At 38.7% G+C, this 70,814-nt stretch overlaps 6 protein-coding genes and 1 pseudogene across 11 annotated transcripts in view; 2 read left to right on the forward strand and 5 right to left on the reverse strand.

Moving 5' to 3' along the window:
- Positions 1-1,254: 1,254 nt before the first annotated feature.
- Positions 1,255-29,398, reverse strand: LOC103713154 (uncharacterized). Of its 5 annotated transcripts, none has more exons than XM_089925293.1 (9): positions 29,167-29,398; positions 25,289-25,326; positions 22,685-22,756; positions 22,457-22,540; positions 20,641-20,675; positions 20,388-20,473; positions 16,853-16,918; positions 10,309-10,521; positions 1,255-3,280 (listed from the first exon to the last, which is right to left on the reverse strand). In XM_089925293.1, the coding sequence occupies exons 1-9, from the start codon at positions 29,231-29,233 to the stop codon at positions 3,171-3,173; spliced, it is 771 nt and encodes a 256-aa protein (XP_089781419.1). In that variant the 5' UTR covers positions 29,234-29,398; the 3' UTR covers positions 1,255-3,170. The 5 variants fall into 5 exon arrangements, with proteins under 5 accessions (XP_089781419.1, XP_038981472.3, XP_089781420.1 ...); XM_089925294.1 differs by lacking the exon at positions 1,255-3,280 and adding an exon at positions 3,570-3,868; XM_039125544.3 differs by lacking the exon at positions 10,309-10,521 and having other exon boundaries at positions 1,260-3,280.
- Positions 29,399-31,876: 2,478 nt separating this feature from the next.
- LOC103713155 (Polynucleotidyl transferase, ribonuclease H-like superfamily protein) lies at positions 31,877-36,142 on the forward strand. 2 transcript variants are annotated; one of them, XM_008799978.6, is made up of 7 exons: positions 31,881-32,254; positions 32,362-32,446; positions 34,193-34,301; positions 34,411-34,499; positions 34,585-34,649; positions 34,752-34,830; positions 35,616-36,142. In XM_008799978.6, exons 1-7 carry the CDS (start codon positions 32,007-32,009, stop codon positions 35,775-35,777), a joined length of 837 nt encoding a protein of 278 aa, XP_008798200.1. In that variant the 5' UTR covers positions 31,881-32,006; the 3' UTR covers positions 35,778-36,142. The 2 variants fall into 2 exon arrangements, with proteins under 2 accessions (XP_088561930.1, XP_008798200.1); XM_088705804.2 differs by lacking the exon at positions 35,616-36,142 and having other exon boundaries at positions 31,877-32,254; positions 34,740-34,830.
- Positions 36,143-37,663: 1,521 nt separating this feature from the next.
- On the reverse strand, positions 37,664-40,109 carry LOC103713181 (transcription factor VOZ1 pseudogene; annotated as a pseudogene).
- A 481-nt stretch (positions 40,110-40,590) lies between these two features.
- Positions 40,591-53,302, forward strand: LOC103713156 (GroES-like zinc-binding alcohol dehydrogenase family protein). Its single transcript, XM_008799979.6, has 7 exons — positions 40,591-40,972; positions 42,601-42,828; positions 44,957-45,030; positions 47,699-47,858; positions 49,691-49,810; positions 49,917-50,025; positions 52,982-53,302. Exons 1-7 carry the CDS (start codon positions 40,754-40,756, stop codon positions 53,161-53,163), a joined length of 1,092 nt encoding a protein of 363 aa, XP_008798201.3. The 5' UTR covers positions 40,591-40,753; the 3' UTR covers positions 53,164-53,302.
- Positions 53,303-53,938: 636 nt separating this feature from the next.
- On the reverse strand, positions 53,939-58,163 carry LOC103713157 (uncharacterized). The gene is made up of 4 exons (XM_008799981.6): positions 57,879-58,163; positions 56,248-56,382; positions 55,793-55,879; positions 53,939-54,509 (listed from the first exon to the last, which is right to left on the reverse strand). Exons 1-4 carry the CDS (start codon positions 58,005-58,007, stop codon positions 54,348-54,350), a joined length of 513 nt encoding a protein of 170 aa, XP_008798203.3. The 5' UTR covers positions 58,008-58,163; the 3' UTR covers positions 53,939-54,347.
- An 8,789-nt stretch (positions 58,164-66,952) lies between these two features.
- LOC103713158 (S-adenosyl-L-methionine-dependent methyltransferases superfamily protein) lies at positions 66,953-67,898 on the reverse strand. The gene has a single exon (XM_008799982.6). It carries the CDS (start codon positions 67,833-67,835, stop codon positions 67,155-67,157), a length of 681 nt encoding a protein of 226 aa, XP_008798204.1. The 5' UTR covers positions 67,836-67,898; the 3' UTR covers positions 66,953-67,154.
- A 1,216-nt stretch (positions 67,899-69,114) lies between these two features.
- The window catches only part of LOC103713182 (zinc finger protein MAGPIE), a 2,482-nt gene continuing 782 nt past the window's right edge, over positions 69,115-70,814 (reverse strand). The window contains exon 3 of the mRNA XM_039126196.3: positions 69,115-70,377. Within this exon, the coding sequence (XP_038982124.3) occupies positions 69,531-70,377 (847 nt within the window). The 3' untranslated portion in view covers positions 69,115-69,530. The remainder of the gene's footprint in view (positions 70,378-70,814) is intronic.

Consider the following 70,814-nt stretch of genomic DNA (forward strand, 5'->3'; position numbering starts at 1 on the left):
TCTGTTCGGCTGCTCAGAGCCGGACAGAACCATTCTGTTCGGCACTGTGCAGCCGAACAGAAGGCTTCTGTTCGGCACCGTGCAGCCGAACAGAAGGCTTCTGTTCGGTTGAGTGTTGCCGAACAGAGGGCTTCTGTTCGGCACTGTTCAGCCGAACAGAAGGGTTCTGTTCGGCGATCCAGTGCCGAACGGAGCACTGGAGGCGGGGGGGCGGGGAGCTACCTCGACGTGGTCGTGGAGGCGCCGGCGAGGTGCTCGTTGCTCGGGAGATGGCCGGGGAGGTGGTTCCGGGAGAATGCCGGCGACGAGAGGGAGAAGGGGAGAATGCCGGCGACGAGAGGGAGAAGGGGGAACGGGGGGGTTTTGGGCAAGGGAGAAGGGGGAGACGGAGGGGGTTTGGCCGCCGGCGAGGTGCTTGAGGTGCTTGAGGCGAAGTTTTTTGGGCGGAAGGGAGAAGCCGGCTGGAGTGGAGTTTTGGAGGGGAAGAGCGGGGTTTTGGGGGGGGGGGGGGGTTTGGGGGGTGTAGAGAGCAATTTAGGTGAGGGGGTGGGGAGGGTGAAGGGTAATTTAGGATTTTTTAATTTTTTAGGGGTGTCCTTAGCAAATGGGGGGGTGTAGAGAGTATTTAATTTTTTTTTAATTTTTGGGGGGTGTCCTGAGCAATCGGGGGGGTGTATTTAGAACTACCCCACGTGAGTCACAGCAGGAGCGACTACGCCCCCACGCAATAGAGCTTGGACCCAGGCGGCATTTGAAATGGACGGTCTTGATTGATCCCAGGATGGCGGTTGGGAGGGAGGCGAAGGTGGGGGCCACCAACGGGGATTAAAGGACGTTACGGTGTGTGGATGGAGAGAGGGCCGACCCGCCCCACGTTTTGGGCAGCGGTCGAGGCCGCATAATAATAAATCATAGGTGTTCGATAAACCCAGGTCCCCCTCCCATCTATGCCTTCTTGGTGGGTACCTGGCACAAGGCACAAAAGGATTCATATCCAAAGGCATGCTCTGGATATGATTTGTATTTACTTAGAAGAAGCTTCCGTAATCGAATAGGTTCGAAATTGGCACAACAAAACGGACAAACATTATGACATTCGAAGACTAGTGAGAGAATATGGCTCCTTTCGAGCTTCTCATATCTATCGAAAGACATACAAAAGTATTGTTGTACTAAAAAAAAATGTGGGCTTTGACAATAGGAGGCGTAATTAGAAAAAATAAGGTACCATTTATGCTTTCTTAGTGGGTGTTTGAGATGCTGGCACGAGGCACGGAAGGATCCATATCCGAAGGCATGCTCTAGATGCGATCTGTATTTACTTCGAAGAAGACTCGATCACGGTGATCGAGTAGGTTCGAGGCCGGCACGAAGCAGATGGACAATCATGCGTGCATTTGTTGTTGGGTAGGACGGGTGGTGTTGGAGATGTGGTACGGAGATATATGGGATGGTGTTTGTTAGTTAATGATGATGATGCCTACTATGTCCTATGTTCTTAAGTGTCGCATCTTTTCTCTGATGATGCTTTTTCGTTACAAGGCGGGAGCATCGCAACGGGAAAAAAAAAGTGGGACGTGCAAGGTGATTCAATGACGTTATCTTAGCAATAAAAAAAGGTCGATGTGGTCTCCAGGCACTGTAGTTTTTCACGTTTGCGTTTGTTTTGCGCATCCATTCTCCTTTTTATTCGGGACAGCGGGAGCATCCAATCAGTTCACATGTGGAATCACTGCCAGGTGGTCAGTAAATAAAGCATGAATAATGTTTAGGCAAGAAACAAGTATTTCAGCCAAATCTTCTACGGTGATGCATTACTATTTCAAAGAAAAGCTATTATACTTCATCTTAGAATAAGATCATCAATTCATCATTTATGTTTGTCTCCCTTCAAGTTTTAACGGTCGAATTACTTTAAATCTAGAGTCATTTCAGAAAAACTTGCGATCATTTTCTTTTCTATTTCACTTTTTATTATTTCCAAACCAAATGCAGTCCAAGATATACTACGGTATAGCAAAATATTCAGCGTTGTCAGAGCTGCAACCATTGATGGATCTTTATATTCTTGAGTTATTTTATTCTGAATAAACTCCGGCTGGCATAATAGGTATCTCTTAGCTAGGACCATCAAGCCTCCAAATAAGCCATAAAAAGCCTTCCCATCCTATTTTTTATGGTGTCAAACCTAATTAGGAAAACCTGCGGTTCCCAAACCATACATGGGTAAAAAGAGCGTACTCAGTCTGCAGCATGAATAGAAACTCTAGAACCCATAGAAAGAATTGGTGTACTACAGTCGGACCTAACAACCGTTTGTTTACATTAAAACACATGATCTAACTACTGCAGTTGTTGCTGTCTCTACGCCAAAAGACACGATGACACTCCTCGCCTACCAAAGCCATTATGAGAATTTTGTATTGGAAGCATAAGTAGTTGTAACTTGAGGAAAGAAAGCAGGTGCTAAGAAAGACATTATTTTACCAGGAGTGCAGAATGAAATTTTTGAGCCATGATAAACTTATGCAATTTATGGTCACCTGGCTTATGCTAATAGCTAGGTTTGCCCTTTATTTCCTTACAGTTACAACATTGCTGAAAAAAATGTTGAATGTGCTAAGATTGATTATTTTTACAAATGTCGCAATTTATATCAATAATCTGAGAATCAAGAATGATAAACCTGACATGGAATTATGGTGCACACTTTAGGTCCTAAGGAAAGTTTTTCTTTAAAAAAAACGCAGACATTGACTTAGTTTTTTTTATTTTTTTAATAACTTACAAGATATGAGAATGGAAGACTAAGGACACGTAATGATTAATCAAAGAGCTCAAATTTGTGCCAGGGCACAGAATAATGGTGCTGATAACCTAAAAAAGGCCTGATGGTACTTCTAACTGGTATTAACAATCAATTCTCATTGAGCTAAAGGCAAGCAGAACCCAGAAGCCACGCCATCATCCCCAAGAGGGCCACAATTGGTTCAGCCACAGCAATCAAATGAAAGATGGGAATATAAGCAGGCACAATAATCATTTTTTTTACCATTCATGAAGCAGATTTGGCAGGGATGAATTGACCTCACAAGTATTAAAACAGATACCTCAAATGATCTGAAATATGCCAGGTTTCACCATATTAGCTCAGATCCGCACCCTCATTATCATGCAAACCAATTTATATGAGAGCACCATCTGTCATTGCCCATCTGAAGTCTGCATGATGCCCAATAGTTCCTAGCCGTTATCAAGCCAAGCGTCCAAGTTATCAAACCTGTTACCACCAAATACTACAGGGTTTGTCAACCGCCTCAATCACAACTAGTGTGGAGCAAACCAGTGACCTAAATACCAGTCCACTCGACCGATGATCTCCCATTCCACTACACAAGCAAGTTACATGAACAACCCAAGATGAGCATAAATTGTTATCCCCCGCTGAAACATAATTACAGTTTACAGACCCTCACTAAAAGTTGGCCAGCGGACCAATTTAACCAGATAATAACAGCATGCATTTTAATCTCTGAAAGAGCATCTGACACGTATCCAAGAGCACATAATGACACAACCCACCAATTTAAGCTTATTAATCAATTATATTTAGACATCACTGTCTCCAACTACCCATTCTGCACTACTTTAGTTTCTCTATGCTTTCAATAAATAATAGAATAAAAATGCCCGGATGGAAAAGTATAGCTATTGAAACTTAATGGAGCACAGTTATAAATTAAATTTGTTGAGATTGACCAACAAATATAGTTCAAATGACTTCAAAAGCAAATTGTTGAGGTCACAAGCATCCTTCTCTGGCAAAGGCATGATCACTTTCGAGCTTCGGTCCTCTTCTGTTCTTTGGCTGGCAGCATAAGATATTGATCAGTTTCAGTACACAATTGATGTAATTGGGGTGCTTTTTCTTTTAAACCGTGAGTGTGCATGCATACTTGCATATGCTGTTAAGCAAGACTAAAATCTAGCAATGATGATCGTGCACATAGGATGCATTGCGGAGATAAAATATCAATGTGAGGGAAAGAGCAGAAGTTAGAATTATAGTGGTGTACGGTAGGGAAAACCAAGTCTTGCACTAGGGCATGTGACAAAGGAACAGTTAGTTTTGGTCAAGGTCATAGGCAGTGTTTAGAAGGCCTGCAGGATATGGGTGGCCCCGCAGCGCGCACCGGGGGGGGGGGGGGGGGGGGGTGGTGTCAAGATAGTCCAAAACTAACAAAGTACAAATGAAAATAAATAAAAGGAGAGACCTAAAAATATAGTAAACGAATATATAGTAAGTCAATGGAAAGTATTGACTTGGAACCATTCAATACTAATTTATCAATCCTTTTCATCCTGCATACTTTGATAGGACAGGTGGCTAGACAAGACACCCAGATGGACCATTTGGGGGGGCAAGGCAGCCATCTTTTAAAACATGGCCATGAAAGAACTTAGAACTGCAAGGATGTCTGAAAGAAAAGCAATAGATCTGAAACACAGGACTGCATGAAGGATATAGAAAAAGCCTTACTTTTTTTTTTGGGGGGTACAAAAAAAAGCCTTAGTTCATGGACGATGGTTTTTGAAGAATTAAAGGCCTTTGAAGCCAGTCGTGAATAGATGAGAAGCAGCTTATTGTTAATGATCATAAATCATGATTATGATTTTAGTAATGAATTTAAAGTTGCAATGTAACAGCCTTTATTTTATCTTTTCAAGGTCAGACTGTATTTATGCTGTAACCCAAGGATCACGTTCCAATGGTTACAGCGCGCCCCTCTAGTACAGTACCATTGGGACAACAGCACAATGCTCTGGACACCAACTCTGTTGCCCAGATAGACAACCCAAGAGGGGGGGGTGAATTGGGTTTTAAAATAATCTTACAATTTAAAACGATGTGGATGACTAATTAAAGCTATTGCAAGTTGTTTGATTAATTGCTATGTGCTGTGAATGATATGGGAGTAAGAGAAAGAGAGACAATCAATCACAAACACCAAGTTTTATAGTGGTTCGGAGCTAACCCTTGCTCCTACGTCCACTCCCCAAGTCTCACTTGGGAATTCACTATAACCCCTTGGATTACAGCCGGTTGTTTTCCAAGCTCACAACCAAACTTGTTGTTTTACGAGCTCACAACGAACTCGGTCGGTTTTCCCAGGCTCACCGACTAGAACCAACCCCGATTGTTTTCCCGGGATCACAATCGAACCCTTACACGTTGGTTTTACACTCGGCTCACCAACCAACCTCTATACCCTTGATTCAATCCCCCGATTGAACCAAGCAAAGACAATGTGTAGATGAAAAGAACAAACAGAAAAATACAGCTTCTCAAAAGCAGATAAATGGCAATATGAACAATAACGAAGTTAAGAGCCCTCAAACGCTTTTAAGTTGGAGAAGAGGAAGGGCTTCTTGAACTTCGGGTCTCCTCTTGAATGTGTAGTCGACTTGAATGCAGGAGGAGGCTCTTTCAATGTTGGGAAGAAGTAGGTGGATGCAGTTAATGCTGCTCTTCCCTCTTTTTCGTTGAAGAACAAGTTGCAGAGATTGAAAGCTTGATTACTTGGAGTGGAATGGTTGTTCTCTGCTTTGCTACAGTCCTCTGTGGCTATTTAAACCAACCCCCACGGAAACTAGCCGTTAGAGAGCTTTTTCTGCCCGTTCTGCACACTCTGTACACCCTGACAATGTGTCCGTTGGTGGGATGGAGTCGACTCGCGCGATCAGGAGTCGACTCGGCTGTAGCGGAAGTCGACTCATGCTTTTCTGGAGTCGACTCGGCAACTGTTTCGGATTTGAATTAAAGTAGCCTCTTAGGCTGGGAGTCGACTCGTCTTGACCTGGAGTCGACTCGCCAACTTCTGGAGCTGACTTGGCTTTCTCGGAGTCGGCTCATCCCATGGAGTCCGTGGATCTATTTTTGAATTTGGTCCACTCGAGTCGACTCGACAATCCTGGGAGTCGACTCGGCGCTCAGAGCCCGAACTCCCTATCTTCTGTCTTTTGCCTCGTCCAGTCTTGGAGTCGACTCGAACTTCCCCGGAGTCGACTCGGCTCTCAGTTTCCGAAACACTGTCTTCTGTCTTTTTGATGTAGAGCTGCCTTGGAGTCGACTCTAGCTGTCTGGGAGTCGACTCGAATCTCAGAGACAGTAAATTGATCTTCTGTCTTCTTTGTGGTTGCGGAGTCTCGCGTATTGCGGGAGTCGACTCGAATCTCAGAGTTCGAAAAACGTTCTCTGACTTTTTCCTTGTGTTCCTCTGAGAGTCGACTCTCACTTTCTTTGAAGTCGACTTGCCAACCATCGGAGTCGACTCGCGTTCCACGGGAGTCGACTCGAATCTCAGACCCGAAAACTGCTCTCTGACTTTTCTGCCTGTGGCTCCTTGGAGTCGACTCTTGCTACCCTGGAGTCGACTCGGTGAACATCGGAGTCGACTCGCGCACTTCAGGAGTCGACTCGCTGACAGGTTTTGAGTTGATGCTTTCTGTTCGTCTGTCTATTCTAAGTCGGAGTCGACTCGTACTTATCCGGAGTCGACTCGAGCCCGTGCCAGTGAACTTGATACGCTTGGAGTCGACTCGTGATACTCTGGAGTCGACTCGAGTCTCAGACTTTGGTTCAGGCTGACTTCTTAACTTATCCAAAATATTATGAACCAAGTCTAGAGACACTTAGACAAGATTTTCACTGAAACACTTAATTGAATTCATTAGTAAGCAAGAGATATACTCAAATGCTTTGAGCTCATCAAAATCAAATAGGGTTTTAATCAATCACTCCACAATCTCCCCCTTTTTGATGATGACAAAACATTGAGTATATGTAAAGTGAATTACTCAATAAACAATGAAATAAAATCCATAATTGAATTCAAATGTCTGGTAATTCAATTTATCCAAGCTTGAAAGGAGTGAAACAATAAATTTCGGAGTTAAAGCTCCCCCTTTCATTTGGAATTATATAAGCCTTCATATTATACAATCAATTGTTTGGCTTATATATCTTTAATGATTTAGCTCGATTAATATTCAGATTCTCCCCCTCAACATATGCATTCTACTATGTTTTGATTCTCTGAATTTTCTTTTAATGCTTTGAAGTTTTTGAACTGAATTTTTTGTTTTTAGAGGGAAAATCTGTCAATTTGTTCTTGAGTAGGATTCAGCTAATCTCCGAATATCCCTTGAATAGATTCTGGAGATTACTCCATTAGAAGCCCCAAAAGAGAGATAATGAGCCTCGAGGTACCAAATCCACTTAGAACAAATTTTGTGTGTTTTAACAATTTTTTTGATTTTCATTGATTCCTTTTACATATTTTATACATATTTCTTCCCCTTTTTGGCATCGTATCAAAAAGAAGGTAAGCACACACAATCAATGGCACAACCAATCAATCATCAAATGGCACAGAATTGAAGAAAATATGGCTACTCATTGTATTGATTTGCATGTAAATACATTTGAGAGTACAAAAAAAAAAAAAAAATAAGGCAAAACAATACAGTCAAAACAAAACACAAAAAGTAGCTATGGTCTCCTCGAGGATGTAGCTCCTCCTCTCGAAGATGTATCTCCTCCTCTCGAGGACGTGGCTCCTCCTCTCGAGGATGTAGCTCCTCCTCTCAATCTGCTCTGCTCCATGAGGAGGGTGACTGCATCTGTAACATGCCCGAGCTGAGTGATAATGGACGAAGTGGCTCTGCTATGTGTAGTAGAGAGCTCAGTCACCGACGTCTGAAGTGCGTCCAGCTTGTCGATGAGCACATTCGACAAGCGCTCGGCCCCCTCGGTAGTGGTGTGCATGTCACGACCGATGTCCTCCCTCATCTGTCGAGTGGTGCTCGTGACCTCACTCATGCTATGAAACTGGGCCTGGAGCAAAGTCCTCATGTTGTAGATCTCTTCCCGCACATGAGCCGTCATGTCAGTCACGGCCGTCAGGGAAGGGACCAACGCTGAAGATGGAGCGGGAGAGGGAGCAGGCACCGAACCTCGGAGCTCCCGAAGCAACTCATCCCTCAGATCTCGGACTATCTCCTGCCGCAGCTCCCGGAGCTGCTCAGGAGCGATGCGGACCTCCATGGATGGTGGAGCCGAGGAGGAGGGTCCGGCGGAGGTGGTAGGAGCAGAAGTGGATGGAAAGTCTGGTAAGTCGGGAAGGTCAGAGTCTGGCTCAGGACTGGGGGAAGGTCTGGTGGTCTGTGTGGTGATGGAAGACTTCCTAACCCATGTCCCCTCTCTCTTCCGAAACCCCATCCTGTGTAGGGTCCCTGCACGCGTGCGATCAGTCCATCGCAATGCGCGAAAGGGTTCCCCCTCAGGGATAGGAATCTCGTACTCCCTAAATAACAAGGTGAAGACCATACCGTAGGGCAAAGTGAGCCTAGGTCTGTCTAGTGGCTCACACATGTATCGATATATGAGTTTGGGGAAGTTGATTGTGGTGTCATGAAGCATGTAGAACATGAGAGCTAGGTCTCTCTCAGATACAAAGTCAAATCTCCCGGTCTTAGGGAAGATGGACCTAGACAATATACTTAGGAGGATCCGCATCTCAATCGGAAGTGAGCTAGCGGATACCTCGTCTAAGGGAGACTGGGGTGGATGCCCTAGAACGGCCGTAAGGGCCTCAACCCTGTCCTCGGGATGTGTGGGAGCCACCCCTACTAGTGGAAGGTGGAGGATGTGGGCAATAAGATCCTCCGTAATGAACAGAGGGACACCGGCTACCGTGCCCTCGATACCCCCATCTCCCCGATGGACGGTACCGTAAAACTCTCTAATGAGCCCTGGATATGTGGGGAGATCTAAGGTGAGGAAGTACTCTAAGCCCTGGGCCCTAAGTCTATCACTTATAGTGAACCCTTCCCGGGAGAGATAGTCGAAGTCGACATATCTCCCGGTGGTGACGGCCTTCCCGGCTAATGGCCTCGCGGGAACCGCCCTTGGCGGGGAACGAGCCGGAGGTTGTGGCCTCGCGGGATCGTGCCGAGCCTTGGAGCGCCTCTCGGGACCGGCCTCGGGTCGGGACCTCTTCCGGACTACGGTTTTACGCGGCATAATGACCTAGAACGGGATGAAAACCTAAAGGATGGTGAAAGGTCGACGGAGAAGGCTTGGGAACGACCGGGGACGACCTAGGAGTCGGCTCTAGGGCTTGTGAACAGTGGCGGCTGAGAAAGAAGTGTTTTCGAAACGACAAAGTTAGGGTTAAAAAGTCGGATCCCGACTGCGAGTCGACTCCACTGAGTCGCGAGTCGACTCGACCTCGAGTCGACTCCAGAATATGCTCGAGTCGACTCTCCTTATGCGCCTGTAGACCTCGAGTCGACTCCCGACTATATGAGAGTCGACTCCCCCTCTGCTGCCATCTTTGCGAGTCGACTCCCGCAAATGCGCGAGTCGACTCCCCCTTAGGAGCCGACTCTGAAACTTACTCGAGTCGTCTCTAACTTTGGCACGCACCTAAAAATCACGTTATGTTCGTGCCGAATGAGGGAAAATCACTAAATTATGATCTGATTTGATGATCATTGAAAAGAAACTCTATTTTAACCACAATCTAATCATCAAAATCAACGAATCTAGTGGAAACTACCACTAGGATGGATCAATCACTCCTAATCCCCTCCTAAGCACACTAAACCTCTCTTCACTTAGGGGTTTTGTAAAAATGTCTGCTAATTGATCATCAGTACAAACAAATTGTAGTGTCACATCACCATTCAGTACATGATCTCTTATGAAGTGATGTCTTATCTCAATGTGTTTAGTTCTTGAATGCTGAATTGGATTTTTAGTTAGATTAATGGCACTTGTATTATCACAGTTAATAGGTATTTTATCTTGTTTAATGCCATAATCTTCTAATTGTTGTTTGATCCACAAGATTTGAGCACAACAACTCCCGGCTGCAACATATTCAGCTTCAGCAGTAGATAATGCAACCGAGTTTTGTTTCTTGCTAAACCATGAGATTAGGTTTTCTCCTAGAAATTGACAAGACCCGCTGGTACTTTTTCTATCAAGCTTACATCCAGCGAAGTCTGAATCTGTGTATCCTATTAAGTTTAGGCTAGATTCTTTAGAGTACCATAACCCTATATTCTTAGTTCCTATTAAGTATTTAAAAATTCTCTTAACTGCAACTAGATGTGATTCCTTAGGATTAGCCTGATATCTAGCACACATGCAGACACTAAACATAATATCAGGTCTACTTGCAGTAAGATACAATAAAGATCCTATCATACCTCTATACAGTTTCTGATCTACAGATTTACCTGATTCATCTTGGTCTAATTTGCATGATGAGCTCATGGGGGTGCTGATTGACTTGTTTCCCTCCATATCAAACTTCTTGAGCATCTCCTTGATATATTTGGCTTGATTGATGAAGATGCCTCCTTCAGACTGTTTGATTTGAAGCCCGAGGAAGTAGTTCAGCTCTCCCATCATGCTCATCTCAAATTCACTCTGCATCAAATCAGCAAATTCTTCGTAGAGGCGATTGTTAGTAGCACCGAAAATGATATCATCAACATAAATCTGTACTAGTAGCATATCTTGGTTTTTCTTTTTCAGAAATAGTGTTGTATCTACATTACCCCTAGAGAACTCATGTTCTAGTAGGAATTTGCTAAGCCTCTCATACCATGCTCTAGGTGCTTGTTTTAAACCATAAAGTGCTTTGTTCAGTTTATATACATGATTAGGGTATTGATGATTTTCAAAACCAGGAGGTTGTTCTACATATACCTCCTCATTTATATACCCATTTAAAAATGCACTTTTTACATCCATTTGAAATAGTTTGAAGTCCTTAGAGCATGCATATGCTAATAATAATCTAATAGCCTCAAGTCTAGCTACAGGAGCAAAGGTTTCATCAAAATCTATACCTTCTTCTTGATTATAACCCTTTGCTACTAGTCTAGCCTTATTCCTTATAACAATTCCATTTTCATCAAGTTTATTTTTATAAATCCATTTAGTACCTATAATCGGATATTCAGAAGGTCTCTCTACTAGATTCCATACCTTGTTTCTAGTAAATTGGTTTAATTCTTCTTGCATTGCATTTATCCAATTTACATCATTTTCGGCTTCTTCTATATGTTTGGGCTCAAAGTGTGAGACGAAAGCTAGATGGTTATTTAAATTCCTAAGAGATGCTCTAGTCCTAACCGGTTGAGATGGATCATCTAGAATTAGTTCCTTAGGATGCCCGTGAGCATACCTCCAAGCTTTAGTTAGCCCATGATTCACAATATCCTCTTGGCTTGATGATGCTCCTTCAATCAATTTTTGATTATCATCTTGTAATGTCATCTCATCTATCTTTTCTTCAAGAATTTCAGCATCATCATCAAAGTTGACTTTCTTACTAGAGGAGATGTCACTAGAATCATCAAATACAACATGTATAGATTCTTCTATAACTAAGGTTCTTTTATTAAAGACTCTATAGGCTTTACTAGTTGTAGAGTAACCTAAGAATATTTCCTCATCAGATTTAGAGTCAAATTTACCTAGATTATCTTTCCCATTATTATGAACAAAACACCTACATCCAAAAACATGAAAGTAATTAACTTTTGGTTTTCTGTTTTTCCAAAGTTCATAAGGTGTTTTCTTTATGATGGGTCTCAATAGAACTCTATTTAATATATGACAAGAAGTATTAATGGCTTCTCCCCAAAAGTACTTAGGGAGGTTACTTTCACATAACATAGTTCTAGCCATTTCCTCTAGAGTTCTATTTTTCCTCTCCACAACTCCATTTTGTTGTGGTGTCCTAGGTGCAGAAAAATTATGGGTTATCCCCTTTTTACTATAAAACTCATCAAATGACTGATTTTCGAATTCGGTACCATGGTCACTTCTAATGGCTATTACTGAAGTATCTCTAGCATTGGTTACTTCCTTATGAAACTTTTTAAATACTGAAAAAGCTTGATCTTTATGTGCTAAGAACATAACCCAAGTGTATCTAGAATAGTCATCTACAATAACTAGACCATATTTATTTCCACCTAGGCTAGTGGTTCTAGTTGGTCCGAATAGGTCCATGTGTAATAATTCTAGAGGTCTAGATGTAGAGACACATTTTATGGATTTAAATGAGTTCCTAGATTGTTTGCCAAATTGACATGCTTCACATATTTTGTTCTTCTCAAATTTTAATTTTGGCAAACCTATCACGGAATCTCTTTTAACTAGTTTAGTTATTGTGTCCATGCTTGCATGACCTAACTTACGGTGCCATAACCAGCTAGCATCATTATCCTTAGTTTCATTAACAACTAGACATTGGTTATGTTTGGCAAGATCTTCAAGGTCTACAACATACACATTCCCACGTCTAATTCCTTTAAAAACTAAACTATTGTCATTAGGGTTTGTTATAATGCATAGTGATGGTTTAAACATAACATCATACCCTTTATCACATAATTGACTAATGCTTAATAAGTTATGCTTAAGACCATCAACATATCTAACATTATCAATAAAAGTAGAAGGGGTAATTTGAACTTTACCAATACCAATGATGTGACCTTGGTTGTTGTCTCCAAAAGTCACAGCACCTCCCTTCTTAGCTTCAAGGGTGAAAAATTGATCCTTGTCACCCGTCATGTGTCTTGAGCAGCCACTATCCAAATACCAGCAGTTTTTGTTGACATTGGCTGCAAGACACTCCTACACAAGCAAATCATATCATCTTAGGTACCCAAGTTTTCTTGGGTCCTTCATGGTTAGTCAAGTTGGTTCCTTTTGGAACCCATACCCTTTTAATTTTCCTTTTTATTTTACCTTTCCTAAAATTACACACATTTGCTTTATGACCTATAGTTCCACAACAAAAGCAGGTTATTTTCTTAGTTTTACTTTCTCCAGCTTTAACAAAGAAGTTACTAAGAAGTTTTTGTTTATTTCTTGGTTTATATCCTAAACCCGCTTTATTAAATACTGCTCGTTGACTATTTAGTATCATATTTAACTTTTCAGAACTATATGTAAATTTTTCAACCAAAGGTTTGTATTTGTTAAGTTCTTTAGTTAGTGTTTGATTTTCTGCTTTTAGATCATTTAGTTCTTTTGTGAGATCCTTGTTTAAGATTTGTTTATGGTTTTTAAGTTCTGAAAATTCCTTAGTTAGTTCTTCGTTATCTTTACTTAAGGTGTTAGTTTTCTTAATTAAGAGTTGGTTGCTTGTCTTAAGTTCTAGATTTTCTTTGGTGATACAGTCCTTATCCTTAATTAGTTTATCGCATTTAAGTATGTATGATTGATTAGCTATTTTTAGTTCTTTATTCTTAAGATTTATGGCCTTATATTCTATCATTAATTCATTAAATGCATCATAAAGTTCATCAAAAGAAAAATCGAGATGTGATTCAGATGTTACCTCATTTTCATTGGCCATGAAGCACAAATTGGCCTTTTCTTCTTGTTCTTCATCCGATGATGAAGATGATGCGTCGGAGTCCGATAAGGTGGTGACGAGGGCTTTCTTCTTCTTGTACTTGTTGCCCTTCTTTAGTAAGGGACACTCAGCTCTGATGTGTCCCGGTTTTTTACACTCATAGCAGCCAATCCCCTCATTTTCCCTTTCCTTACCTTTGTCCTTGCGGTAGGAATTTGAGGGGCCTCTCCTTTGATGATAGGACTTCTTGTGGTTGATGAATTTTCTGAATTTGCGCACAAGAAGAGCCTCACCATCATCTTCCTCATGTTCTTCTTCTTCACTGCTGCTACTGCAAGACAAGTCCTTGTTAGATGAAGTAGATTTAAGAGCTATTACATTTTTCTTATGGGAGGACTCTTCCTCGTTGTGTTGCTTCATGGTTAGCTCGTGCGTCATTAGGGATCCAAGAAGCTCCTCAAGTGGTAACTTGTTCAAGTCCTTGGCTTCTTGGATTGCCGTCACTTTAGCTTCCCATGACCTTGGTAGACAACGAAGGATTTTCCTGACAAGCTCACTGTTAGTATAGTTCTTGCCAAGGCTTTTTAGGCCATTGACAATGTCAGTAAACCTAGTGAACATGCATGTGATTGTTTTATTAGAATCCATTTTAAATAGTTCATACTTATGAACCAAAATATTTATTTTGGATTCTTTGACTTGATTCGTGCCCTCATGGGTCACTTCAAGTCTGTCCCAAATCTCTTTTGCAGAATTGCAAGTTGAGACCCTATTGAATTCATTTCTATCTAAGGCACAATAAAGCACATTCATAGCTTTAGAGTTTAGTTGTGCCTTTCTCATGTCATGTTCATCCCAATCCTTTTCTAGTTTGGGTACCGTGACACCCTCTACATATATGGATGGGATGTATGGCCCATTTACTACAATGGTCCACATCTCATAGTCTTGGGCTTGGATGAATATTCTCATCCTAGCCTTCCAATATGAGTAGTCGGATCCATTAAAGAATGGGGGTCTTTGGGTGGACTGACCCTCAATGTGGGAAGATCCAAATGGGGTTGTCATTTCGATCTTTTACTCTTGGGTGGAAGAGTTTAGGCTCTGATACCACTTGTTGTCCAGATAGACAACCCAAGAGGGGGGGTGAATTGGGTTTTAAAATAATCTTACAATTTAAAACAATGTGGATGACTAATTAAAGCTATTGCAAGTTGTTCGATTAATTGCTATGTGCTGTGAGTGATATGAGAGTAAGAGAAAGAGAGACAATCAATCACAAACACCAAGTTTTATAGTGGTTCGGAGCTAACCCTTGCTCCTACGTCCACTCCCCAAGTCTCACTTGGGAATTCACTATAACCCCTTGGATTACAGCCGGTTGTTTTCCAAGCTCACAACCAAACTTGTTGTTTTACGAGCTCACAACGAACTCGGTCGGTTTTCCCAGGCTCACCGACTAGAACCAACCCCGATTGTTTTTCCGGGATCACAATCGAACCCTTACACGTTGGTTTTACACTCGGCTCACCAACCAACCTCTATACCCTTGATTCAATCCCCCGATTGAACCAAGCAAAGACAATGTGTAGATGAAAAGAACAAACAGAAAAATACAGCTTCTCAAAAGCAGATAAATAGCAATATGAACAATAACGAAGTTAAGAGCCCTCAAACGCTTTTAAGTTGGAGAAGAGGAAGGGCTTCTTGAACTTCGGGTCTCCTCTTGAATGTGTAGTCGACTTGAATGCAGGAGGAGGCTCTTTCAATGTTGGGAAGAAGTAGGTGGATGCAGTTAATGCTGCTCTTCCCTCTTTTTCGTTGAAGAACAAGTTGCAGAGATTGAAAGCTTGATTACTTGGAGTGGAATGGTTGTTCTCTGCTTTGCTACAGTCCTCTGTGGCTATTTAAACCAACCCCCACGGAAACTAGCTGTTAGAGAGCTTTTTCTGCCCGTTCTGCACACTCTGTACACCCTGACAATGTGTCCGTTGGTGGGATGGAGTCGACTCGCGCGATCAGGAGTCGACTCGGCTGTAGCGGGAGTCGACTCATGCTTTTCTGGAGTCGACTCGGCAACTGTTTCGGATTTGAATTAAAGTAGCCTCTTAGGCTGGGAGTCGACTCGTCTTGACCTGGAGTCGACTCGCCAACTTCTGGAGCTGACTTGGCTTTCTCGGAGTCGGCTCATCCCATAGAGTCCGTGGATCTATTTTTGAATTTGGTCCACTCGAGTCGACTCGACAATCCTGGGAGTCGACTCGGCGCTCAGAGCCCGAACTCCCTATCTTCTGTCTTTTGCCTCGTCCAGTCTTGGAGTCGACTCGAACTTCCCCGGAGTCGACTCGGCTCTCAGTTTCCGAAACACTGTCTTCTGTCTTTTTGATGTAGAGCTGCCTTGGAGTCGACTCTAGCTGTCTGGGAGTCGACTCGAATCTCAGAGACAGTAAATTGGTCTTCTGTCTTCTTTGTGGTTGCGGAGTCTCGGAGTCGACTCGCGTATTGCGGGAGTCGACTCGAATCTCAGAGTTCGAAAAACGTTCTCTGACTTTTTTCTTGTGTTCCTCTGAGAGTCGACTCTCACTTTCTTTGAAGTCGACTTGCCAACCATCGGAGTCGACTCGCGTTCCACGGGAGTCGACTCGAATCTCAGACCCGAAAACTGCTCTCTGACTTTTCTGCCTGTGGCTCCTTGGAGTCGACTCTTGCTACCCTGAAGTCGACTCGCGCACTTCAGGAGTCGACTCGCTGACAGGTTTTGAGTTGATGCTTTCTGTTCGTCTGTCTGTTCTAAGTCGGAGTCGACTCGTACTTATCCGGAGTCGACTCGAGCCCGTGCCAGTGAACTTGATACGCTTGGAGTCGACTCGTGATACTCTGGAGTCGACTCGAGTCTCAGACTTTGGTTCAGGCTGACTTCTTAACTTATCCAAAATATTATGAACCAAGTCTAGAGACACTTAGACAAGATTTTTACTGAAACACTTAATTGAATTCATTAGTAAGCAAGAGATATACTCAAATGCTTTGAGCTCATCAAAATCAAATAGGGTTTTAATCAATCACTCCACAAACTCTCTCATGGTCTGGGATGTCCTGACCATCCAGTAGGTACCAGTTTGGGACAGACCAGGATGATTTCATCTGAGAACTTGGGATGCTCTGGCATCCAGGAACACATTTTTTTAGAAATAAACTTGCTCCTCTTCATTCTTGTTCTTAGTCGTCATTTATGTCCATCCCAGTCCATCCCAACCCATCCCAATACTGTACCAACTAGCACTAGACCAAGATGGTTACCGGTATTGGGGTTTTAAGTCTTGGATGCAACCAAAGCAAAAACCACATTCCTGTATTACGTTGCAATAAGGCTATTGATGGAACAAAGAACATCATACCAGCTTTTTCCTCTTCTCGCTTCTTTGCAGCTTCTGCTCTTTGTTTTCGTACTAAGGCCAGACGCTCTGCAAAAGATCAAACTTGATCAGAGCCTTATGATGTAATGTATCATATGTCAAGTAATCTAGTTACTTAAGAGGAGAAACTAGCGTTGTTTGCATAGAAATATGACACTCTAAACTGCAAGATTGTGCTAAGGGTGCTCTGGATGGAATGAATGCTTTACAGTTTACACCAAGCACATGCGTGCAGGTCCATAAAAGCAAGCTGCATGAAAGCAAATATGCATGGTGCACTTTTAATACTATTTGTTGCATAACTAGCATAATAGTTTAACGGTGCCAGAATGCAGGCCATGACATCTGTAACATGATTCATGCAACTGATCATAATCTACAAAATCCGTGATACGTGAAAACCAAGATGTATTTAAGGCTCAGCATAAAGTGGTCACAAATAATGCTAGGCTATAGGACAGAATAACAAATGGTAATGATTTGTTTCATTAGTTCAAAATAACAAAACCATCTGAAGTACTCTGAAATCCCTTGCCTTTTTCTCCACAAGGAAAATGCAGAAAACTAACAATAGATCAACACCAAAGTTTGCACATCAAGATACTGTTATGACGATGCAAAGACATCAAAACAATTGTCATGAAGAATAATGTAGTAAATCCAAATCTCAACTAGTTTACTGCAGTAAATCCACCACAATATTGATTTTATCCAATAAGCAGATATCTAGCAGAAGTTGTTGGCAGATTTCCATAACTAAAGTTACAATGATGCTTCCTCATAAACTGTAATTGGACCATATTCTAATTCCTCCCAATACTTGTCAATTATGTTCTTTCTTCATATCTAAAACACACAGATTTTAGAGACAAGCCAAGAGACCAATCCTCATTTCCTCCATTGATCCTTCTTTCTTTTCTATTTTGCTATTTGCTGTAAACTCCAATGGCTAAAGAGAGTATTTGGTGGAATAAAGCTTTCAACTCTGCATACATTCTCTCATCAGCTGCCAAGAGAACCCAACATTTGCCAACTAACCTGCTTCCAATTCACTTTCTCAAAGTAAGCAAAAAAACCTAAAATTTAACAAGATTTTGCATTAACTAGCACTTCCTAGAAGGTCTGATCATACCCTTTTGCCTAGGAACCGGAGGTTTTGGGTTCAAAGCTTGGGTAGTGTATCACCAAGTGTTGGGACTTAGGTAAATGTGGTGCAGCTGGGCCTCCTCCCTTTCAAAAACTCATATATCCAGATCCCTGCCACCAATTTCCATAGCCTTTTAGAGCCTTTACCATGATACTCAATAACACAACAACAAAACCTCCATTCTCAAAATATTCACATTTTTTACAGATTGTCACACTACTGTCCGCCTCAAGTCCAATACGTCTTAACAAAAGCCAACAAAACCTTATCATACTAAAAGATATGTCTAGTCTTCCTCAGGGCTAAACATAACAACAAACTCTATCTTGAGTGCCCGACAGTTGAGCCTGAGATAGAAAATTAACTCGATTTTAAGTCAAGTAATTTTAAGTCAAGTAAGCATATAGTTGATGACCCAAGCAACCCAATCAAAACCAATCCAGATATTTGTAACTGGGGTGCCAACCTAACCCACCTAAACCTAACCCCACATTCTAGAGTAAGACTGCCAAACTAGAGTGGGCTCAAATTAAATTCCTATCACATCTAATACACACACACACACATATACACACTAAATGGAGGCTCTGCTTGTGCAGAGCTCTCTATTCCCCACGTAGATGCCCATTTAATAACGTTATTAATAAAATTCTTTATTTTGGATAATAAATAGGGCTCTTTTTTAATACGGAGCTTTATCAAAATATAGCAATATAATATCATTAATAAGAAGTTTATTAGCTTATTGAACTAATATTAAATAAAGAACTTTTCATTAGTACTACTAAACTAATACAAAATTAATCATATTATTAATAACCATATTTGCTTGATGTATGTTGATATTAATGAAAAACACTTTTCATTAGTATTGCACCCTGGCCATATCCCATGCGGCTCTTTAGATTAAACTAATGTTTTATAATTTTCATTTCACTATTATGATCGTGATCTTACTTAAAAGTGAAAATACAACCACTAATGGCCCAGCTATATTGTATTTAAATATCCTTACTTTTCTATTTCTCATTATATGTAGGTTGGAGTTGGATCACGATCCTATTATTTAGAATAATGTACTATTTTACTATATCAATAAATATACATTTATTGTTAGAAATTTTGTATAGTGATAGTATATCATAATGTTAAATTTTAATTTATTTCAAAAAATAATTAGGCTCTTATATATATTCTATTATGTTCTATTCTATTATCTATTATCTATTCTATTATATCTATTCTACATTCATTTCAGGAAAAGTTGGAAAAAGAAAAAAAAATGGCACTCCTCGCACAAAATGCTAGTTATAACCTAAACCCAATAAAAACCAAACTACCCTAACCCAAGTTGTACTTGAGTTGACAATTATGGAACTAGCTTGAGTTTAAGTTTGGGCTGTTCAAGTGGATTGTCCTGGTCGGTTAGCGTAGTGTGTTGGTAAAGCTGGGTTTGGCCCTTGATCAAACCCAGACAGCACAAGCCACACCCCTAGTTATTCCCCAACTTCAGCATATAATTTGTGCCTGAAAAATGAATGCAAACCCTTACAAACTTATAGCTTCTACTCTCCATGCTCAAACTTGTTTAAAGTCTATGAAACTAGAAAGTTGCTCCTTAATGCATGGGCATAATTTCTGTAATCAACGTCAGATGTTTGCTAGGGCAAGATTCCTTCCCATGAAATACCACCAAATAGGAATATAAAATTGTGAGCATGCACAGAAATGTCACTTCAAGCACATGAGTAACTATTAGCTCTCTAGCAATTATATGATGCATACATCTTTTATAAGCACCAATGCTCGTATATAGAGGAGGAATAACGTAAGGAGGAGTTTCTACTTAAAAGCACTCTAGATGCACATTTATAATATCTTGAAAAAGTGAATCTACATGTATGTTCTGTTCATCACAGGATGTGAATGTTTCTTCTTGAAAACCCTCAAGATGCACATTTATAAGATCTTGAAAAGGTAAATTTGCATGTTCGTGCTGTTCATCACATGAATTTATTTTGAAACATAATATAACTAAATACCTATTTGAGATCCAATTATGCATCCTATGAACTCATGGCATGCCAGAATCATAACACAACCTTATGAAAGGCAGCTTGTTTATAACCTTTTCAAACTAGTGACTCTTCTTTCTTCATGGAAACTAAAAATCAGGGTGACAGGTGAGATCAAACCTAGGTCTCTTGCATCTACACCAACAGGCTTTGCCAAAATGAACCAGTTGGCACCCTCAGTCACTTTGATATATATGACAACAAAAAGCTTTACAATTCCATTTAGAGCTCCTAGTCAAATTTGTAGACAAACAAAATAGGAAAACAAAATTTGCCAGGTTTTTCTTAATTTTACCTAAATCTTTTCTAGCTTGTTCTGTTTTTCCTTGCTCCTGCAGCCTCATGTATCGCTCATGGGCTTTTTGTTTCTCTATCTCCTCCCTATAAGCATCAAACATAATTCAATAAACCAATATGAAAGAAACAAAACAAAACTCCAGAGCAAAACAAATGCTAGAACCCCACTAATAAACTAGGCAGATTTATGTAAAAGAATTCATGCGAGGAACGGTCCTAAAGAGGATACACAAGTAGCACGCATAACACACCTTTCACGCCTTGAGAGTTCAGTTGTTCTCTCCAGCTGCATTTAAGTTTGAAAATATGAATATATATCAGATTTATATAGAACTGATAATCGGTACCAAAATTTGCATATCTTTACATATAGGCAACAATAAAAACAAAGTGCCATATTTGAATAGCACTGTAGACATAGAACCGTAGATAATATGATGGGAATTTAATTCTGTTCACATAAGCAACCATTGTTTTACAAAAATAAAATAAAATAATGTCCTAGAATTGAGATGAGGGATCTGATTCAGACATACCAACCTACCTGAAATAAATGGCTTCAGATAAGGGCTTTCTGCTTTTTTCTATTATCTACGAATCAATATAAAATTATGTTCGTATGTGGAATTCAGGAGAGGGATCTGATACAAACATACCAAGCTTCCAGAATATAAATGGGTTTGGGTAAGGATTTTCTCCTTTTTTTCTATTATGATAAAAGAATTGGGTTGGAATAACATAACGTTCCAATTATAAACGGTTCAGATTCAATTTCAGCCCCAAGACTCCATGGTCACCATGGGATGGACAGACCCTTGAAACCCGACCCTAGGCCCTAGGTTAGTAGTAACAGTTCAGCAGGCAACAGGCTAGTCAATATTAATATTTGGCCCAGATTATTAGGAAGATCACATAGTTAATGGATAAGAAAAGGAACAAATACTGAACAGAAAGTTAAGAGGCAACATTTTCAGCATTCATAATGATTCCATTTCTAAAATAATCTCATTTTATTTTGACACAAAACTAATATCCCTCTTCCTGACCCTTTTCCCTTTTCATTTTTTACGTATATAACTGACAAATAAAGTCCTCACGGTGTTGGCATCTCAGGTCCATATAAGATCAATGGGTTTGGTATGGCTTTGGTCTTTTCAACTTGATTATAAATGGGCTGGCCATGGGTTAAAGGTTGTCTAACAAACCCAAACCCAAATAGATCCAACAAAGGTTTCAGCTGAGATAAACCAAAAGTGAACCACAATCTCAGGTTTCAGCCAATTTCAGCCGAAACAAGCTACAAGTTTTTTAAAGTAATATTTTGGTATTTACAATCATATTGGATTAGTTCTTCATTTATTTAAGCAATTTCTTTATTTATTTTTACATATGCTATATAATGTTAAATAAAAATTATGATTTTTTTTCTTTTTAAAAGAAGAGATGGATAATGAACAAAACCTTTGACGGACCAAGGCCTCTAAAAAGGCCTTTATTCCAGCACATTACAAAGAGCACTATGAACTAAATAAATGGCATTTCAAAAAAATAACATCTTTCTATATAAAATAAATATAATATTTTATAACTTCATGTGACTGATTGAATAACCATTGAACCTCCAAAAAAAGATAATTAAACATATTTGTGAGTTTTACTGGAAAATAAAGAAAATATTTTTAATTCATTCGGCAGATTTCTAATATTTGTATATAAGAAAAATTGATTACTGCTGGCATTTGTTAATATGAGTATATATTGTCACACCTCATCTCAACTCAATGAGGGCAAAGAGTGCCTATGTAGATTGCTAAGATAAAATGTCTTCAAAATATGGGATTTACATTAACTTGCACTTGGTCATTGATTGTTGCTACAAAATTACAACTCTATAAAATAAAACTTGTTTTGTAGTGCATATAGACCAAGCCTCGAGAACTTCAGCCAGTGCACAGAGAGCACAAAAAAGTAGCCAATGACATCCAAAAAAAATTTGCAAAATATCACATGCCATAGAGAAGCATTGCATAAGAAATTAAAACATGGAAAAAAAACTGTGCAACTTACATCAGCTTGTCCAGCTTTCATAGTCTTTGGTTTTACCAAGTTTGGATTCTCTATCTGAATAATGCCCTGGATGCCTTTCCTTCTCTGTCAACATTATAAAGCAATTGAAAACAAGTATTATAATTCAAATAGGTTAAATATTTCAAATGTAATCATATGATGGATATTCAGCATGGCAGATGAAGCACCACAGTAGCAACAAACATGAGGATCAAGAGAGGTTACTACCTCAGTCTCTTCTTCAGAATCCTCTTCAGATTCCTCTTCGATTTCCTCCCCTTCTTTGTGCTCAACCTCCACCTGTTGGACTTACAAGGATAAGTTCCTTTTGATGAAAACTAGCTCAAGTGAAACATCAAATGAGTATTGAACAAATTATTTGCACTTGAATGTACAGAATCCAACACCCAGATGATAGAAACAATTTAGCATTTATAACCACTAAATGCAATTTATATAAAAAAAATCATAAAAATTGACATTGGCACACAAGTGTAGCAACTAAAAATGAAACCAAGAAAATCATATTTACCAAGAGATTATCAAGCATATGATTGCTTATCTTATAAGCTCACCCTTCTAAAGATTACTCCTAGGCTTAACACTCTTAACTTGGATGACAGAGCCTTTCACATACACTGCCAAACACCTCATAAATCATAACATCTTGCAACTACCTAGCACAAAAATCTGCACCATCCCCTTCATCAGTCATATACTCTCATTACTCTTTACTACAATCAGACTAACTACATACTTTCAAAGGTTATCAACCTTTAGAATTTAGAAGCATCAAAATCTCACACCAAATCAAATTTTGTTGTATAATCAACCAAACATGTATTGCATCACCATTGGCAAAGAACTACACAGACCATTAATGTTGGCAATGCACACAAAAGTGACTCATGGAAGATGGGAGTACGTGACAAAAATTGATAAGGGCCACAAACCATACAGCTGCATTTGCTTAGATAGGAATACATTTGGGATGGATGGCATCTCCTTTGTGTAAAGGTGCAATTGCATGTTGGCTTTAGTTTAAGGTGGGAAGAAGAGAGAGCAAAATTTTCATAGAATATATGAAAAAGCAATGTTCTTCAGATTTTCTTGTCATTGACATTTATTTTCTTTGGTGCATACAAGCAGTTGACTCAAATTTGCTACAGGATGAGAGGGGATGTGACGGTGTAATAATTCAGCAGGGGCAAAGATTCAGCACTCTAAAAAATAATAAAGTGCGATTTTTCAGATTTTTAAACAATTCAGATAATTATAAATCGGTAAAAAAAAACATGAAAACAAAGAATTCAAGATCGTTGACATATTCATACATTTACCGACAGTTATAGAAAAGATGTGTACAATGAACCATGGTAAAAAAATCACCACTAGCAGATATTTTCTAATCTGCATGTTTCTTGGATAAATCATGAATAATGCAAGAAAAGTCACAAATTCAAGAATAATTGAATGTTCCTGCTTAATTGGATAACCCTGGAACAATTTGGAGAATCATTTATCCAACAATAACTTCAAGGGCAATTCAACAAATCTTTGATAATTTGGAGAATATCGTTACAATGTTTTAAAGAAGACGTAAAGTAGGGGGGGAAAGCAATTTAGGGCATTATTTAACCATATCTCGCCTTGACATTGTCTGCAGTTTTGCAGCTGAAAAGAACTTCAAAGTCTTTCCAGGTTATTTATGCAAGGAAAACCTTCACGTAAAATGGATATTAAAAAGGCGATGGATGGATTATGTGATTGTGAAATTGAGAGTCAATTCCCAGTTATATCTTTCATTCTTGATAATGGGTTCCTTTCTCCACAGTTTGCAAGACATGCAAAGATGCCTTTCACCTGTTGGTCTTCTTCCTCTTCAATGTGAATTTTGGCAAAGGAAAGAAAAGGAGGATATATTGGGCGAGAACAATAGGTGGTCTGACTTCTTGGCTTCAATTTCAGATGAGGATTTTTCATTCCTACATGCTGGATTTCTCCGTACCAACTAGAATGACACCATAATAGCAACTTTCAACCATAAGATAGTATCAAAACAAAATTATAGGGAAAATATCCTACAAGCATGTTTAGATCGATATGTCAAAATTGTATTGATACATCACTGTTAATTTTATAATGTGATTATCAGAAAGATAAAAGAGCAAAATATGTAGAACATCAAACAAAATAATAAAATGTGTTTAAGAGGGCGACAGAATCTATTGTGCCCATGCAATACAAGATCCGGACGCTAAAAAAGCTAGTCTGCAATTCTTTTAGGAAGGAAAAATGCAGGAGTTAAGAGTTCACAAATAAGGAGTGTATCGAACTAGAGGAAATAGCTTCAAGACAAATAACTGAGGTGATTTGCTAAAATGATGGCAATATAAATACTAGATAAAGAGGAAAATGAGTTATAAAATGTGATTCAAGCAAAATGAAGCAAAATGCAGGACAACTCGGAAGAATTTTTTACTAGCCACACTAATTGACTTATAACTTTCTAATCAAGACTAGTAAAGCAGGAAATTAAATGCAATCAGCAACCAAAGAGAGAAAGTAGTTCATCTATACAGATTAAAATGATATTGATGGTGACAAAGTTCTTTGATAGGTTTTTAACATAAGCTTGCAGTTCTAATGCCAAATAGGGAGAAGATTTGCTTAAAAGAAAAGGAAAAATTAAGTCTGTACAGCAAAGCACCGCATTTGTTGCCGATGCCAAAACAAAACAGCCACCAAAACTATTGGTATATGCCTTTTCACACAGAAGTATTTACAAGATAATGCAATTCTTTTTTTCTATGAAAACATTAAAGTGCTAACCTGCTTAAATCTGCGAGGGCGAGATGAGGTACCAGCAACTGCAATAGATTCGAAACCAAATTAGAAGAGAGTACAATGTCTTACCACAATCATGACAAACACGCAAAATTTTAAAGTGTGGACATAAGGACTTGTTGTTTCAACTTTATCTACAATATATTAATTGAATATCTTCATGGACTTATATAACATTACTTTAGTTCTTATAGAGCACCTATATGATTGACGTCCAATGCGCAAGTATATTGATCATCTCTTATACAGCAGTGGTGTTTGTCTTGCATTATAAGGCCGAAGCATGGGAGATCTCAGAAAAACCACACCCAGTAAGGTTGGTTCAACTCTACATAGATGTATCATATCGACTCCTCCAACCAACGTCAATCTCTCAGGAATAGGGAGTTGTCACAGGTTTCGGGACTTTTAGCCCCTATCACATAAAGCCCAGCTCCTGGACTAGACCGCAAATGGAAGGGCTTTGAATGCCAATTCCCACATACATGCATCTCGATTTTTATACAGCCGGTCGGTCGTTACTATTATACATCTGAGGCATGAGGAAATATCGGAAAAGTAGCCAGTCGTCTAACTTCACCAGTAGTATCCTGATCCCCATCCACTATTTGATCGAGCATGCATTTAAGCCTATTCCCCGCAGCCTTATTGTAGAAAAGGCTCGATGACTAATTGCTTCATTCTTTAGCCAAGTCCCAATAATTCTGGGTAAACCTAATGTTGATACGTGAATGAGAGCAGGATGACCAACTATATTGTTTTAGAAGTAATGCTTGACTAGCCTGACTAGGGCTCAGACCCTAACCTATTCTTCAACTTCAAGGTGGCGCTCCATCCTATCCATGCAAAGCTCAAAAACAACCCTATTTCTCTTTCATTGCCTAGCTAACCAATTCTGCTTTTCTGTCCCATTGACAATCATCCATAAGTCCAGTTGCTCAAACAAGAATTCCATCCTTCCACTGTACATGGCACCCAGACTTAACACAAGAACTAGTATAAAACAAATGCACTAGCAAGATCCACGATCCATGGCCAATAAGTTACAATCATTACTCTTAGAAGCCAAAAAAGGTCACAAAGTGATTTGACATCGTGATCATCTCACACACCATATCCTATTAATAAGAAAATACTTGCTATAGGCGCATCATTGGAAATTAACAAAAAAGAAAAAAAAAACACCTATTCACAGAAAATGGGCGACAGGGAGAGGAAGAGAAAGGGTGGGAGAGAGACAAGGTACCATGACAAGAAGCAAAAACAAAGAAATACCATAAACACATGCCCATTCTGCAGGGATGTGCAAAATTAAAAATCTAAAACATGAAAATAGGCAAGTTATGATGAAAGCACTTTAAGAACCTTACAAGTGTCCTTTTAAAGCAATTTCAAGTCCAAAAAAGCTGTTAGATGTTAAAGAACAGCATATTCAGAGACATACCATTTGCGGGATTGCTATCTTCACAAACCAAATAAGTACATAGCCACAACAGACATCTTTAAGCTGTAAAGAATGCATCCACAACTTAATTGCAACAGCCATCAGAATCACAAAGAGGACAACTGTTCAAGACTGTCAGAGAACTCATATAGCACCTACTTTGGAAAACTAAATATTTTTATATTGAAACCAATGTCATACAGGTCAGCACAATTAAACCTTTCAACAATATCATTATTAAGAGAAAAAAACTGTTTACAGGTCAGTCACACTAACCAGAATTTCTGTGAATCTATTACATTTTTTATGGATTCGTGGTATTAGTTTCCGTGCTAGATGTATTTAAGCACTTAAGAAGTTCAACTAACATCATCCCACACTTTGTTAGAAGGTCAAACTAGAGTAGATATTAATTATCATAACAGCCACATTATGATGGAAAACAAGGCTGATAAAATCTGATTTCTTTACTAACTCCTATGGAAAGCAGATTGGAACATTTCAGAGTAGAAATTTGCACAGGTTTACTAAGATGTTTATGTTGAAGGGGTTGGGTCAGATTGGTTTCAGGTCTGGTTAGGTTCCAGCATTAAAATTATTTAGAAAAATCAACCCACGCCCAACCCATTTGAAATCAAGTTGGACAATGTAAATTCATACCAAACCAATCTATTCTAAATAAAACCACCAACCATTCAAGTTTTCGCTCATCAAGCATATATATAACTAAAAAAATAAAACAAAACAAGGAATGCAAAGATCACAAACACCAAGATCCAATTTAACTTCAAATGTATCATCTTAATCATAATACAGTGAATTAATTTATGACAATCATAAACTAATGAAAAGATATAACTAGATAAATTTTAATCCCAAATCCCAAAATCTCATGTTCCACTCTGTCCTTTTTCTAAGTGAACTAAACCACATAGAAACAATTAAAGAATTATCAACTATATTACATCTAGGAGCCAGCTGGCTCCCCGTCGAACCATTCTGAGTGACCCAAGTCAAGGGGTTAAACCCAAACCCATTCATTTAAAATCCAGTTGATTTCAAGTTGGCCAAAAACTGATCCAACATTAAAGAAATCCCACCCAAACCCATTTATTCCGAGAAGGTCCTTGCAGGTTCGCAATTAAAGGTCAGAATTTGCCACCTCTAATTGAAGATGAACAAGCCCATAGGAGTTTACCCAAAGAAAAAAGTCCAGTAAGAAATTCTACTTTTTTTCTTCCATTTATGAGACTGTTTTCCCAACTGCACGTTCCTTTATATCCACAAGTTCATGTTGTTCAGAGTACGTTTATCTCCACGAGTCTCTTGTTTGCAGTACCAGTTAAGCCATTTACACTCCACTTAAATCATTTTCAGAAAAAACAAAACATATGCGTCTTAAGTGTTACATCAAAAGATCTAAATGCTCATCACCATAAGGTACTTGATGATGGAATACAAGCATAAGGAATGACGCAAGTGAAGGAAAAAAAGCGATGTGGCACCTAAAACTATGCCGATCATCATAATAGCAATGACAACTCTAGAAAAGCATCCTTAAGAAGTTTATTGATTAGCAGATCTATTTTCACAAAGAAAGAAGAATGAAAGAGAAATAGTGGAAGGAAAAGAAACCACAGAATCATGTTAGGAGAGTATACCACAATGGCATTCTTGCAACGACAATGCTAATCAAATTTTAAAAGAACCACATTTTCTGCTCCATCTTATTTCTTATTTGGGCCATAAAATATTTGCAGTTGGATCGCAATTACACCTCTTATAAGAATCGATAATGAAGAACAAAGTTCTAAGCCAGAAAATCAAGAAATTAGTTGGACACAGATGTGACAGTCTCTCTTGTTTATTAAATTCAGAAAACATAGCAGAAATTACACGCAGAATATTGAAAAGCCCCGGGATAGGATTGTCCCATGAGAAATAACTAATTATAACTCATCAGCAAGCACGGCCCTATTCCACAATCACATGATGAAACTATTTATAGTTCGACAACAAGATCCTTTGCTCCTAGTCCCCAACCAGCTCATAAGAATACGATGCTTACGGCACGGTTCCCTCCTAAAATCTTTTTAAAAAACCAATTCAGCAGCCAAAACCCAAAATTTCAGCGGAGTGCCGACCTCGATCAACAATTAGCTATAACAGGGCATCATACGGCTATATCCCGCCCTGCATCCTAAAATACGGGGTAAGTGCTCAATTTAGGTTTGCAAAAACACTGTTCTACAATCGGACCAAGCTGCGAATACTTCGAGCAAATTCAAACAATACCTAGCACGCAAGATTGCCAGCTGGGATATGGATGCAAGAAAAGAACAAATCAACAAAACCCTGGCAAGAAAAGATCTACGAAACCGATTTATGTGCAAAGAACAGGAAAGAGGAAAGGGCTTACTCATCTCTTCCAGGGTGGAGAAGTTCCTGCGCCCCGTGGGCTTGCCCTTAAACTTCCCCTTTCCCATGATCAAGACGCACGGATTGAGGACGAGGAGGACGATGAAGTAATAGTTCGCTCGCTCCGGCTCGGCCTCCCAAACCCCACACCCCTCCCGCCGCCTCGCCTTTTATTCTTTTTATCTTTCCTCGCGCGGATTGCCGAATCTAATCGAACTGCGATTCCTTCACCTGGTTGGAATATTCATTTGCAAATAAAAAAGTGATGGTGACGCGAATCTCGAAGCGCAATGGGCGGGCTTCGTTGGCTGAAGCGGACGATGGGCCGGCCCGAGAATCGGGAATCCACTGAGGACATCATGGGTGCATCTGATTCGTCGGGAATATATGAATGCTAGTGGATGGAGAACGAATTCTATTCCCCCCACGCGGCCACGACGGAAAGAAGAGGTCGGAGAGTTTTTCCTTCGTTTTTTTTTGTTACAATCGGAGGTTATATATATATATATATATATATATATATATATGACCCCAAGAATAAAGAAAAAGATACTACTGCCTAATACAATGAGTACCGCATCATCTAGAGGAACAAGAATCCTCATATGTTAGGCTAAGAGAGAGCTGAAGAAAGTAAAGTCCAAATTAGCAAGTAGGCTCGCAAAATGATCTGCTGGTTGTTATGATTATAACAAACGAATAAAAATTAAGATTTAGATTTCTTTTGAAGGTAGATGCTAGAATACTGAACGTGTATTAGTATTTTCGACATAACTTTTTATTGAAATATAATATTAATGCAATTCTTATTGATCTAGAAAGAAGATTTATTTATCTAAAACTTTTATATTCAATATATTTTCAAATTTAAATGTTAGCTATTAGTAATAGGGTCTGCAATATATCTATCTATAGCTATAATTCAGACTGACATATGTTTACTTTTTTAGCTGTAACTTTTCAACCAAATATCCTTTTGAGATGATTCTTATCAGGTTGGAAAGATAACTTAAAGCGTTACAACTTTGTCTCTAGCCATTAAGTCAAATTCAGCCTTTTGATTTGTCAAAAATGTGTTGCAATGCAGGAAATCAAATTTGATCCTAATCTGCCTACATTAAATGCGTTGAAAAAGGGTTTCCAAAGCTTCAAATTGTTTCAAACGAAAAAATGGCTTTTCAAGCCTATAAAACGAGGTTCATACCTCATATTGTAGCAAGGGAGAGAGTTCCATAAAGCATTGAAGAGAAATCAAGAGAGTATTATGCTTACAAGTAAAAAGCCTTTCTTGTTGAGAAATTGAGTGTAGTGCTTTCATCCTTATTATTTTGATTAAGTATTGTAAAAGAGTTGTTGAGCTCTTGTTAGCTTAAGTGATAGAGAGGATTGCTTGAGAGGATCGTACTCTAGATAAACAAGAGAGTGTTTGAGGGAGTAGATCAACCAAGAGTTAGCTCGGATATCACCAAGTGTAAAGATTGTTTGTACCCGGAAGTCAAGCGGTTTGTAAAACTTTGGATAAGCATATTAGATTAAATTTCGGAAAGGAGTCACAGAGAGTGGATGTAGGCTCACAAGAAGACCGAAACACTATAAATCGTCGCGTATTATTTTTCTTCCCTTCACTCTTTATTTTTTCATACTTAATTGGTATATTTGTGATTATTACTTGCTATACTTGTTGCATCTAATTATTTCATTAGATTTAAAAAATTAAGAAGATTTGATTTTATTTCCGTAAAATTTTATAAACCCTCCTCTTTTGGGTTGCCTAGTTGGGCTAACAATACAAAATCGGGGGTGATATAGGCGAAGATGATGAGATTACTATGTTTGGTTGCTCTATGGTGATTTTACATGATAGTAATCCTAAAGCACTCCCACTTCTTAAAATTACCATCCAACTTAGTGATGGAATATTCATTCTTGAGTTCGGAAATCCAAAATATCACCTTTATGCCGTGATATTGGGCTGAAATTTAACACCAACAATATTCCTCATTTCAACGAAAAAATTTAATATATCAATATACTGTTAATATATTATATTAATATAATATATATGATATTATATATTTTATATTTATAATATGTATTATATTATACTATATTATTAATTACATTACTATCATACTATTATTCAATAATAATTTTAAATTATAGTAGAAATATTTTATTAGACTTTATATTTATATAATAAAATTATTTAGCATATTACTTTTATTTTTTTATTTTTCTAATCAAAATATATAATCTTTACGAAATATATTAATAATTAATATATTAATAAATATATTAATATTTTATATGATTAATAAATATATTTATATGATTAATAAATATATTTTTATGGAATATATTATAGATAGTTTTGGCATTATATCTTCAATGATCTTAGATTTTCATACGCTATAGAATAAGTTATTCATGGACATATGAAAATTATTAATTATAAAAATAGTATACTAAATGAGATGATCTTAGATCATCGGGATCAAATTATTCAAAAATAAAATCACTTAGTGATGCTATTTAGGTAACCAAACGCTGCCTTAGGTTGAACAATTGTGAGTTGAATAGAATAGAGGTTTTAGTGAACAAAAGGTCCTCACCAGCTTTTCTATTTTTTTAAAATTCTTTTTTAACATTTTTTTGAAAAAGAATAAATTTAATCCAAATATATTTCAGCTCGTTCATAAACCAAACAGGTTCTATGTGTACCCAAGTCTTCCAATCAATACAGGCATTACATTAAAACGGCCGTGAATCGTACTGCACGGCCATTCCCGTAGGTCGGAGAGGAGCCGCCGCGAATAGCAACTGGAAGTCCAGAAGGACCAAATGGGCGGCGGAGCAGCAGCGGCGACGCCAAAACCTAACCCTAATCCTAAGCTCTTATCCCTAAACCCTAATTGGGCACAGCTCCAACAAAGGCTCCAAGCCGGCCGCCCCAATAAACCCTCCCCTGCGATCGACGCCGATGCCAAAACCCTAACGGAATCCGTGCTAGGAAAGCGCAAGGAGCGCCCGGTCTCGGAGCCTGAGGCCTCTCCGCCGTACGCCCTGACGCCGACTTCCTCCGATATGAGGTGCCCCCTCCTCCTCCTCATCGAGATAATCGTTACGAGGTTATCGTGAAGCTTCTCTTGCGGTTCTTCTGTGATTTCTTCTCATATTTTCTCTTTTCTGGGCGCAGCTTGACAAATGTGCTGGCCATGGACTGCGAGATGGTAGGGGTGAGCTCTCAGGGGAGCAAGAACGCTCTTGGAAGGGTCACACTGGTGCTTAAGCCTCGACACTCTTCACTTCTCCTTTTATTTCTATCTCACTTCTTGTAGAAGCTTTGTTTTTTTTAAAAAAAAAACTTGTTTGGACTAGAAATGTCGTGATAAAAGCTCGAGCCACTGGTAGTTAGAATGAGGTAAAAAGGAGCTACGAAATTCGATGCATGATAAGGGAGTGACCCATATAAAAGAAAGATTTGATTTTGAACCTTCAACTTAAGAAGAAGGAGCCACTGACTTCTAAGAGTGATAAGGGAATGAATGTTATAAACAACATAAACAAGATTTGACTTTGAACCGTCAACTTGGGGAAAAAAAGAGGAGATGCAAACCCTAAAGCACGATATGAAAAATATTGATATAAGAAAGAAAATTTCATTTTGCAACATCAACATGTGAGCAAGATTTCATTCAAGAAAGATGATGTCCAGAATGTATATATTGTTAACATAAGTTATAGGTCAGCTTGATGGATGCTACGTTGCGGCATCTTTATATTGTTTCCTTTCAAATAATGAATGACAGACCCTAATTGTCCTGTAAGACTTAATTTGGAGAGGAATGTTGTGTCTTGCATTGTTACAAGTTGTGATAACCTGCAAAATCTGTAATGGAAAAGGAATATGATTGTTGACTTTTGATTTAGAAGGTTGTGTGTGGATGTGGCATTTTGGGTAGATTCTAGATCCTGTTTTCTCTTATGCTGGACGATACCATAAAGATCCCATCAAGGTGTACTGTATCGATTGGTACCGTACTAGGCATACCGTACCATACCAGTGCCAAACATGTATACAGTCTCATACCTTACCGACACTCAATTTGCCTCACCGTCTTTAAAAATTGATAGCTCCGCATGGTTTTCTTACTCTAGGCATAAAATTTCTAATACCAAATACAATAAATTATTACATGAAAGCGCCACAATGGCCATGTTGAGGATTATCTATCAGTACTTGAATATATCTTATTGCGTCTAAAACAAGAAGACACCATAGAAAATCTTGGGGAAGTTGCGAGAAGGGATTTGAAGACAACGGTCAAATATTCTAAACTTGAAAAACAGTCCTCTCAATGCCATCTTATGAAAATGGGGTAAGGCTCATTGGTAATTGAGGTAAAAGGAAAATTTAAAAACTAGAAGTTATGCAGCTTGAGTTCTATGAGATTGCACCTTATTTGTGGCATAGCAAATTTGAGCTCTGGTGAAATTAAGATTTTTAATCCTGATTTTTTTTTTATTAAAATGGAATAGCAGTCTCATCTAAAGCCCAACTAGAAGTCCAAACCGGGAAACATTGAACGTCATCTTATGATAGAAGTGTACCTTGTATCTCCTTATCTTTGCAATCTCATGGTGCTCATATCATGCTTATGGGTTAGGATGGTCACCTTCAGATGAGATTACCTTTATATAATAAAGTTCACGGTCTTGAATCATATCCAACTCAATCGACTGTTGGGTCACTGTTACCTGACCAGTATGTGCATTTTGTTTCTGACTGTGGCAAATCGGGTCACCTTGCGGCATGTGGTGTCAGAGGAGTCCAAAAGCGATGAGTCTAGATCAAGGATGGTTATGTCTCTAATCTAGACTTCGAAGTTTTATCTGGATTTTGCTATTTTATAGACCACAGAAAGTGGCGTGCCAGACATTAGTGCTGTTCTTAGCCTCTTCTCAATAAACATTGTTATTATCTACCATTTTGTTCGTATTCAGATGGTGACTCTATTATATTGTAGGTGAACTCATGGGGGAATGTTGTATATGATGAGTATGTTCGCCCAGTAGAGCATATTGTTGACTTCCGTACAAAAATCAGTGGGATCCGGCCAAAAAACATGAAGAAAGGTTTCACTAGAACTGAATTTTTTCCTCTTTTCTTTAACTAAAGAAATATATTCAATATTCAGTTTGTATAAAGCTATTACCTTTCTTGATTTTGTTGAAACAACTGCAGCAAAGGAGTTTTGGGCTGTTCAGAAGGAAGTGGCTGAGTTGATCAAAGGAAGGATCCTTGTAGGTCATGCTTTGCACAATGATCTCAAGGTTGTAAATATTATTTGTGTATCGTTGTCCCAACAGGTATCATGTTTTTGTGGTTAATCACTCATAGATCTATTTAAATTTTTAGGTATTATTATTAGGTCATCCAAAGAGGGACATGAGGGACACCTCAGATTATGAGCCCTTCCTAAGGTTAGCTTTTCTTACCTTTGATATTATGATCAACATATTGGGTGTTTAGAATTTTCTATGGCTGGCAATCTCTTCTATTGACATGTACAGTTAATGCATTAGGGAAGGGCGGAGGAGAGCTTTAAAGGATCTTGCAGCTCAAATTCTTGGTGTCAAGATCCAACAAAACGAACACTGTCCAGTATGTCAAATCCTATATCTAATATTATACAGAGCTTAATATCTGAATGTTTAGTTGCTAGCATATGGGTGCAAATTCATTATAGTAGTTATACATGCATGGATTTCACAAATATCATAGTCCACAATGTTGTCTGCCCATCATATTGCTTTAATTTATTCACGATTGCTACTTCTGATGTCTAGTTCATCGCCATCATCACTTCTCCCATCAACCATATTGCTTGCTATTTTCTGCTAAGTTGCGTTGCTTGGTTGAGTGTTCATTTGCTTTCTTAACATAATGACTGTGGCTTGTTGGAATCATTTTATTCCTACTCTGTCAGAATGCCAATTTTTTTCAATAATTTGCATTACAACTTGAAATCAAATTCAGTGGAACTTAAACACTACCAACCAGCAGTTCATGTATAATGCAAGTAACTTTTTGTGCTATTATTGGGTCATCATATGTACCAAGTTATTACATCCTTACTGCTGTCTTAACTCATCAGATGTTGTTTTGGTTCTCATAAGATAATATGCAAGAGGTACAGGTCATATCATTGCATTACCAATTTATCTTTAACTTAAAATGTTGAAATTAGGAAAAAGTAATCAGGAAGATTACCTTTTCATGTTTTTTTCCTGGTACAGAAGGGTTAATCCATGAGCGTGGGGTTTATATTTTAGCTTACATAAGCTGTGGCATGTGCATACTTGAAACCAAGAAATCCAAAATGCTCTCTCTCTCTCTCTCTCTCTCTTTCTTAATGGGTGTCTGTTCATGCCTGTGGTTTCGTTTAGGTTGAGGATGCCCGAGCTGCAATGTTTATATACAACAGATACAAAAAGGAATGGGAAAAGTGCATAAAGAAAAGGTTCAAGTTGAAAGAGAAGCTCAAGAACAGGCGCAAGAAGAAATCTGAAGCAGCCTCAAAACCAGATGCTCCAAACGATCTTTCATAGCGATGGAAAATGATTTTCCGGTAGTTGGAGGACTAAAGGACATGGTAGAGCTGGCATGGGTGCTGAGATGTATGTTCAGAGTACCAGCATTTCACTTTTCTCTTAGATTTTTGCGCTGGTATAATCCTAAACCCATGTTTTTGTATCTTGATTGTGTCCGGCTCCACCCGTTGAAAAGAAGAATGAGATGTTTTAGCTCCTGCTGCATGACTGCTGGAACTTAATGTGTACGTTAATGCTTTCCTACTGTTCTATACTAATTTTGTATTTTTTTTAATTAAAAAAAACAGCAGCGGTGTATCTTTTCTTTTGATATGATCAACAACATTACACCGTAATCCTTATTATTTGATGCTTTATTATAACGTTTTCATCTGGTTATTGTGGTTGGTGCTTTATGCTAGATATGAATGCTTTATTACAACGTTTTCATCCGGTTATCGTGGTTGATGCTTTATGCTAGATATGAATCTCATAGGCTATTCTAACTTGGGGTCGATGCATTGTGGAATCACATTTTGCGTCAATTTATCAAGCATTGGAGTAGGATTGAGTTGGGTCGAAGACCCTCAACCAAGAGCCCATCCATTCATAACTGGATCTAGACACAACCTGCACAAGCTATGTCTTGAAATAAAGTAGTGGATGGAAGAGAGGAAATTGTAGTGGAGAACATGATAAATCCTGTTCATGCTTTTTTTTTTTCTCTATTATATTACTCTACATTTTTTTACCTCTTTTAATTATGAATTACACACATTCGTAATCATGTGAACCTCAATCCTGGACTAAGAGGTCCCAGCTGGATTCCAAGGGCTGCAAATCTCATGCGGGCCTCGGAGCCAAATCAAAACCTCAACTAATTATAAGCCAAATTCAATCCGATTATTAGAAAACGTGCATCCAAGTTGGTTCATTTTTGCGGCAGTTAAAAACCGGTGGGTAAATTATCACTCCTTTTAAGCGGATGTGCAAAAACGGAAGCGGATCACACGTTGACTCTGCTGTTCGTTTGAAACCGATGCAAGGAAAAGGTCCTGCACCTCAATGCTGACACCGCATCCAGCCAGCCTGAATAGGGGTAAACCTTCCCGAAAACAGTAGATCTGGAATGTGAGTGAGTGCTACAAGCCAACTCGATTATATTAAAGGGTGACTCAGCCACCGTGATTAGTTGAATTCAGGATGGCCCGAGCGATGGTGGAGGGGGACACCTCCTATTTCGGGATGATAATGACGAGAGATGGAATGGCCTTTTCAGGCTTAGCATGTATTTAGAGAGGCTAACAGGACTACAGACTGGATTGCTTTTTATGTGGTCTGCTACTCTAAAGATCTTCTGTAGACTAGGGAGAAGGAGTTGTGTAGGGCACTCCGAGATTTGTTGCTTTCTAATTTTGTTGGATCTATCCGTACTCATAATTTATGAAACGTTCATTTTAGCGCAAAAAAAAAAAAAAAAATCAGAAAGTACTTTACACTTGAGGCTAACATGGGCCTTACGTGCACAGCTACATCTGCTTAATTCAAATAACAAAGAAATAAGCATCTCTACGGTAGCAATACGTTTTGGGCTTATGTATTCACTACCATCATCATCTCTAGACGAAATGCTATCTGGACCAGTACAAAATATCTTAGAACACGAGACTTGAAAGACAATGCCTGCCCATGCTCTCCATAATGACGCGTTCGAGCATGAATTTTTTTTAAACAAATGTCTAACCAGATTCAGTCCCATCCATTGATGAGCTAGTTTGCGGACACCTACTCTAAGATCAATTCACGGTTTCGATATAAAATAGCATGTAGCATGTGAAATTGCAATAATAAAATGGCGAAACCAAGGACTTAAAATTTGTTAACCTTTAGTATCCAATGCAACCAAATACCTCAACTAATGAAATACGGATATACCGAAGTAGCTTATCATCTAATTTATCTGGCATAAATTTCTCATAGCAGCAAACTGCATATGGAACAATAGCCAAGAATCACATAAAAGCAACAAACCACTAAAAAGCATTAGCAGGTGGAAATAGCAAGGAAAATTTTTTGTTGAAAAGAAGCTGCTTGTAATGCTCATCAGACCAAGTTACCCAAAAAAGAAAGCTCGGACTAAAACTCTCCAACACTTTTCAGCGATGTCTTTCTGATTAGCTTTTGTTCTACTCTTGGCAGTTTCCTTGTTATCCACAGAATTCTCTGCATTGAGCCTTCCCATCTGCTGCTGCAGATCAATGAGTGAATTACTCGTCAACTTTACTCTGGCATCAACAAGCTTGAATTCTAGCCTATATAAAGCGAGATCATCACAGTTGCTGATCTCATACTCATATAGATGCCACTCAAAGTGGTTAGCGGTTGTGGATCCATGTAGTAGGACCTTGTAAAACCTCCAAAATCCTTCATAACCTGCTTCCTAGATTCATGCCAACCACAGCCACTGTAATCTGGCAATGACCTCTGCTTTCGATTCCCGCTCTCGAAAGCCCTTCTTGGCCTGTCAAAAAAAGAGCAATTCTCTAATTGATTCGCCCTCAAGAACAGACAGATCAAAAAGCTCTGCAACATCATGTGAAATCCAAGCAATCAGATACAACTAATTTTATTGAAAAAAATCCTAATCCTTAAACATAGCATTATAGTAGCAGTAATAGCTTTTTGCAACAGTCTGGAATATAATAGCCTAATGAAAAACATTCTATGCACATTTAAAAGTATAGTGTAGACATACTTGGAGCATTCCACAGAGATTTTCCAGTTGCAGCTCCTTCACATACAGGGATACCAACATTTTTCCCTTGTGTCTTTGCACAGAGAACTGCAAAAAGTGGACCATCTTCTAGATCGATACTGCGAGGACGTAGCACAGGTGCCATGCCAGGACCTTCATTCAGTGTCAATGTAGCATGGAAGCTGCTGCAATAGTCTTGATACTACTCTGATCCATGAGCAGGTCGAGGACAGTCCTAGAGTGCACATTTTGGCCCTAAAAACGCAGATGGTGGAGGGCATATTGTTGGCAGAAGTCTGACGTATGGGGTAACACATCCCCACCATTTTGCTCGCTAGTATTGATATTAAGATACAGATTATGGTGCAGTTCTTGATGCAGACTGAACTGTTGGTAATCCAAATGAGCAGTCCTGTCCAAGCAATTTATGATGGCATGGTCTGTTCCAGCATGAAGGTTGCTTTTGTACTGTTCGCCATAAAGAAATTCATGTTCTGTTAGTTCCTGATTCACATAATAATCCTTCAAGTAAAACAAATTTAACAATTTACGACACTTGTAATCCCACTAAGATTGTGAATGAATCAATATGTAAACTAAACTTAACCCACCACATAATAGCAAAGGATAACAACAATCATTTCTAGATTGATTTCAGAAAAAGTTTTCATTGAAAGGATATCTATTGAGCTCGAAACTTATGAAAATCCACAATACTTCTATTAGAAGAGCTCGAACCTCTTTTCTGGAGGGTGAAACATATAAATGTGCGATCGCCCCCCAAAAGCCAAGATATGCCCCATAACCAAGACTTGTCCCACCTGTTTTGGGATAGCGAGAAAGAAACGCCTCGTACAACTCTATAATTAACCACCTCGCGCCATAAAATTTCTTCGTTCATGAAGTTTTATGCTTGCAAGTTTGTCTTAAAAGCAAGCTAAAACAAATGCCTCTCTCCAGCAAAACTAGAATGCTTGTAAGTTCTACGCACTGTTATTGCAGCCCATCATAACACTAAAGAACTCCCACTTCCTCGGTCAAGATCAGCCAGCCCTAGGGAAATTTCATAGATCACACCTAACTATATTTATGATCTCCCCACTTTAGCAACAGATTGAATGAAAATTTCCAACCATTTTTTTTTTGGTGAAACCGGCTTCTCAGTACACACAATAATGAAAGAGCCCAGAGCAATCACAAGACAAAACACGATCTAATGCCTGCGGCACACGATTAGAAGTATCCCAAAATACAAACTTTGAATGGTGGGCTGCATAGAAGGCGATTTAGTCCGCAGCACTGTTTGCTTCTCGAAACACATGCGAGATCCGAAATAAATCTACCTCCTCCCCCATGCTCCAAATGTCTTGGAGTAGCGGGTGCAGGTTTGGCCTAACCTGCCGGCACCGGATCCAGCCGACCACCATGGATGAGTCTTCCTTTAGAAGTATCCGCCGAGTACCCAGGTTTACTCCAGTAAATGCAAGACCCTCCCATGCCGCGTGCTGCCCCGCCACAGGAATGGATCCGTCAAAAGTGCGCCGACCACCGGCCATAATCAATCTGGAGTTATGGTCTCTGATCACAAAAACCATGCCACATCAGTCTCGAGGTCGGCTTGACGGGTGCTAAGGCTAGCCTAGCATTCCGAGTTCCGAGGTGTGCTCGGCAAAGCGCCTTGAGCTCAAGGGTCGGGGCGTATTATTGAGAGGGCGCTTCAAGCTCGGTCGGAGCGCATCGGCGAATAAGACGCTCCGAACTTGGTTGGGGCGGATCGGCGATCGTTGAAGGCATCTCGAGACTGGTCGGGGCAAGTCGGCGAATATCCCTATGGTCGAAGGAGCTTTTAGTGGAATCCGAGGTCGGGCTGGTTCTAGGCCGGACCGAGATTCCATCTGATTGGCATTGGTGTCTATTGGGCCGAAATTGAGTGGTCCCATACCCACCCCCCGCGGCTACTAGTCCAAGGTTCAAATTTAGCTGGTTAGCAAAGAAAATATAGGCACGAAAATATAAGATGTAGTGATTACACCTGAAGTCCCTCGATTTAAACGGCGCAGATTGCTGTACCGTTCCACGGGAAAATAGTTCGCGTGGCTCGGGCCGCGACCAGTCTTCAAGCTTCCCTCCTTTCCCGCGTGCGCTGCGCCCTTCCTCCCTCGATCCCTTCTCCACCAGGTTCTAGGCGTCGCACCTCTCAGGGCTTAAGGCGTCGCCGACTTCCAGGAGATCGCCGGCGATGTGGAGGCTCACGGGACGGTGGCGGCGGAGATTGCGGCCCGCGCTCGGTTTCAGGGACGCGTCCACGGCGGCGATGGCCTGCCGAGCCGTGGTGCTGCCACGGTTCGGCGGGCCGGAGGTCCTCGAGATGCGCCCGGCCGTCGGAGTCCCCGATCTCAAGCCGCGGGATGTTCTCGTCCGCGCCCGCGCCGTCTCCATCAATCCTTTAGACTTGAGAGTGAGCTCTCGGTTGCATTGGCTCCTTAAAATCTTTCCATTTTTTCCTGAATCATTTTTTTGCTCCATTTTGGAGTCTGTTTTGAAGAGAATTTGATATGTCTCGAGGCATTTAGACTTAGAAATCATGTCTTACTTTATGCGAGAAGGTACTGAAGAATGTTTTATTGGTTCAGTGATGGAGATGGTAGAGTTGAAAGTATTGAGATACTATAGGAAATATAAAAGGGGATCTAGTAGAGGTCAACGTGTCAATTTGCAGCGAGGAGTTGAGATGGCCATTTTTAGAAATGTATTTAGAGGTGGATTGAAAAAAATAGAAAGGGTTTTCGGAAGAGCATGAGTGAACTGGAAGGATGTGGAAGAATTAGTGCAAACAACTCGAGGTCAATCACCATGATAGGATATGCGATGAAGTGATTGTTTCCTTGGAAATTTAATGCCAGCACTGGCGATATAGCTGATAAATGGTGATCAGGGTAGATGGACCAACTTGGGCAAGGAAGGTGGTATACTGGTATATGGCTAGTGAAAAGTGATTTACATCTAGCATGGACAATTAGAACATAAGGTACTATACCAGTATACAGTATAGATTGATCATCAAGAAAGGTTTGATATCGCTATATCAAGTAGCTTGAGCATCATTATCTCAGCATGAATAGATGAAATTGGCAGGGCCTGAGCTAAACTACTATGCTTTCAGTAACTTGAGCCTTGTGGTGAATTGGATGAAGTAATAAGAGAATGCAAATGATATTTAATATTCTAGTGCTTCTCAAAGTAACTTTATCTCAATTTATAGGCTGAGACAAAGGCTTGTTTGACACATTCAAATAGATGAGACCATGTATATTTGAAGGTTTAATGTTCATGGAGAATGTGACAATATCATCTGAATTGTTTATAATACCTTAATGAGATTGTTTAAGTGTCCGAGATACTGTAGCACATGAATTGATAGCTGCTGCTCCGGAGAACAGAAAAGACCGAGATCAATCATTTGGAAATACTTTTCTTTAAAAAACTCCCAAAACTAATTTTTATAATCATGACAGTTCCAAGCTTTCAACAAAAGAGGGGCGGGGGGGATGAGAAATGTCAAAGGATAACTGACCATAATATTAAAGGCATGTGTTTTCATAAACAAGTGGAAAGGTCATGATCAAATTATATTCAACCCCTGCAACAACCGCGGTCTGAAGCAAATAATGGGATATAAAGATATGCGATCAGTCTAAACAAAATAAAGTGACCTATGACATGAAACTCAAAAACCATAACCATGACCATCAAGCCTTTTCTTAATTTTTGAGCGACAGCTTTATGGACCTCAATTGCCAAGCATTCCTATTTTGGGCCATCATAGTTTGATATGCTATATTAAGACTGCTTGCTGACCTAATGTGAATCCTCCACCTTTCACTAGGCTTCGAATCTTTCAAACATGCCACTTAAATTTTATATTAAATACTACAGACTACTCTTAAATGTCTACTCATAGCCTAGGTCATCATCAGTCATCACCATTCAATAAATAATACTGACCATTTGTGACTGTATTTTGTGGCATATGCAAGAGAAAATGTAATTGTATCCATGCAATTCATTCACATTTTTAATCTTCAGATGCGATCTGGTTATGGACGATCCATTTTTGAACCACTTCTGCCACTAATTTTGGGTCGTGATATTAGTGGTGAAGTCGCAGCGGTTGGTTCTTCAGTTTCATCCCTTACCGTTGGGCAGGAAGTTTTCGGTGCACTGCATCCAACAGCCGTGAGAGGCACTTATGCTGATTATGCTATTCTCTCTGAAGATGAACTAACAATGAAACCACCTTCAGTGACACATGTGGTAAGTAAGCCTTGCTGGTGATTGTCTTTTTTTCCCCTGCCTCTTTTAAAGTTCTTGCTATGCTCTGTTGATCTTGAAATGGGTAATCCATGTCATTATATATGTTTTACGAACTTTGACATTTTTAAAAGCTTTAAAAATCATAAACTAGTGCAAGCAGTAATTATTTTATGTAATATTTGTCATAATATTAAACATCTTCTTGTGCATGCAATAGTCTATCTATATCAATTGCAATACCTTTCATACAGGGGTGCTAACATTTTTGTTCAATGTATAGGAATAGGAGCTATTGCTTGTGCAGTTTTTCTTCATCATCCTTGTACATTATCCAGTAAATTGTAGATATATTATATTTTAAATGATGTTCTAATTAGTCTTATGCACTCAAAATATTGTTTGTTTATGAGATCTTAACAATGCGATGACTTCTGCTTTATCACTTTTTCTCTACTCTGGCATGATTTATGCTGATGCTACCGCTAAAAGTTTTATATAAATTTAAGAACCTATGCTTTCTGACAGAATCCACAAGTAACTGCATGGTAGAAAAAATTTGTGACCTCGAATTTGACTTTAAGGAAATCAGATTAGTAATATTGTATAAATACCATAGTTATTTATTCTTAAATCTCAAACATAAAGGACTCAAGTTTTCAATTCTCAAGGTATGGCAGTACGAGTCCCTGGTTGGCATGGCACTGGTACATATTGAATTGTGTACTATATTATTCTAACACTGTGTATTAGATGGGATGGCTTGGGCCAGTTAACACTTTGTTTGGCCTGTTTAATCTTTTATTGTTTGAATGTTAGGTTTATACAAAATTTGGTAAACCTATCAATTTAATGCTTGAATTCTTCTATTCTATGTGTTTTGAAGCTTTTTTTCCCCTATTTGACATGTATTTTATTGTACACTGCATAATTTGACAACTTTTCATAAAAAAATACACTGAACAATGCTATTCATGCGTCAACAATTCAAATATAATTATTTTCATACTTAAGATATTTTTGGTGAAAGGCTGTGGCGTTCGACCCAAAATCCCATATTTCTTTGATTTTGGTCCTGGATTTATGCCCCATGCCCTAGGGCATGAATCCAGTGTTCATACATCAAGGAATGAACATATAACGTGATCCTTACTCAACAATCACAAATCCCCTTGATTTGGGATTAGTTTATTGCAAAAACTAAAAAATTGACGAGGTGAAGCATTATCTAGCTAGAAACAATGCTTTAAACTTTCCTTGTTAATTTTCTGACAAGCTGAGCTCCAAGGCTGCAAATCTTCAAGTGCAGAAGCCTCGTGCTGCCTCTCACTTCCTCTCCCACCTTGAGATGGTAGAGAAATCAAAATAAAAGCCTTTTTGAAGTGTCCTACTCAGTATTGATCAGCACCATGCAGGTCACACTTGTGACATGTATGGTTGCGGTCCAGTTCCCCAAAATGCACTGCACTAAGGTCCCCCCCACACTGGTTCCTAGCTGGTATAATACATACTGGTCATCATGTGGTTGGTACACCCCTAAGTCCTTTCTCCTAATACAACTAAGATTAGATAGTGTGCCACCAAATAACTCAAATTCCTTCTTGCTGCAGCAAATTCGTACTTAAATATGATGTCTGATTTTTATGTCTGTGGAAACATGCATCAAACACAAAGCAGATTTAAGAGTTCTTTCTAGATCAACTTTGTCTTGGTGCACCATTTACATTGTGGGCAGTGAAATAAATAGTGCCTCCTTGTCACATTCTATCAGTTAGCAATACGTAGTGGAGCTAGAACTCGAATTTGATCAGCCACAAATAGGTTTAAGATAGGCATGACTGGAGGAACAACTGCTTGAATCTGCAATTTTTTTAATATGCCTAATGTTTTTTAGGTACTATCTATAATTCTATATTATCCTAGATAAAATCTTATTGACTATTAACAAGGTTCTCTCAAAATTTCAGGTTGGTTCTAAGATAGGTATATGATTTCACACTTCTAGCTATTGTTATTCCGTTAAACCTTTTTTTTTTTGCTGACAGTTTGTTATTAGTCAGTCAGTTTTCTTGGTTTTAGAAATTCTTTACCTACAATTTGTTTTCTTGAGGAGCTTATTTTGTGGTTGCAGGAGGCAAGTGCCATTCCTTTTGCTGCTTTGACTGCATGGCGTGCTTTAAAAAGTACCGCTAGAATCACTAAAGGGTATGCCCAATGACATGAATATGACCTTATAGAGGAAACTTTATGGAATTGGTGGGGTCATGCCCAACGTTTACTTGGATATTGCTGTTCTTAATTTCTGTTGTAGATATTATTTTCACCAGCATGTTCATGAATATAATGGTTAGTTTTGTGAGACTACTTTAAAAGCATGCATTAAGGCTCTATTTGGAGGAGCTATTAGTAGTAGAGCTTTTGGAAGTAGAGCTATTGGAAGTAGAGCTGTCTGAAGCAGAGCGTTTATAAAAAGCTGTTTGCTGTTTGGTAAATACATTTCTAAAGTGCTGTGGCACTTTAACATGTGTTTGGTAAACAAACTGAGAAAGTACTTTTGTATGACAAAATGACCATAAAGGATATTACCAGTATTATACAACAGAGCATAATAAAATATAATATATATTAATACATAAATATATGATATAGTATAATATTAATATAATGTAATATAATATTATTATAATATAGTACTATAACATTATGTATTATAGAATAATAATTTAATATAATATTAAATTATTTAACATAACATATCAATGTATTATGATATAATGTAATATAATATTATATTTATAGTATAATACAATAATAAATATATAAATATTATAATTATTAGTGTAAATTAATTTTTCATCCTTCTAATGACCATTTATCTCTCTAACAAATTTTCTGGCTAGGTGATAAAATTGGTTAAATAATTACAAATATTTTTATTTATTTATTTATTTATTTTATTTGGTTATTTATTTATTTATTATTTTATTTCATTGAAATATAGAGGGGTCGCCGGCCATGGATGGTGGCCGGCATGGTGGCTGCCACCGTGGGCAACCATGAGCTCCCAAAACAAAAAAAAAGAAAAAAAAAAAGAAGAGGAAGAAGGAACAGAGGCGGCGGCGTTGAGAGGAAGAAGAGATAGAGAGGGAGAGGGAGAGGGAGGGGATGGGTGAGAGAGGGAGAGGGAGGGGAGAGGCGAGATGAGGGTTTTGGAAAAAAAAAGTGAGATTTAAATGGGGATATTTTGGTCCAAAAAACAGCTTCCCGATAAAGCTAAAAACAGCGTTTTCGAAAAGCTCCAAATTGGAGCTTTTCTCCAAAAGCTGTTTTCAGCTTCCCGCAAAAGCTGAAACAACTTTTCGAAAATTTTACCAAACACCATTTTTTATCTAAAAGTACTTTTGGAGGGCCAGAAAGTGCTTTTTGGCCCTCCCAAAGCTCCCCCAAACAGGGCTTAAGTACTCGTCGTGGAGGGAGAAAAGTGAGTAGCAGCAGCACATTGCCATAAACTCGAGAATGGGCTTTGCTTATTGGAAGTGACTTATGTAGCTTGAATGTCAAGGATGATAGGTTATTTCTTGACTTGGAGGGACTCAAGCTGTATATGATTATAACCAGTGATAATAACGAGTATCAAGTACGCATTTTGCCTTTGATAGCACAAACGGTGAAGGTTCGTGGAACTTACCCTTATAAATGGGACTAACATGAGAAGTTTTTTTATTATTAGTTTTTATATGAACCTAATATTTCTTGTTGCTTTCTTTTTATGGGGAAAAAAACCAAAAGATTTGGAGCTCATGAAATAGGTTGGCTTATGAAAAACCTTACGAATTAGTATTATGAAACAGCCTATTTAATTGATTTGTCCCCAGAAATCACATGTGAGTTTTGCGGTAAGAGGCATAAGTGCAATTAATGTCCAAACCAAATTGGGAATGACAGACAGATCCGGTCCCAAGTAGAAAAAGAAGCATATAAGAACAGATTGGTTGTGAGGTAGTCAATTACCTATTTAGCTTATTGAAGTTAACCTAGTTGAATAATGCGCAAAAAACTTATTAGATCTAATGTTAATGTTGAACAAACTTTTGCAGTCAAGGGCCCATGATGCCTTTCCAACTGCAGGTTTCTTGGGAAGCTTGGATCAAACAACCACCATAGAGAAGATTATTTTGTTTTCGAGCAATTAAAGGAAAAGTCCAGCTGAATCCAGATTGATCATTGTTGCATTCTCCTGTTAATGTGGATACGTGCTTGTTACCGTAACTAAATCTATAAAAAAAAGCCTAATTGACTTCGTCAACATTTCATTAAAATTACCGAAAGAAAACATTGCAAATTTATTTTACTACACATTGCAAGAAATCAGTACAAGAAACTCGACCAGATCTTCAATTCCGTTACCGTTAGGAGCTAGAAGGAACTGTAAATACATTTACATTGTGTGTGAAGTTTCTTTTGATAGCTTTTCCTTGTTTTCATTCTCTCTCATTTTAGAGCATTCATGAATGTTGCAAGCCGAAAACTGATGATAGTTAAAGAAAGTAACTTTATGAATATATCTAATTTGTACTTGCTCCTTGTAGTTTCTTTTCAACTAGCTGGTGGTGGAGTCATTTATATGATATTTAATGTTGCTTTCTTCTTGAGAACATGATTTTGAATTAAATATTCTGGCAGAACTTTTCCTGCCCGTCTAGCTACTATCTCTGCTTTAACATCTCAAATTGCTCAATTTTCCAAAAACCTTCAGGTGCTCTACTAGGTCCTGTACATAAAAATGGCTTGTCATATACAAGCGTCTGGCAGGTTTTCTTTATGATGTTATGTATGCTGATTCAGGACATTTTTTACTTGATTTTTTTGGCAGACAGAGACTGTTAGTTCTTGGTGGAGGAGGAGCAGTTGGATTAGCTGCAATTCAGCTTTCAGTAGCTGCAGGGTGCAGCGTGTCAACCACATGTGGAAGTAAGAGCATTGACCGAGTGCTGGAAGTCGGTGCCGAGCAAGCTGTTGATTATACTGCTGAGGTAGCAAGAACCATTGCTGCCCCTCTAATTAGCTAACAAATAAGATGAACATCTAATACTAAAGCAATTCCTCCTTGGAACTCAAAAATTTCTGTGGCCATGTATCTCAATGTGAGTTGGATGTGACCACTAGGACTTCACATGTATCTGCCCCTAAATGATTAAATGTGACTAACCAACTTCTTGGAGAACAATTTGACCTTACTAATATAACAGCATCATATTTAGCTAATTAAAACTGGAAAGCAATGGACAAGGGAACAGTAGTTCAACTGAATGGTTTGAGATGCATTCGATTCCATTACACAATGTTTCTTGTAACTTGTTCATTTAATTCTAAGGTTTTAGTATATAAAATGGTCTGTACCTATAAGGAGCATCTGCTTTCCCACTCATGCACATCTCATTCAGCATAGATTTACATGGACGTGCAGAACTATGGTTTCACCTACATAACTGAAGTGTCTAATTTTTGATCCTATGCAACTTATGATAAATTAGATGTTTCAGTCTCTTACAGATAAATTAGCTGTTATCGTGTACTTGGGTGAAAAACAAAGCTACTGCTTGACTCTGCCTAGCAGTTTTGTTTTACTATTTCATTATTAATTTCCCCCATAACCTTCCATTTTGTTATGTCCTGTTTTGCTGCACTACCCTTACAACTCAAATCTTTAGCTCTGAACTAGGTTCCTGTAAGGGCCATCTCTTTTTGGAGATTGAAGGTTGTAAACAATAATAAAACAACGATTTTAAATGAAGTTCGCTTCCCAAGGATATGCTCAATGATCATTGTAACAATCTAAAACTTTGTTATACACAACAATGGACCAATAGATTGATGTATGTGTTTCCATTAAATTAAAGTGAATTGATGAAATAGAGAATTAGTGGCGTGTCTCCGGAGTGATACGTGTGGTAATTTTTTTTTAAAACCTTGTTTCTTTAAATCTACACATAAAAATATGACCTACATTATCTTTCTCATTTGATCTTTCTTAAGTACTAGGCAGAACAGATGCCAGAGATAGGAGTTCATGGGTTTATAACTCTATTATGCATGTCTGCTCCAATGCTATCTCTTTTAGTTTGTCCAAATTAATATTTTTGTATATGCCTCCTCCTACTTATTTTAGACCTATCATCTTGCATGCCTTCCCCTGCAAGGGTGTTAATATGGTTGGACTGCTCTTGCTTTACATCACGAATCAAAGTTAAGTGGTAACTAGCTTTTTTTTCTCCAATAATTATTTGCGTGAATATGAGAGGAAGAAAAGGAGCTCGTGGTCCATGTAAATGTATGCCACACCTCTGACAATTTCAGTTCATGGCGAGCCTTTTGATAATTCTAATTGGAAAAGCACAGGTTTTTCTATCATATTCATTATGCATCTAATTTATGCATGTTATAGTAATACCAAAGTCAAGCAAAGCAAACCAACCCCTCCCTCAAACCCAAAAAAAGAGGAACCCTGTACGCCGTCCATTAATTTCCAATGAGTTTCTTATTTTTAAACTTTAAGGTGTATGATCCTACATCTGATTGTTTAAGGAAAAAATTAACAGATTTCTAATTCTTATAAATTTGTCTATTGTATTACCTTGGGTCCCCTCTATGAAAATTTGCTTATTCAACTATGCCAGATATCTTATTCAAGAAGGTACTATAAGCTCCTCTAGCCTGCCAAATCTTAGCATTCTAGAAGTGCTTACAATTTCTTGCTGGAAACAGGGCATATTGAGAATGAAGCTATCTTATTTAAGTTTGAACATTTAGGTGAGCAAATATTTCTTTCTTAAGTAAATACGCTATGCTGTACTGCATCTTACAGGATACTGAATCAGCAATCAAAGAGCAATTTGATGTTGTTCTAGACACAATAGGAATCCCTGAAACTGAAAGAATTGGGATTAATCTTCTGAAGAAAGGCGGACACTATATGACACTGCAGGTAGCTGAACAGGCCCTCTATTTCTTGAATCAGTAGCCTTTTGAAATATTTTTCATGTGACCTTTATTTCGACCATTGAATATTTGAGCTTATTTCCATATTGTAGGGAGAAGCAGCATCCTTAGCTGATAGGTATGGGTTGGCTATTGGTCTTCCTGCTGCTACTGCTATTTTACTAAAGAAGCAAATGCAATATCGCTATTCTCATGGAATAGGTATGAAAACCTTCTTTCTCTTTCTGAATGTGATGTTTTCGTGATAACCTAAGAATGAGCCTTGTAAATACCAAAGATCTCTTTGGAGCTACAGCTGCAGTGGTATGGGAATAACTTTCTGATACCTTCCCCCACCCCCCAGAAAAAAACTGTGATGTGTGAGGCTTGGTAAATGAGACTGCTCATTACCATTTTAGGCAGAATTGATGATGTACTGTTCCTTCAGTCTATTTCACTAGTGTCCATGCTCTCACAGAAGATGCTGTTGTTATCTAATCACTGAATTGTGAGCACTCTACTTATTCCACATCTTTGACTTTGCTAAGAAAATCTTAAGTTAAGGAAAATATGGTAACTTTTGTGGTCACCTGCCAGCATTTATAAAATATAAAATCGATACAGTCAAAATAAGGTACAATAAGTAATTGCTTTGTCAGTTAGAGGTTAGCATGCCCAAAGACTGAAAATAGTGCTAGAATCTCCTAGAAAATCTGACCATCCCTTCTGTGGGCACTGGGCAGAATACATGTCTCTGCATGAATTTTCATCAGTACTTGAGCTTCACAGTAAATGAGACTAAGAGGATTGTAGAAACATGCATGTTGTGCTAAATTCTATCTACAACTTGATTTCCTTTCAAGACTAACATGATTCTTCTTTTTTTCTGAAATTTATATGAATACAACATATACATTTTACATAATACTGATCCAGCAAAATAGAATGAGCTGAAAAAAAAATCGTACCTCCCAAGCCTTGGAGTAATGCATTACAACAATGTTTTTTTTAGCTCTTGTGATAATGCATTTGCACCCTTCATGATGCAGCAACATGATGAACATTTCACTTGATTGACATGTGGAGCCATGATGCACACTGTCATCATTTATATGTACTTGACTTAGTGTTTGATTGATTTTGTGGGACTTGTTCATTTTTTTGACCTCAATATGCTTGAGATACTTCCTAAAATGGGTATTAATATATGTCATTTGTACATGTTGTTTGACTATTTCGAAAATGTTTCTATTGACATTATAATTTTTCAATCCATGCTGAGTCCAAAATCACATCTTTTAATTTTCTCACTCTAGTTACACCATTTTCATGAGAATGCATCTCCATCCAAGGGAGGAAAGTATAGTATAATTCAACTCAATAGCCATACGTTACCATGAGGTTTGCGATACATAAGCCACTAAGTTCTTTGGTACTGACCTGTACCAGCTAGTATGGGTTGTACCATACCAACCTGGTACCTTGCCTGTGATATGGATGCTTAATACAGCACTATACCTACACATGATACTGTTGTTCTGCCAACTTTGTTAGTGTACCATGTGTTGGTAAGGGGGTGTACTATAACAACTAGGTCCATACTGTAAGATGTCGGTAATGGGGTCGATACTGAGACTGAAAATCTCGTAAGCCGCTTTCATGCACATGTGGATCTTTGGCTTTGTTCCATCGCTGACACGGTAGGATTGGTTATTTTGTGGTTCAGTTTTGGCTTTGTTTGGCTTACGTAGTTGGCCTTTTATCACTTTTTGCATTGTGTTCTGACTGTAGTCTGATCCACACTTGCGACTTAGGTTTTACAAGCACTGTATACCATATAATTGTCTGAACTGAAGTTTCTAGCCCGTATTAGTTGCATATGTCTAGCAATTTCACCATCTCCGGTTGTGTTTTCAGACTCAAGACCCCAAAAATTCGCGTATCTTTATTTCTTCTATGCATTATGATTTGCTCATCACACCCATAGTACTTCTGCTGTCCATAATTTTGTCATATTTCCATTTACCAATGGTTCAGAAGAGTCTCTTGTTCCTCCAACAGCATAATTGCCACCTCAGAGAGACCTGAATATCATTTAGTCAGGTGTACAGAAAAACAGAAACATCTTATGCAGATGTTAGATAACTGCTAGTATTGTCTAATGGTTGTGGCTTCGAAAATTAATATGATTTTCAAAAATGAACAAACCTTTTTTTTAAAAAAAAGGAGGATACTTCTTTTGCAGATCCAGAGATTGGTTCTGATGTTCTACATTTTAGTGAGTGCCGTCTTGGTTCTCATTGTAATCTATCATTTTGCTAAAACTGCTTGGTCGGACGACGAAAAGTAGCAACCAATTATCCATATGCCTGCTTCTCTTTATCAGTGAATTTGAGTTCATTGTTCATAAGCTGTAAAATAACTTCATCATGGAATTCTGATTCTGTAATTAAAAGGGATGAAGGATGTGCTAACCTTACCTTTTTCTTTCCCTGGAATGGCAGTGATTTAAAACTTACTGCAGTGATGGCAAACATCAGCCTATTCTTGTATTTCTTATCATTCAGGAGGGTTTGCTCTATGAGCATTATAGTTCTGTGACAACTTGCTATATATATGTCGAATATAGTGCTTTCTTTCTTGCTAATCTTGCTCATCGTACTGGTTGCGAGTGGAACTTTCCTATAGGATATCTACTAGGAGCTGATGTATCAAGCTTGGCAAGCAGGCATTTGTGTGTTTAGTTTGATCTCATTCTTAGTTTATTATGTTTTTTGAAGAATGTATCTTGTCTTCTTTCCTGAGGAGACTTAACGACAGAATTGTTCATCTAGTTGAGTTTGTCTTCTCATTTATTATTCCTGGTCTATACATGCGGAGATTGTTATTTTTATACCCAGAGATTTTTCATAATTGCATCTCATTAATAAAGCCTCCGACCTCAATTGCTTATGCTGCATCTTTTTTTTTTCTGTTTTTGAGTCTGCCATCTCCGCTTTCATTAAAGCATTCGAGATCCATTTTATCTTCCCATATATGCCTTATGTAGTCTTTTTTTTCCCCTCTGGTACATGCTTTGATTTCCAATTTAAGAAATAATCTTCTTGATGCTTGGTTGTTTGAAGGTGATTCACCATCATCATTAATATAATAACTCCAGTCTATTATTTGGTGCTAGAGTATTGGTGGACATACATGAGGGCTGATGCTGAAGGTCTAGATGAGATCGGCAGACTATCAGAAGCTGGAAAGCTGAAGATACCAGTGGAGAAAACATTTCCAATCACCCAAGTTAGAGAAGCTCATGAGGTAAAAGATAAAAGGCTTGTTCCTGGTAAGGTGGTTCTGGAAGTTGACTGAAATCCAGGAACACTTATATTTGGAGTAAATGCAGAAAAATGGATTTGTAGATATAAATAATTTCCCAGCTTTCTCCCCTTACCACGACAGCAACCTTCCTATGGAATCTGAGAATCCAAGGTGTTCAAAAAATAGAACAATCCCAACAGGTCAGCTATCAATAAAGAATATCAATTCATTTGAAGCACAGTCAATTGTTAATTCAGAACTTACGTCCTTGTTCTCTGCATTACTTTGATTGTACATAGAGTTTATAATTTTTTATTGATTTGCATTTGAGTTGTGTTGGTGCTACAGTGGTTGAGAAGTGGAGTTAACTCTGATGTTGTTGTCTGCTAATGCAACAAAGATTTCACAGTTCAATGATCATAAAAAATGATGAAGAATCGTGAGAGTAACATGAACAGAAGTTTAATAACTTTTGCAAGCAAGTCATGACAGAGGATGTAGCTGATGAAAAATTCATTAAGCAGACTCAAGCTCATGTAAGGATAGTCGACCAAAACTTTAATTTTTAGCACATCTACACCACCATGGTCTGATGCTTTAGATGAAACATATTCCAGAGGCCTGTCGCAGCATATACGATGGCCTAACCTCAATAACCCTGACATGCAGATCTGCAAGAACTGATGACTCCCAGTAGTTCCTGAATTGCAGCAGTAATTATTACCCTACTCCTTCCAGATTATAACTGGTTAAAAGGCAATGCCTTGCACATGTTTTCTGATCCAAAGAAGAGACCTATATTTGTTCCTACCATCAAAAAGAAAACTTTGGGTCCTTAAACTTTTGGATTAGATAGCAAATATCAATATTTTTGCCAAAGGAAAGAAAAAGAATCACTTTTAAGATACAATGTGTAATCCAAGACAATCATGACACTCAATAGATCCTGGCAGTCAGAAACCAAAGATCTTTATACAAAACCTGCCTCTGGCCTTTCTTTTTTTTTTGATGGTCTATACTATGAAGACCAGCTTCCCTTTACACGTACAAGGACGATGAAACTACATGCCAAGAAATTTAACCACATTCCTTCACTAGCTCGAATCACCGGCATTATCACATGGAAATGCTGTAAAAGCAAAGAACGATGGCAAGATAGGAAGATTGTAATGTGAATAAAGCACTAGCACCTACTTAGCAGACAACTAATTGAAATTTTAAGTCGCCCAAATCTACTAAGCAGCAGCCATTGGCTTAGTGCTTTCAGGTGCGTGGCGAGATCTGAAGTTGGGAATAGTAAAAGGACCTCGTCCTTGTGCAAGATGCTCTAGCTCATTGAACTTCTGCTTCAGTAGCTCTATCTCTCTTGCTAAATTCCCCTCCTTTTGCTTCAAAGCCTAACCACCAAATAAACAAATAAATTCGAACAAAAACTAATCAAACGAACAAATAAATCAGGAATTAACATAAAATAGTAGATAAGCATTAACTTATTTGCAACCTGGGAACTAAACATGCGACTTATCAAATAGAATTACAAGGCGGGGGATCAAGCATATTGTTGAAAGTGGGCATCCATCTATTCCATGCTGAAAATTGTGAGCCAACCTAAAATATTCAGCACCTGGTGCCTGCTGCTTTCAGCTCACGATGAAGACCCCTATTAGATTGGTTCTCTATCAAAAGGCAGAAACTGGAATTTCCCATTTATTTTCAAGCAAAACTTGCTCAGGCTTTCAACAAGCTGATATTATCTAGATTCTAGAGGTTAAAAAGTCTTAGACAAAAAGCAAAAAAAAAGAGGATAAAGGTCAAAAATTCAACTAATGCTTTAGTTGAACAACCCAACCAAGTACTTGAATCACTATTACTTGACATTCTATAACATCATCCAGATCACTGGCACAATGATACTGATATAAGAAAATGACAGCCATCAAATGTTTGTAGAATGGTATAATTTATGCCACCACCCTGTGGATCATCACTTGCAAAAATGTAATAAGAGGACTTAGAATTGAAGTATTTTTTCCCTGTATCTCAAACAAGTTAGATTGCTTCATTGTGGCAAAGATGCAGGAAAACTGATGGAGGAACATGGGAAGAACTCATCCTTGTTCCACATTAGTGAACTTCTCAATAATGACCAGAGACCAATTTGGAAACCAAAAGCATTGAGCTTTCTATATTGTTATGCAAGCTCAATATTAAAGAACCAAACATCTGTACTAGCATGGGCCCAAAATACTCTTGAGTTTACAGATATTGCAGGACAATCTAATGCGTATTTTTCTTATTTCATATCCCAACAACATGTTATACAACTAGCCCAATGCAGTCCACCATAATCTCATAGTTTCCCCAATTATTAGCAATTCTGCATGAAAATATTAATCCACAATTTGTATGTTTTCTTTATTAAATTTTCTAAAACCTGATTCTGATCGGATTAACGGGAGGCCTCTTAAATATGACATATTTTTGGGATTTATAAAAAAAGCCTAAGATTTTGCTGTGAAACCATTTTTGAGAATTATAATCCAATTAACCCCTTCAAAATTCTGGATGGCAGATCAATGAAAGTTAGCAGCACTGGAATGTCATTATGGTGAGGGAAAAGAGGAGATAAAAGTCGAATAAACAATTCATAACAGAGAGAACCTTCATCCTCACACAGTACCTCAAGTTCCTGTTTACGCGATTCCTCTTTTCTAGCTTCTGATCTAGCACTTCTTTGGACCTCAAAGATTATAGCAGCTCCAGCAACCTGGCACATCAAAGAGGCAAGTAAGTACCGAGAGCTGTATATAAAGACCCATACAAAACTGAAAAGACACAGCTAATGACAAGAAGCCATGAAATCCAACACTAAGCAGTAAGCACTATCTTCTGCTTATAATTCACAGGCATGCAGGCAGATGAAGTGCATGTCTGCATAGTAAATGACGATTGGTCGACAGCTGCTGATCTGAACCACACATACGACATAAACTACAGCTAAACATAGCAAATCTTAATTCTCATGTTCGCTAGCTTTTTTATGAACAAATAACAGTGCATAGATGATATCAATGACATGTAGAAAAATTGAAATTAACACCAGATGATAGGGAGAAAAGATGGAATAGAGAAAACCGAAAAGATCAAGAGTTCCCCAAAAAGATCAGCAGCAGCTTGAACAGCTTTCTCTTCATTCAAAGGATGAATCGCGGTGTCAGTTGAATGGTTATACAGGCGCCTCTGCATGGTTGTGGTGAAGCGATGATTCACCTAATTGCAAAAACATTAAAAAACAAACATCAGGAAAAAGAGAACCCGATAAGAATCAGACGGGAGCACATTCTCAGCAAGTACAGTTTTTTTATCTCAACATGCCAGGCAGAACTCCAAATGCATAATTCTATATTCATAGCATGCTTGCAGAAGACATGCTACCAAACAAAGGAAAAATAATAGGAGCAAACTGTTCAAGTCTACTCATTCTGTGTATAACAAAGAACTTCCTAAAGAGAATTTCATCTTCAATTTTTCCTGGCAACAAAGCATCCCTAAAGCAGTTCTGTTTTAGAGCTGTGTACTAGAAAGGTAAGAGAACATTGGTTCTGTGTAGTCCCATTGGACTGTATGCTGAAATAAAATCCAAACAAAAACTTAAAGTCTAAAGACGCATAAATCATTGTTAACCACCTTTCTTCATCAAATAGGGATAGGAAATGACCCGGTGCTTTAGCATATCCCTCAACTACAAGATTCATTTCAAGCAAATTTCTTTCTTGAGATAGCCACAACGAGCTCCTGGTTTCTACTTAGGATAAGGACTCTGAACTCTATGGACATAATATCATTCTGGATGCCTTATTGTTTTTTTTATATAATTGTGTTTAGTACTTTCAAAAAAGATATTTGTGTTTGGCTAATCAAGTATTGACTATACTGGATTCCTTCATATAAGCTTTCTTTTGTATTTACCATTTAGTTTCTTTCAAGTTTTTTAATGTAACAAGTTTTCTCTTCCTTTTTTTTTATGATGTAGGAAAATAAGAATATGTGGGGGGGAAAAAATATTGTGGAGAACTTTTTCTAGCTACCTCGTGAGGTAGTCATTATGTATATTTATAGTTAAAAATATATAAGAAATTACAACTAGGATGCTACAAAGATAGAAAAATTAATAAATAGATAGGATCAATCCTAAATTTATGCTATCTGAAATTCAGAATTCAAAATTCAATTTATCCTAGGATCCTTGAAGATACTACCAATATATGATAAAGGAGGGAGGTCAAAAGATCACCCAAGTTTTATCAGCTTTCTCACATAATTCACGAGAAAAATCTACCTTTTTTAATCGAATTCTCTGAATATAATGTCAAATAATCATGTTAACTTCATAGATATCTTATAATTTAACTGGCATAACGCTAAGAGCATCAATATCCATACACAAAACGAAAACCGATGCCATGGAACCGTAACCACCAACACTTATGTTTCAAGATTTAATTGACAGGTTATAAAAAGAATAACCTTCCAGGAATTCTACTCAACTGCATTTGGAGGAAACGAAACCATGGCCTCTAAAAACAAGAAGAGAAGTCAAAAGAAGAGCATCCTGGGATCTTAAATATCCGACCTTTCGGCCAGAAGCCCCCACCAAGAAAGCCCAAACCTTAAGGCACAGGTATAAAGGAAGAGGAGAACGAGAGAGAGAGAGAGAGAGAGAGAGAGAGATGAAGGAAGAGGAGAACGAGAGCGAGATGTGGGACCTGGGCGAGGTTTATGATGAACTGGCGGAACCTTGGGTGGAAGCCGGCTTGTTGCTTGAGCCTGGAGGCAATTGGCTTGCTGAGGGTTCTCAGAGCGAGAGATCCCAACTTCACCACGGGCAGTACCATCCTCACTCTCTCTCACCGCCTACCCAAAGATCGTTTGCTGTTTCCTCGCACGGCCAAGGGCGGTCTTAAACTCAGAGTTCCTTGGAGAAGACGAAAGGCGGGGAAGCCGGAATGGGGCGAGGCATTTGACCAAGAAAAGACAGCGCGATGCGACGCGGCGGCCGAACCGCGGTCTTCTCTTATATAACGGTTCCTTAGGGTCCGTTACGTTGGTATGTAACGGGCTCTTCACAGCGATCCCGTTATTTCGCCGTTATTCCGTTGTAAGGGCCGGCCGTTATATTGTCTTCCACGTTGACAGAATAGTAATTTGCACGAATGTTCGTGTTGCTGCTGCTGCTGCTGTTTTTTTTTTTTTTTTCCTTTTTGATAAAACGGCTACTTATTTCATATAACTCTAACGTGAGTACAACCTGCTAAATCGCGGAAAAGTAAAAGATATAAATAAAGGTGAACGTCAGAGACAGACGTCCAAGTAAAATCCTCAGAATGCCGAGCAACATAAGAGGCGACCCATTCTGCAGCCCTGTTCGCCTCCCTGAACACGTGTCCTATCTAAACATCGCCCAACAACTGCACCACCCTACGGGTCTTCCGGATGAGGGGGTGACCATCCCCAAACTGATCTGCCCCTCGAAGCCTGTCGATAACCACAGATGAATCTCCCTCAAGGCAGACCCGCTCCACACCAAGTACCTGCCACGCATAGGATATACCCTCCCAGGCAGCCTGCAGCTCTGCCCCAACCATTGTGAGTCCTGGCGTGCGCCGCCCTTCTGCTGCTATCAACCTGCCAAGGTGGTCCCTAATCACAAATCCAACCCCTCCAGCCACACCATTCACTGACCGACTGCCGTCGAAATTTACTTTGAGATAGCCAAGGGGTGGGGGTACCCAAGAAACAAGGGCAAACTGGGGTGCTGAAGCAGCGTGGAGAGTACCCCAAGTGTCCCTAACTATCCCAGAAGAAAATCGAACAGTAACCGCTAGGACCTCCCTCGCATATAGCGTCGCTCTATCCACCACCCTCCTTGGGGACAACCTCCTCCCCTCAAATAGGCCGGTATTCCTGTCCAACCAAATGTGGTAGGACAAGTATGCCATCAAAATTCCTACCTCTGTGGATCGGGGACTCTGCGTGGAAGCTCTCAGCATCTGAATCATATCCTGCGCAGAGACTATCGAGTCGGGTAGAAGGACCGGTGACCTCCTCCATATCTCTCTGGCTCTGGGGTACTGCAGAAGGACATGCGCAGTCGTCTCCTCAATATCTGCACACTCCTCACAGTATTGAGAGATCGCTATGCCACGCCGGGCTAACAAGCTCCTCGTAGGAAGGCAGCCCCAGGCCACCTTTCAGATGAATAACGCCACTCGCGGGTGAATCTGCAACCTCGATATCCAACCACCCTCAATAACCCCCACTTGCTTTTAGCTATATCATCTTTGCGCCGAAACGTAGTTTTGGGAGGAGTTTTATAATAAAATTTTTACATAAATATTTTTTTAAATATTAAATTTTATATAAATATTTTTTCAAAATTAATATTTACATATATATCCTCATCAAATATTTATTTTACTATTCTACCTTTTTTTTTTCTTATTTTTGCATATATATCCATACCATCTAATGCAGTTAAAAAATTAACGATTTTGAATTAAATTGACCAAAATATCCATAATGGGTAGATATGCAAAAAAAAAAAATTATAAGATGATCGCGATGGAGGACAAAAGAATAACTTCAAAATTCTATTTTATTTTTAATTAAAATAAATATGGTTTTTATTAATGGTGCTAGAAAAATCGTTATGTTAGAGATATTTGTGTAAAATAGTATTTTATAAGGTACAGAAATAAATATAAATTTTTAAAAAATATTTAGATAAATTTAATTTTGTTTTTCAAAAGAGTATTAAAAAAAAAAAAACCTTATTTTACAATCTGGATTCTGGAGGGGTGGAGAGATTTGGAAGACCCCGATCCGAGGCACGGAACATGTACAAATCGTGGCCGTAGATCCGTCTTAAATCGACGGCTAAAGTTTGCTCATAGGCCTTCGCGCGGATCAGAATAGGATGGTTGACGCGAAGCCGCGAACCCAGCCCTCTCGCTAATTGAAGCTGGTTGGGTTCGTGCCAGCCGAGATGAGGCCCGACTCGAGGTGTTCAACCTCCGCCCAAAAGTCCTCGCGAGAGGCGATGCAAATACTACTGCAGCACACATAAGAGCCACAAACTGATCCATCCCAGTGAGTAGATGTGAAGGTCCCACCATGGACACTTGCATTTTCAGGAAATAACAAAATATTTTATCTTTTTCTTTTTCTTCATATTTTTAATCATCTAGGACCGTAATCTTTTTAATTCCAATATTCTCTTGCTAATTTCAAATTCAGATGATATAGGAATTGTATATCTTCCTTCCATGAAATTATGTTCTCCAACTATACTATTTAATATTATTTTATTTTTTATTCTAAGCAAACTTTGCATATTTCTAGGTTCTTATTTTCCAACATATTCAGTTGGCATGTAGGAAATATATCTCAACTATAAAAATATTAGTTTGTTTAGTTTGATAGGTTGTTAGTTGTTGCCTTCTGTTACTTCCACTAATATTTTACTTTGTGAGAAAATCTCTATTTTCAATGATGGTGCAAGTTTCATTATGTGGGACTACAATCCGCATGTCATTGCAGCAAGGGAGAATGTATCTATTATTCTAATAATGAAGTTTTGAGCGCTGGATTATGGAGAATCTAATAACATGGGGCTTAAAAAGTCCTAGCGTGCAAGATTCTCTACATAAGAGGGAAGTAAAATTTTTGGGTTGTTTAGAAACGTGGAAGGGAGGATTTGGTTGGAGAATGTGAGAAAAAAAGAGAGTTATAGGATCTCCAAAATCAAAGTTATTTACAAATTAAATGATATAAAGACTGTATAAAAGTTGGATAGTTATTAAACTTTAATACCAATTATCTATGTTAATTTTCTTTTGTCAATGATCAAACTAAATTTTTCTCCTTTGTAATTTATAAATTCTAATTCAAGAAAATATTTTTAATTTTTAAAATATATTTTCTAATCCTACTCTTACCAAACAAGCAAAATATCCCATGATGCAAAAATATAAAAATAAGATATACAATATTAAAAATAAATAATTTAAATTTTGTATAAAAGATATATATTATTATCAAAATATGTGATGTGTAGAATAGGTTTTAGTATTTGTGAGAAGAAGACTTAATTAACTTTAATAAGCTAGAAATTGATTGCATGCAAGTAACACAAAATTTGAAGTTTATGAATAAAGCTAATCGAATTCACATGCATCAAGATGGCTTCCAATGGTATATTTCACTCCAAAATAAAATCTCTATGCTATATACTCTATATTCTAATCCTCACTTGAAGAAGAAATGCCACGGTTTCTAAGACCTAAATTCATGGTTATCTAGATTTTTAATTTTTTTAAAAAGAGTATTTGTTAATATCTTTAAAACTAAAAACCATAATACACCCTTCCAAGTTTGGGCCATTTACACTTAGACCTCAATAGTTAAAAAATATCAATTAACCACTAAAACTTCAAATTCTTTGTAATGTGGCCCATCAGTCTATTTTCGTTATAAAATACTATCACGTGACGATCACCTCATAACTAAACTTTGTAAAATTTCAAAACTATCCTTCCCACTAATTTACCAAGGAATTTTTGTTTTGGTGTGAATGTAAAGGGTGTGCTTTGAGATTTGTGCAGATAAATATATAAATGATGAAGCACTTTGAGATTGTGCAAGCAGACAAATGATTGAGGATGGAGTGCTTTGAGATTTGTGCAGATGGATGACTAAAAGAGGATGGAGCGCTTTGAGATGTATGCAAATGTGACAAATGATAAAGGATAAAACACTTTGAGATCCATGCAAACAAAAAGATGATAGAAGACATAGTGTTTTGAGATTTGTACAGATGAATGGATGAGAGAGAACGAAACACTCTGAGATCTACGCAAGCAGATGGGTGATATAGGATAACTTGGAGATCTGTGCAAGTAGATGGGTGATATAGGATAACTTTGAGATCTGTGCAAGCAGATGGGTGATATAGGATAAAGTGCTTTGAAATTTATATAGGTAGATGGATGATAGATGATCGAGAGCTTTGAGATCTGTGTTGGTGGGTAGATGACAAAGGATAGAGCACTTTGAGATCTATGTGGCCAGATGGATGATAGCATACATAGTGCTTTGAGATCTCTACAAATAGATAGATGACAAAGTATAGAACGCTTTAAGATTTATGCAGGCGGATGAATGACATAGGATGGAGTACTTTAGAATATATGCAAGTGACTGGATGGTAAAGAATGAATTGCTTTGAGATTTATGCAGATGAATAGATCACAAGTGGAGCGCTTTGAGATTTATGTAAGTGGCTGAGTTATAGAGAACAAAGTACTTTAAGATCTGTACAGATGGATGGATAATAGAAGATTGAGTGCTTTGAGATCTATGCAGGTGGATGCATAATAGAGGATGGAATGCTTTAAGATCTGTATAAATAGATAAATTATAAAGGATGAAGGGCTTGAGACCACGTAAAAGCCACGATCCAGCCTCTTTGGATCAAGAATATTTTGGTCCTTTTCATCAGTCCGTTAACGATGTTATGATCCATGTTGATTGTCGAGCCAGATTGTAATGAAAATGAAGTTTTGGAAGCTAATTGAAATGTTTAAACTTTAGGATAATTTTTCTTTAAAACTATTAAAATGGTTGTTGAAAAAATATTATATTGAAGTATAAGCCTTGAAATTGCTAATTTGATCAATGGGCCCGTGCAAATATGATACTTATAAAATTCTTAGTTTGAGCCTCGAGCAAAGAATATATACAGAAATCCTAAATTGTACAATATAAAGCTACCAGGTATCTTTAGCTCAGTGAGAATATAAAACCTAATATCCATGTCACATTTTTCTCTTTCTCCAAAGAAAAGAAGCCTAAAGTATATCATGTTTAGGACTCGATTAATGAAAAAAATAATAATATCAAAACAAAAATGCTAGAAACAATATCAAAACACAAAAAAAGCTAAATCATAATGATGATGAGTTCATTTAATGACAAAGTAGAAGTTTTTTTCCTGATAAAGATTAAAAAGTAAATGTTGGTAGAGAACACGAAACCTAACATCCATGCCAGGATTTTCTCCAAAAGATTTCTATCCTGGAATTTTCTCTAAAAAGTTCAACTTGCAATTTTCTCTGAAAAAATTCATGTGGGACGATGGAGATGGGTTAGGTATGTGGGTGCAAGGAGAGATGGGAGAGTCAAGGGGGGTTAGATGGTAGGTGGCATGGAAGTGAGTAAAGTTTGATAAATTTCTAGAGTGGGTAGAATCTTCTCTCTCCAATCTATTCCATGGCTAGTACAAAGATTACAGAGAAGAACTTGGGTTCTTTAATAGATAGCAAGTCTCCAGTTAAGTATGTTAATCTATATCAAATGGACAACCGATCAGTACTCTCCTCTCCATTACCGTTGGAAGTCATCTTCCTCCCCCCGCCTGATACGGTGGTCCGACGTTGATTCAACGGTCGGCCAGCTAATCGAGAAAGCAACGCTTCGACTAGCGCTGTATTAGAAAACGTCAGGACACCGAGAACCTCCCGAGGCTGTACTGAGTTAAGCCCATCCGTTTTGGAGTTCCAATTAGGCTCTCCGAACCATCAAATCCGAGCAAAACCCATGAGTGGATTGAGCAGCGACATGAACCCCTCCTCCCCTGAAAGATCGATTGGAAGTAGAGAAAGAGAGCCCATGGTTGACCTCAAAGCAAAATTTACACGGATTTGTAATTAAAGATTTTAATTTGGTTTACATTGCTGGCAAACAATACAATAGCATTAGATGTTCCATTGTCTGGTCTTCACTTAGTAAAGTCAGATGAATACATGAAATGCAAAGGTAATGGTACTGATGCTGAAGTCTTAAGTTGAAAATACAGCCGCTGTTATATATAGATGCATATGTATGCATGCATTAATAGTCGTTGTTATATATTTCATCCGGTTGGGATTAATGTCTTATCCTAGTCCTATCCAGCTTACAGTCTAGGCCTAGCCTATTTGGACACCTAATGATCCTCAGTTCAATGTGTTCTTCAAGTTAACTCGCCACAAGACTCCAAAACTACAGCCCTGCATGCGGTCCAGACCATGCACATGAAGGCATAAATGAGTCAAGAATGACTTTGAGATAAGAATGATGAGTGAAGAAGAACTTAATGGGAAGGGAGTCGAGGAAGAAAAAATTATGAAAATAAAGAGAAAAACCAAAAACTTAAGCTCTATGGAAAAGGATCAACAATGTATATGAAACCTTTAACACTTTCTTACGGCTACTTACTTCTAAAAGTATGTTGGAAATTTGTGTCACTTGAAGAACCAATTAGCGCAATCAAGGCAACAAGCAATCCTTATTCTTTAGGAATAATTAATTTCTTTTCCAATATAATTTATCTTATTTCTAACAGAGGGATTAGCTGTTGCCCAACTGTCTCGATCCTACTTTCATCAAATGTTTAAAACTAAATCACCAAAAAAATCTTATGGGTTTGATAAAAAATTCAGCATCTAAATAGGCTTTAAGATGATCTATATTTTGTTCATGCAGGGGGTATATATGTTTCAAAATTTGCATCTATCAACAATTATTTAAGCTAACCAAAATATCACCCCCAACCTCCTTTTCTCACTACCCCTTCCCCTCTCCCTACATGCCTGCGAATGCAAAGAAATCTCACAGAGGTTTGGCAGACTCTTACTTCCCATTCTTGAGAAATCAATTTTTTCCAGAATTAGAATGTATAGATCATACTTCTATGAGAATACAAAATGACTGAAATAATCGCACAAATCACCAAACCAAATGGGCACCAACTATTTACACTCCCAAAACCCATAGAGCAACCTTTCCTGTTTACGATTTACATTAGACAAAAGATGATCATACGTGTACTTGTATCCCACGAGAAAAGTTATCGGGATAGTTTCTCATCATTTATCTACCACTTTCACATGAGACAAAAGGTATGTTTGGTTTGGGAGAGTTGGACTCTAAAATAAAAATGGGATTAAGTGACTCCTATTCCAGCAGTTTGGTTGGGGGGAGTCCCAATCCCATTCCAATTCTAGGGGGGATGGGAATATCTCAATTCCCCAAAACCCAATCCCTCCTCTTCCATAGTTTTCGATTCTAATTCCAATTCTGTTTATGAACCAAACGTATCAGGAGACATGATCATATTCCGATTCCCATTCCAATCCATTCGGATTCCGATTCTTAGTCACGAATCAAACGCCCCCAAAATGGAATGAATCTCAAAACTGAAAATTTTCAAAGTTTCTCATCATTTGTCTACCACTTTCACATGAGACAAAATGGAATAGAGGTTTGAAACTAAAAACCCCCTTGATTTCTGAAATGTACTTTAATCTCTTGCACATCTTCACTTAACAGCTACACTCACATGTCCTATTCTTGGGCGTATTTCTCCCCAAATCCCTAAAATCACAAAAAATAAAGTTGTGATACCCAGCTCTTAAACTTGCATCAAATCATTCAACTTCAAAATCCACGTATAATTAATTATCAAGCCAGCTAAAAACCTTATATCTGGTATATTCCAATTTTCATATGATGATAGAAGAATTGCTCAACAATCTATTATAATATGCCACTAGAAGAGCACCACAATTTAGTTCTCAAGATCTGTAGTTAAATCAAAGCCACCATGACTAGTAGATATTGTCCAACATGCCCCAAATGCCCAAAACTCTCCTTTTAACCTGATCCACCAATTAAATTATCATCATCCCACACAAACAACTAATTCTTAAAGGATATGCATTATCTATCGATCTCTACCAAACAAACAGTGCCGGCGATTTCTAGTCCTTCAAGCTATCTCTGCTATCAAATAGGTGAACTGTTAAATCCTATATTATTATATGATAGGTATACCACCATCAAGCTAAATCCTTTGACTAAATCTAACCCTACTAGACTGCTTTCAGAGGTATACATAATTCTGCTTCCTTATGAGGGGGAAAAGGAGGACAATTTTAAGACAGTTAAAGCTACATAAGAACAAGGAAAATCTTTAATACCCACTACTTCCCAAATTCTAACTACATAAATTCTATATTCTAACCTTCTTAGAGAAGAGCCAGATGCTTTCCTGCCCTTTGTCAGATGTCTAATAAACGAGGAATGGACGCATGGACTAAAACTAATGGAAGATGATGAGGAAGCACTCCTAGAGATCATTTTTAGCATCTGATATCTAACATCTGACTTCTTTTTCTAACTTCATTTTTCCAACATCATGGAAACATATCTCTCATGCACCAGGTTTAGCCAATAAGAACTTATTTTTTTTCATCTTAGAGATCACAAGAATTTGGGAATATGTCTAGTGCCTCAGAACTTTGAAATAACAAATAAGGATACATTCTCTGGTAAGTTTTCAGACTTGGAAATAGTTACTACAGGACTATTCTCCAAAATCCCTTACTGTCAAGTGGGAACTAGAATACCACTCCACATACCCCCATCATTGCTTATACCCCTAACATTCCTTTCCTACTCTTTTCCTAAGCTGTATAAACTCTAATGATATAATATCATGAGCAATCTCAGTGTGCCTACTGAACATGGGCTTCATTCTCATCATTTGACAGAAGAGCCTGTGTTACTGCGCTATCATCATTTCTTATTATCAGCAAAATCATTACTTTGAAGCTCATTTGATCGAGAGGGAGTTGGGGGGGGGGGGGGGGGGGGGGGGGGGGGGGGGGGTGGGGGGCGCAAAATCATTAAGCTTTTCATAGAATCAAAATCCAATAATAGTTCACAAATATATGGCTAGTTACCAGGCAAAGTCATCAAAATTATTATTCGAAAAGAAAAGAAAAAAAAAACAACAGAAATGTATATTATTTGTGTTTGATAATTCCATCCTTTTCCTCACATCAAAAGAAATCATGGTATAATTAAAGTAAAAAAAAAAAAGAGCAGAGACTTCACCGTGGCATATAATCGAGTACCTGGTGAACTGCGTCAACCCAATCTCACTTCCTCTTCCTGAGGAGATACACATCGGTCTCCTCGTAGGCATAATCCGGGTGAAGATCCTCGCGGGGGACCTTCTCTATAACCGGAAACACCTGCCGACATCGCTCCCAGAACACTTGGTGAGCTTCGGGAGACCGGAGCTGGTATCCCAGAAAAACCACGCCGTCGGGCGCGAGGAGGGCGTCCATGGCAGTGACGAGGTGGGCTGCGGAGTCCTCCATGTAGACGACGTCGGCGGCGACGATGAGATCGAACGGGGGCTTAAGGGATTCGATCTGGGCGGCGTTGTTCCAGTAGAGCTGCGCGACCTTGGGGGTTTTGGGGAGGGCGGGGCGGTTGCGCTTGAGGTTGCGGCGGAGGGCGGGGAGGACGGGGGCGATGTCGGTGAGGACGACATCGAGGCCGAGGGCAACGAGGCCGAGGCCGGCGGGCCCGCACCCGGAGCCGAGCTCAACGGCGCGCTTTCCGGCGAAGTGGAGGAGATGCGCGTAGGGGTTGGGGGCGGAGTCGGTGGTGGAAGAGGGGAGACGGGGGAGCCAGCGGTCGACGAATTTAACGAGGACGAGAGAGCAGGGCCAGACGGAGGTGCCGACGTGGATGGATCCGTTGTCCTGCTGGAAGGAGAGGGCGCCGCCGCCCACGGCGAGCTCGATCACCGGCGAGTCGGTAAACTTCATCGTTTATTCGTCGCCGGCCACACCGGAGGTCCTACCTCGATCCTTAGTTGTTCTTTATCTCAGCTCTCGCCTGCGTTGCACGTGCGCTTATAAATGGGTCTTAGATGCCGCAGAGGGCAGCCCACTAGCCCATCTCTTATATCAACTGGGCTGACCAAACCGGCCATTTGATCTATAATTTTAACTCATGTCATCAAATTGGTTATGGTTTGATGTTCTGGTATATTCATCTTGATAATTAGCAATGCCCAAATTAATATTTATAGAAAGAGAAGAAACAACACTGTGAGGCTGAGAAATGACCCTCCCATGGACTGTGCTAGTGTATAACTTTAATGACAACATAGCAAATTTGAGCATTATTCTACAATGTTGATATCATTTTTACAAAAATGAAGAAAAAGTTTAGGCGCAGCAATCAGCAGGGGGACGGAGATCCACTGCTCAGTGACATTCATGAGATAGTGAGAGATTGTGGTTCCTTTTAGGCCATGCATGTGTACTAGGATGTGAATATGGCTGTGGACTGGGTCACCTTTTTTACTGCTCAATACTTGGAAAAGGCCTTTTGGACATGTTTTAATGCTACCTCTCCACCCCTACGTCACATCCTCACTTTAGACACTTTTGGCTATACTCATGCTAGAGCTGTGTGTATCAAAAAAAAAAATGCTTTGATAATATCTAGTACATGTGGGTAGTAGTTATCAATTGCACAATCATGTTGTATGCTGATCAGTGTGAGTTTAGAACCCTGACAACAACAGATTTAGCTTGCTAATAATGCTTATGAATGCTAACCACATTGCTAGCGCAGAGTTTCAGAAAACTGCACAAATGTCATTTTAGTACATGTTGAAGCAGAAAAGTTTTCCCCAATAGTTGAGGACTTCAAAACTATAATATTCAGATCCTTCTGGGGGTAAATTAGTACGAGTAAAGAAATTTATACTTGTGATGTAGTTGCATGAAGATTAAAAAGAAAGAATCTAAGATGCTGTTCTACACCACCAATGAGGACAGACACATTGGATCCGATGCATAGTGCAAACTTTCCCTTTTTCCTTTTGCTAATTTCATTACGGAGATTAGATTGATCCGCAGTGTGTTTAAAGATAGTCTTAAAGCCCAATGTATGTGCCATACTTGGCTCAAAAATAAAAGCTTTAGACAGTCGACAAAGTTATAAAACATGCGCCCTTCCATGAAAATGCCTGCAATTACCTTTATGATGGACACTCCATATAACACTGAGCTTAAGTAAGCCTAGTAAAGCATAGAACCGAAGGGTATGGTTTTATTGAAACAAAAGCAGCAGCTTTTTAATCACCACTTTAAAATACTAAACTTCAATTTGAACAGATAACAAGATTGCCATGAAACAAAGCTAAAAAGGAGGGTACTTCACTTTGCTTCCCCCTAGCACCACCCTTTCTTCTTTTCTCCAAAAACAAAAGGAGCATCTTAAAAGGAGTGCCTTTCGGGGTTCATAAGAATACGCAAGGATCGATCTCTTGACAGTGCTGATGATCAAACTTAGTGCTGAATAAAACTGGGCTCTCCAAGCACGTCTTCTCAACTCCTTCAAGCACTCATGCCACTTTTTCTTCCCTGCAAAGTTTGCTCACAATATAATCTCTCCACTTCTCCACTTCCAATGGATAAGTACGTGAGTTGTTGTAAACGCTGATAGGCTCAAATCCATCCATGAATCGACGATGGGCAGACGGTTTGGACCCCAACGCCCAAGAAATCCCTAGTAGCTCCTCCTCCTCGACCATCTTTTTGAGCCATCTGATGCCTTGTGGAGTACATATCACTGTATGGATTGGCAGTGTTCTCTAGACTACTTGCCATCTTAGCGGCTATGCTCGGATGGCTTGGATCGAGCAATCCATCGTATTCTCTACCATCTTGGACTTGAGTGCTGCGGCACTTCATCTCTACGCCGCCAAAAAATGATGGAGTAGAGGAAGTCACGCCAATTTGAGCAGCTTCTTGCAGCAATGCAGTTGCGGACATGGCTGATGCAGGCATGGAGTGCTGATGATGCCGAGTGCTATACCAGGAAGGAACGCTCATAAGGTCTGCTTCCTTCAAACTAGTGGGTAGCAAGGTGCTTGTTAGCTCTCCAGAGCTTGAGCAGGCCAGATTGTTACTATATATCCAACTCAATTGGCAGTCGAGTTGCTGGTTACTCGAGCATGAAGCGAAGGGATCACTGTGCAGGTTTTCAATATTCACTGGTCCAATTTGATGCATACTGGAGAGACTACTATCTGTGCTCAAGGTCTCGCCATGGCGCATCCAGAGAGGAAGTCCAGGCATAGCATGATCGCCCGCTTGACCTTCGGCGGCCGTCGCAGGATTAAATACAGCAGGGAAATGCTGCACCATGTTGGATCTCATTAAACGCCCGGTGAATTCATAATTGGCATTGGTGCTCGATGTCAAGCTACTGATGTTTGATGCTGCAGAAACTCGTGCGGTCTCTTCAGCCAAGGCATCACAGAAGGCCCAGTGGGTTATGAAGCTGTCCCTCCTGCATGTTTTTAGTGAATTAATCACGAACACTTCATTAGAATGTAACAAATAGGAAGACAAAGAAAGAGAAGATATATACATAGACGACGGATATCAATTATCGCAATAACATTGCTACAAATGTTACTTACTTTGTGGATCAAATGATTCTGTCCTATCCTTAATTCCCTTGTAAAGCTAAAAGACTGATGAAAGAGAGATATAGAAGGAGATGTTGATGGATTTAATTTATCAGAAGTTAGCCTATAACAAGTTACTGTCAGCATACACTATCACATCCAATGGTTTAAGAGAGAAATTAATTTTATTGATCAGTTAATCCTTACGCTTTTGCCTCTTGGGTCATTATGACAAGTTAGCTACCAAAAGCATGCATCACCACATATATATATATATATATACCTTCCTTCAGTGGTTTCCTAGCTAGTTTGATGG

This window comes from Phoenix dactylifera, chromosome 1, assembly GCF_051530095.1.
Source record: "Phoenix dactylifera cultivar Ajwa chromosome 1, Ajwa_hap1_PhDact_Kaust_v1.1, whole genome shotgun sequence".
NCBI lineage: Eukaryota > Viridiplantae > Streptophyta > Magnoliopsida > Arecales > Arecaceae > Phoenix > Phoenix dactylifera.

Excerpts from the sequence above, each read along its gene's own strand:
- LOC103713158 (XM_008799982.6), bottom strand. The coding sequence starts at position 67,835 with ATGAAGTTTACCGACTCGCCGGTGATCGAGCTCGCCGTGGGCGGCGGC.
- LOC103713155 (XM_008799978.6), top strand. The coding sequence starts at position 32,007 with ATGGGCGGCGGAGCAGCAGCGGCGACGCCAAAACCTAACCCTAATCCT. Across the intron at positions 34,650-34,751 it reads GATTATGAGCCCTTCCTAAG|GGAAGGGCGGAGGAGAGCTT; the intron begins GTTAGCTTTTCT and ends TTAATGCATTAG. Across the intron at positions 34,831-35,615 it reads AACAAAACGAACACTGTCCA|GTTGAGGATGCCCGAGCTGC; the intron begins GTATGTCAAATC and ends GGTTTCGTTTAG.
- LOC103713154 (XM_089925293.1), bottom strand. The coding sequence starts at position 29,233 with ATGGGAAAGGGGAAGTTTAAGGGCAAGCCCACGGGGCGCAGGAACTTC. Across the intron at positions 22,757-25,288 it reads GCCCTCGCAGATTTAAGCAG|GTGGAGGTTGAGCACAAAGA; the intron begins GTTAGCACTTTA and ends TAAGTCCAACAG. Across the intron at positions 10,522-16,852 it reads GCGAGAAGAGGAAAAAGCTG|AATTTGCTGATTTGATGCAG; the intron begins GTATGATGTTCT and ends GCCTCTACGAAG.
- LOC103713157 (XM_008799981.6), bottom strand. The coding sequence starts at position 58,007 with ATGGTACTGCCCGTGGTGAAGTTGGGATCTCTCGCTCTGAGAACCCTC. Across the intron at positions 56,383-57,878 it reads TCATCATAAACCTCGCCCAG|GTGAATCATCGCTTCACCAC; the intron begins GTCCCACATCTC and ends TTTTGCAATTAG. Across the intron at positions 54,510-55,792 it reads CGCGTAAACAGGAACTTGAG|GCTTTGAAGCAAAAGGAGGG; the intron begins GTACTGTGTGAG and ends TTTGGTGGTTAG.
- LOC103713156 (XM_008799979.6), top strand. The coding sequence starts at position 40,754 with ATGTGGAGGCTCACGGGACGGTGGCGGCGGAGATTGCGGCCCGCGCTC. Across the intron at positions 40,973-42,600 it reads TCAATCCTTTAGACTTGAGA|ATGCGATCTGGTTATGGACG; the intron begins GTGAGCTCTCGG and ends TTTAATCTTCAG. Across the intron at positions 49,811-49,916 it reads GACACTATATGACACTGCAG|GGAGAAGCAGCATCCTTAGC; the intron begins GTAGCTGAACAG and ends TCCATATTGTAG.